General features: G+C 30.6%; 5 protein-coding genes across 7 annotated transcripts in view; 3 read left to right on the top strand and 2 right to left on the bottom strand.

Moving 5' to 3' along the window:
* Positions 1 to 6,289: 6,289 nt before the first annotated feature.
* LOC122608400 (E3 ubiquitin-protein ligase BIG BROTHER-like) lies at positions 6,290 to 10,572 on the top strand. 2 transcript variants are annotated; one of them, XM_043781512.1, is made up of 8 exons: positions 6,290 to 6,584; positions 7,267 to 7,427; positions 7,607 to 7,829; positions 9,287 to 9,321; positions 9,437 to 9,481; positions 9,571 to 9,698; positions 9,802 to 9,910; positions 10,008 to 10,572. In XM_043781512.1, the coding sequence occupies exons 2-8, from the start codon at positions 7,302 to 7,304 to the stop codon at positions 10,074 to 10,076; spliced, it is 735 nt and encodes a 244-aa protein (XP_043637447.1). In that variant the 5' UTR covers positions 6,290 to 6,584; positions 7,267 to 7,301; the 3' UTR covers positions 10,077 to 10,572. The 2 variants fall into 2 exon arrangements, with proteins under 2 accessions (XP_043637447.1, XP_043637439.1); XM_043781504.1 differs by having other exon boundaries at positions 6,292 to 6,584; positions 7,166 to 7,427.
* A 1,820-nt stretch (positions 10,573 to 12,392) lies between these two features.
* LOC122608660 (aldehyde dehydrogenase family 3 member F1-like) lies at positions 12,393 to 18,963 on the bottom strand. Its single transcript, XM_043781753.1, has 10 exons — positions 18,629 to 18,963; positions 17,615 to 17,683; positions 17,014 to 17,110; positions 16,618 to 16,824; positions 14,145 to 14,269; positions 13,943 to 14,047; positions 13,674 to 13,846; positions 13,085 to 13,175; positions 12,867 to 13,016; positions 12,393 to 12,786 (listed from the first exon to the last, which is right to left on the bottom strand). The coding sequence occupies exons 1-10, from the start codon at positions 18,818 to 18,820 to the stop codon at positions 12,544 to 12,546; spliced, it is 1,452 nt and encodes a 483-aa protein (XP_043637688.1). The 5' UTR covers positions 18,821 to 18,963; the 3' UTR covers positions 12,393 to 12,543.
* Positions 18,964 to 26,368: 7,405 nt separating this feature from the next.
* LOC122582053 (GTPase Der) lies at positions 26,369 to 34,252 on the bottom strand. 2 transcript variants are annotated; one of them, XM_043754404.1, is made up of 13 exons: positions 33,798 to 34,244; positions 33,392 to 33,462; positions 32,410 to 32,493; positions 31,930 to 32,226; positions 31,489 to 31,628; positions 31,229 to 31,316; positions 30,963 to 31,145; positions 29,766 to 29,927; positions 29,440 to 29,633; positions 29,178 to 29,328; positions 28,878 to 29,043; positions 27,630 to 27,758; positions 26,369 to 26,946 (listed from the first exon to the last, which is right to left on the bottom strand). In XM_043754404.1, exons 1-12 carry the CDS (start codon positions 34,156 to 34,158, stop codon positions 27,694 to 27,696), a joined length of 1,962 nt encoding a protein of 653 aa, XP_043610339.1. In that variant the 5' UTR covers positions 34,159 to 34,244; the 3' UTR covers positions 26,369 to 26,946; positions 27,630 to 27,693. The 2 variants fall into 2 exon arrangements, with proteins under 2 accessions (XP_043610339.1, XP_043610346.1); XM_043754411.1 differs by lacking the exons at positions 26,369 to 26,946; positions 27,630 to 27,758 and adding an exon at positions 27,765 to 27,924 and having other exon boundaries at positions 33,798 to 34,252.
* A 21,719-nt stretch (positions 34,253 to 55,971) lies between these two features.
* On the top strand, positions 55,972 to 59,335 carry LOC122585133 (transcription factor MYB83-like). Its single transcript, XM_043757237.1, has 2 exons — positions 55,972 to 56,291; positions 58,341 to 59,335. The coding sequence occupies exons 1-2, from the start codon at positions 55,972 to 55,974 to the stop codon at positions 59,080 to 59,082; spliced, it is 1,062 nt and encodes a 353-aa protein (XP_043613172.1). The 3' UTR covers positions 59,083 to 59,335.
* Positions 59,336 to 69,497: 10,162 nt separating this feature from the next.
* LOC122603948 (pentatricopeptide repeat-containing protein At3g49170, chloroplastic-like) overlaps positions 69,498 to 72,089 on the top strand; it is a 3,117-nt gene continuing 525 nt past the window's right edge. Inside the window, exon 1 of the mRNA XM_043776818.1 lies at positions 69,498 to 72,089. This exon is cut by the window's right edge and continues 525 nt beyond it. Within this exon, the coding sequence (XP_043632753.1) occupies positions 69,498 to 72,089 (2,592 nt within the window).

Here is a 72,089-nt window from a genome sequence, read left to right as displayed (position 1 = left end):
ATCATGAGTTACAAGGAGGGCTAAGCTTGCCCAGTTGTCAACCGATCGTGTAGATGGGGGACACTCCCGGGTTCCTTTGCTATGAGGTTTGAACTTAGTATAGTGGGTAAGTCCATGATAATCACTTTCGATAAATTGCTGAGCCAAAAATAATTGATGGCTCACAATAGTTGTTTCAATACAAATAGTTGTATGATTTAGTAAAATAGAGTTGGAGTAATTAGGGCGGCTCAATAATTTCGGATTAGTTATAATTATTAAAATAAATAAAAAAAAGATAGCACATGCTTGCAACGAAGAAATTTATATGACTTTTAAGATTTATGAACTCTGTATGTTTTCTACCCCTTTCTTCTCAGCCCTTAAGATAAAAGTTCGCATTGTCATCTTACTTTGTCTTCGAAAAATAAGGTTTCACTTCAAAAATAACATCTCAATTTTATCATTTATCTTGATACACCTTTTCATAGTTTAGTTTGTGCAATAAGTAAGAGTGATGTTATCATATTTTGCTACCGATTAATACAATAATTTAGCACTTTTTTTTATAAAAAAAACAAGATACTTAAGTTGAGTTTATTTATTTATAACTTAATAATGAACTTAATAAAAAGTACTTAAATCGTTAAATCAATCAAAGTTGTTTGTCTTTGTCTTAATAAAAAAAAAAACTGTATTGACTTAATACGTACATACATTATTTGATCATCGAATCAACTTAATTCATCCAATCACTTAATGATTAAAAAAACAAACAAGCCCTTACTTTATACCGAACATAATACTTCATTATATTTCATCCAATCTTGTCACCTTTCCAAAATTTTACAAGTTGCACGCCTTGGCTTGGGTCAGTTTTCGGGCCCAAAAACGTCATTTTCAATGAGTTATAAAATAGTACTAGACAAATGTTTGCGCGATGCGGCGGTGTGGCGACAACACAACAGGTGGTGACGGTGACGACGAGTTGCGGCGGCGGCGATGTAGTCATTATTGTAAAAGGGATTGATGTAAAAAGGAGTGATATTTTTATTTTAAAGGTTACTGAATGCATGTTGTAAATATCATTAAAGATTTTATAGATATTTTAGGTGAAAATGTTTAAATTAGTGAAGAAAAAAAAAAGTATGTTGCGATTATCAACTAGTTAGTTGGAAAAATGAAAGAGAACAAATGTTTGTAATAGAGATAGAAATAGATAATGGCAATTTAGTATAATCTAATGTTTGTAACTAGTCGTAGTATAATTTAACCTCGTGTACGGGACCTCAATTTTCGTTTTGAAATGGTTGTGTTGCTTTAAAGTACTTGTGTTGAACCTCCAACCGCCTAATTAAAAATCAGTATGTTATATATATATATATATAATGGCAAAACCACATTAGGTTCCATATGTGTTATGCCGTTATGGAGTGTCAATTATGTCGCTATATAAGTTAGTTTAAAACTTTTACCATATGAAGCAGATCTTCTGAAGATTTTCAACATTGAATTTAAATTTTCAATATTGATTTTAAGTAATTTTCTAAAATGTCACTCCCATCTATTTTATATTTACTAAAATAATTATAATATCCTTTCTCTCTTCTCAAATCTCAACCAATCATTTTGTTTCTCTCCTCCATAAATCATTTTATCCTTCTAATTCATTCAAAATCTTTTATTTCAAAAACCGTACATCGATAAATTATAAAAATTATATCGGTGTTCTTAAAATTTAATGTTCTTTCATAAGAGTGGTCATTTGATATACTTTCGACGAATTTTTAAATCTGAGGGCGGAGCCCATCAGGTAGATCACCGCATCACCGCCACCGCCGCCGCCGCCATTACATCACTACCCCGTCATCGATCACCTCCATCACCGCCGCAATGCGCAGATACCGTTCTCGTAATTAATAGTATATATAATTGAATGAAGGCATGATTGTAAGTTCTTTCCATCTTTTGAGTCATTATTATGTGTTGTTTTCTGAAAGTTTTTATCTAATGTCTCATTAACAATTTACTTCGAACAAAAAATTTGCATTACGTGTACAAATGACAAATAGTTAAATGTGTATGATTTACTAAAATGAATTACAATTGAAATTGTAACAGAAGTATTAATTTTAATTAAACGTTATAAACCTGAATACCTAAGTTGTAAGTCTGAAAAATAATAAAATTATCATTATTATGTTTCAATTGTGTCTTACGAGTAAAACTAGTAAATATAATAGTACATTAATTAAATCTTAATCTTAATATAATAATAATAATATATACTATAAGACAGTTGAACTAATAATTTATTAACCAATCAAATTGCTTAATTTTATCAAATTGACTTTCGCTTATGTCATCATTGAATTTAATTATAAATTAAAAATTCTAATAATCATTATTCAAATATATTATTATATTAGTATTTATCGAAAAAGTCTCATTAATTTATACTTTTTTGTTTTCCATCAATAATTTACATTTTTTAACCCTTAATACTTAATTTATACTTGATTTAGCCTTCAACTTGAAAAGGATTTAAAAAAAAAGTTAATCATTTAATTAGTTAAAACAATTTCAACGTATGAAATATTATGTACAAAAAATTATTTCAAAAGATGAAATATAATATATGTGTTTAATGTTTAGAAGTATATTCTTTTGAATTTGTTTTTACTTACATTTTTACATTAAATGTTATAAACAATCCATTTAATCACATCTCTTGACTTTCTCAAGATTTCAATTTTGACTTTTCTTGACTTATTATTATATAAAAATAAAATATAGATTTACACATATAAATATCAATGTCGACTACATGACTAAAGATAAATATTTCTTATAAGAAAATATTATAAATTGATACCTATAGGAATCACAAAACATGGGACGATCATAAAACAAAACACAATTTACAACAGAGGGTTAGTTGAATGATAAATCCAAATTAATATGAACCCCATTAAAAATTCATTCCATCTCTCAATCAAAAAGGTACAAAATTTTTTTTTTATATATATTGTATATTAATGTTTAGAGTTACTATTAGCACTCAAATCAAGGGTCCTAATTATTATCAAAGACTAGGAAAACAATCCTAATTGTTATAAAGTTATCATAGGACAAGTGATTGAAATAAACTTCTCTGTGTTATGGCCCCACATCATAATTAAAAACATCTACTTGAATGTCAAGTACGGGATCATAAGTATTTTTATATTTTAATTCTTAATTATCTTTCATAATAATATTACATTATTGGTGTAACTGCTTTAAAAAAATTCTATAATAGAGAATGACTACGACAAATAATTCCAACAATATGTCTCAACTAATAATGACAGTGACGAACCTGTGATTATTGTACTATTACTTGCAATATATATCTTTAAAATTATAAGTTTTTATGACTTAAATGTATGAAAAAACTAATATTGATAATATCATAAGCTCGTGTCCAGTGTTGGACGCAGGTCTAAAATTTAGTATATACTATAAGACAGTTGAACTAATGACTAATTAACCAATCATATTGTTCGATTTTATCAAATTGACTTTTGATGATGTCATCATTTAGATAAACTACAAATTAAAAATCCTAATAATCCTTATCCAAATATATTATTATATTAATATTTATATTAATTTGTAGAAAAAGTCTCATTAATTTACACTTTTTTGTTTTTCATCAATAATTTATACTTTTTAGCCCTGAATACTTAATTTATATTTATTTTTAGCCATCAACTTGAGAGAATTTTTTAAAATTTATAGTCATTTAATTAAATAAAAAAATTTAACATATGTAATATTTTCTACAAAAAATTATTTGAAAACCTAATGACTTATTAACAAATATTAGAAGAGTCCTAATTGTTATCAAAGAATATAAAACAATCTTAATTGTTATCATATTATCATAGAACAAGTGATTGAAAATAAACATATGCGTGTTATGAACGCACATCATGATTAAATACATATACTTGAATGTCAAGTTCGGGATCACAAATATGTTTATATTTTAATTCTTAATTATTTTTCCTAATAATATCACATTATGAGTACATCTGTTTCAAAATATATTATAATGGAGAAATTATTATATATAGCATGTGTCTTTGTGGAATGACTACGACAAACAATTCCATCAATATGTCTAGGCTAATAATGACAGTGAGGAACCTATGATAATTGTACTACAACTTGCAAAATATAACACTTAAAACTGTGTTTTTTTAAAATTGTAAGCTTTTATGACTTAGATGTATGAAGATATAATATTGTTAATATCGTAAATCCCGTGTCCAGTGTTGGACACGGGTCTAAAATCTAGTTAAATCCCTAAATTCATGTTCAACAAAACATAAATTAATTAGTTGGATCTACGATTGACCTAATTCTTGTAAAAAAAGTGATCGTTAATTATCCTATATCTTTTTTGTTAAAGTAAATACTAAAAATAATAATTAGCAAGCTTAGTATATGGCTTGACTAATTGACTTGTTTGACATGTTAATTCATCCAACATGTATCATCTCTACCGATAATTGTGGAACTCGATCATGATACTTTTTAATATCAAACTTCTAAGTGTTAGTCACTAATCCAAGTGATTAGGATTGCTTACAAGTAACATTTGTTGGCAAGTTGTCAATCATTTGGTGAACTCCATTCAATTTTAATAATCAATAATGTAATGCTCACAAGTCCCATGTGGTCCATCCTTCTACACCTAATCCTCGGATTCGTTTCGAAATTGGTGGGCGGCTTCTTGTCCTTTATAGACTCTTTATCCAAAATTAAAACTAATACAAATTAACTAATTAACAAACTTCTCTTTTTTCTGTTCCCATTCACTGGAAATTCCAAATTATAAAATGATAATAATAGATAAAGTTGTATGATTTGTATCTGTAGAACTTTATAATACTATATAATCTTACTGGCTAGGTATCTTAATATTCTCACAAAAAAAAATCATATTCAAATATTATTAGATAAATATTTTAGAAATGCTAAATAAAAAGTTAAAAAAATATTACAATAAATCAACTTCATTTTCACTATATAAAGAGGTTAAATTTTATTTTAGGTCTACACCCACTTATAAAGTATTTAAGCTACTCAATTTTTAGATTCGAAAGAAAAAGTTGTTTGCTACCAATTGCATACGTATTAATGCATGAGCTTTGCTGACTATAGACCCATTTGAGTAATGAAATTTATGTGTTTTGGTTCTTAAAAAAAAGTTTTGTTAGTGACAGCCTTTAAGGTTGTCAGTAAAAGCTAATTGGGTGCATTAAAATTTATACGTTGCTGTTAGAAAAATCAAATATATAATGTACAAGTTTTTAAGCATGTAATATGTTGTTAGTGACAGCCCCTAATGACAAAGGCTGTCATTACCATTTTCCTAAAAAAATGTTAAATAAATTCCTTAGGTCTTCATTTAACATCTATAAAAAAGTTATACGTTTTCATATTAAAAACTTACCCTTAAATTTTATGGTAAATATATAATTTGATACACTTTTAACAAAAGTACTTAAGTTCGTTTAGGAAAAAAAACATGTTTTTCGTTTTTTAATAGGAGAAACTTAACTACTGTATTTATTTTATAATTAACGAGAGCAAGTACCCGTGCGTTGCGACGATGAGATGGTAATGGTGATAGGTCATAGCCTATGATAGGTCATAAGAGATGATATGTCATAGAGTGTCATAGCCAAATATCTTAGCCGTACAGACTCCGACCTCAGATTTAAAAATTTATCGAAAGTATATCGAATGACATCTCTAATGAAAGAGTATGAAATTTTTAAAATACCCATATAATATTTATAATTTATCGATGTACGGTTTTTGAGATAAAAGATTTTGAAAGAATTAAAGGAATAAAATAATTTATGAGGGATAGAAAAAATTATAGGCATTAATATATGATACATTATGTATTATCATGTATATATTATTGAAATTGAAAGTTGAAACCTTATACATATTTCAATTCAACAATAAATGGGTAAAAAAAACGACCTTGGTTAGCTAACCCACCTATACAGAGGGGCCACCAGTAAAAAAGAATACACACGCGTCATGATTCAATTCGTTGACAACGCAGTTAAATCCCGTGACTTGATTGGAGGTGAACTTGAGCAAATCCCCTACCAGTTACTTTAATGTTTCTTTTACAACATATCGTATTCGTATACCTCGAAACAGCGAATAAAAACCCCGAGCCTGTGTAAAAACAGGGATCGCGTGTCTCATTTTACTGTTAACAAACCTCCTGCAAAAAGGCGCCTCACAACACAACAGAGACAGACAGACTGAGTACAGAGAGAGAGAGAGAAAAAAAACTATATATATACATATCTCTCTGTATATATCTATCATATATAATTACAAATCTAAAACGAGATTCACGCCGGCCTCAAAAGATAGTTCGAGTGACAGAAAGCTTCACGCTCTGTTACTCTATCTCTCTCTACATATATATGATATATATACGTTTAACAATTATTTATGTATACATATAGTTAAGTTATATAAGAACAGAAATTCACGCTGGAAAAGAAGCGATCAATGTATAGGTAATATATTTCTCCGATTCTAGTTGTTTTTTTTTTTTTTTTTTTTGTATATAATTGATCTATATTGATCGAATAATGATGATGATGATGATATGATTACGTGACATATATATACATACATAGAGTATATTTGTATATATTAGATTAGATTAAATGCGTAGGAACCGGAAATGTAGGTCAAATAATCGTTATTAAAAACTGCATTGTAGCTGTTTATATTTTGATATTCTACTATTTGTACTGTAACTGTTGTTGGTTGTTGGAGTAAAAGAAAACCGAAGCAACTAAAAAGGAAGAAAAAAAAAAAAAAAAAAAAAAAGAGAAAAAAGGATTAGGTTAGTTTGATGTTCTGTTATGCGTTTCTGGTTGTGTGAAGTAACTGTGTTTCGTGGAGTTTCCGCAACAAGTAATAATGTGAAAAGTAACCGAAATTAGCTGTCGTGTTTGGTTTCATTCATAATTTCATTATTATTCCTTATATATTTGTTAACTTATAGTAATAATTACTGTTTTATTGATATGGTTATATAGGTGCTTTTCTGTTGTAAAGCTTAGTAAGTACTATTTTGTTTTTGTTGTAGGATTTGTTACAAGTTTTGTTAATTACCCCTTTACCAGAGTTTCGCATAAATTCCAAGAAGCCATTTGGGTTGTTAATTAATGCTCTGTTGCTGGTTAACAGAGCGGTACTCTTGTCCGAAAAACTGGTATTAACGAATGAACTGGCAGTTACAGCCTGAATTCGATCTATACTATAGTTTGAGTCGAAGCTTTATGGATTTCTTTGAAGGATTTACATATGACCATGTCAATTTCATCTTTTCTGATGTTACTTATCCTCAGGTAAATCATGTATCTGTGTAAATTCTTCCTTTTATTTGGTGATTGACTACAGAACGAAAAGGGATTTGTTTAGTACTTGACGATGTTTTTGAAACAAGCCGAACAAAGTGTCTTGCAACCTTGTCCTGAATCTATACCTGTGGAAGTATCTATCTTAGTTATTAACTTTTTGTTTGCAGGAGAGCACATACTCTACAATGAATACTAATCCTTACAAGTTTGCGTATTCTGAACCTGGGAGTTTCTCCTACTATCATAGTTACTGTGATGCATATGCAATCAATGAGGAGACATATGGGGATAATGGATTTACCAGGCAACAGGAAAACACTTCAACCATGGCAAACGAAAGAAGTACGGCTGTACATGCCCAACAGAGTTCTCATGCTGATCCAGCAGACTGTAAGTGTAGAATTCTTCTGCTATTTAATAACTTATTTGTTGAATAAGAACTATATACAATTCACATTGCTGAAAATGAAATACCAATACCCTTTTAAAACTGAGTCAATCACTGTTTTGGCTAGTGAACCATTGGTATATATTGATCATCTTCATAAACTTGATATCAAGGTGATTGCAATGCCATCTCAAAGATATAAGTCGTGAAAGTGAGAAATAAGTTCTAAATTTCATTGGTATTTATTTTGGTATCAATACATAGCCGGCTAGCCGCAGGAGAGTGGGTTTGATATTAGTAGACTTGACCCCTCTAAATACATGGGGTGAAAAAGTATATTGCAATCTTTTGCAACTTTAATGACCTGTATAAACTGGGCTGTAGACATAGAATATAATGACATAAATCTGAACTTAAAGAAATACATCTATTGAACATAAAAACACAAGTTGTGAGAATTGGATAAGAAAACGAAAACGTTTCTCAAGACTGGTCAAAATCTGCAAGCAGCACAATAATGTAAAAGAAGCTACAAAGAGGTACACATAAACACATGGAAGCTTACTAAACAATGAAGTTATCTGTCCCCCACTATCAGCCCTAATCCCCTAGTCACAGCTAGAATAGAACGGTCCCATATTATAAACCTTGATTGCAGCTAGAATAGCACGGTCCCAGTGAGATTCTAAATGTTGATCAAAGCTAGAATCGAAACAGTTACTTTAACCTTTGAGGGGTGAATAGAACACGAAACACTTTTTGATACTGAAGAAATTCAGTTTTCTTTTTCTTCATATTACCTTCAACCGGAAAACTTTATGAAAAAATGTACAAATAAAGGCAACAATAGATACTGGTACATACTTGTGGCAAACTCTAGTAATAACAAAACACCTTTTGCTACCTGAGATGTTCCTGTAAATAGGGAAACTTTATGAAAAATTGTACAAATAAAGAAAAATACAGATTCAGAAGACTCTAAGCTGTCTCAAATACCAAAATCCAGTTGGTTTATGCTTACTACTTGTAACTCACAATCATGAAAAATTGTACAAATAAAGGAAAATACAGAACACTCATTATGAATATGAAAAATGACGGTTCGCTAAATCCCTTTAATTATAATGCTGATCTAAACCATCAGAAAGTCCCTAGAAACAACTCTTATCAATACAACTCATCTCTGTATTGACTATGAATAGTCTTGTGGGCATATCTGCAGGACTAATAGTTACCCGTAAATTCAGATACCTCATCCAACTAATGTCACATTGCCTAGCTATTAAAAGAGACAGTAAGAGTCTAACCAAAAGAGACAGTAAGAGTCTAAGACATACAAATGCTATTGAAGAAGAAAACGCTCGAAAGATGTTTCTTGTTCCTATTTTCTCTTAAAACAAGCTGTGGGTTTTTTAAATATAAAAAACTTAATTAATCTTTTGCATGTTCAAATTTTCAGGTCCACAAAGTAACCATAATTCTGCTGATTTTCAGGTCTAAAGCTTTCTCATTATACCTTTGTCACATTTTCTGTGTAATCTCTTTGGTGGACAACTCTTTTGTAGAAGAAAATGTTTACATAACAAGCTTACATGCTTATACCTTACAGGTCGTGTGGGAAGACAATGTTGATCCTGACAACATGACTTATGAGGTTTAATAAGCTTAATCTTCGCTGAAAACAATTTGCTCTCCCTATTTGTTTGTGTATGTGCTGAAAGGGTTATATATGGTGAACTGCAGGAACTGCTGGAATTAGGGGAGGTTGTTGGAAGTCAAAGCCGTGGTCTATCTCCAGAAGCTATTTCTCTGCTCCCTGTTTCCAAGTTCAAGTGCAGTTATTTCTGGAGGAAAAAATCAAAGAATGAAAGGTAGCAAATAATTATTGAGTAGTACTTTCTCACACACCACTGCATTAATCTGAAGTGGTTGGTAATTACTTGTCCTAATACTGTTTCAAATGGGATTTGTCAGGTGTGTTATCTGTCAGATGGAATACAAACGAGGCGAACGCCAGATAATTCTTCCTTGCAAACATATATATCATGCCGGATGTGGCAGTCAATGGCTTGGCATTAATAAGGTAAAGTCCCATGATCTATTAGTTTTTATTGTCTTTACAATATGCTTTTCTTTCCAACGTTCTAACTATACTTCTAAACTGACTGTTATTATATCAGGCCTGCCCTATTTGTTACAAGGAGGTGCTTGTAAATGCTCCAAAACATTCAAAAAGATTTTGTAAGTGACCATAGAAAAGGAGGGTGGTTTCTTTCATTAGATCAATATTTCTAATTTCACTAATACCATAGTCGAATTACATAATATATTTCTTATCTTTTCTCTCCATCTTAGTTAGAAATGATTATCTCGTGTGTTAAAAAAAGTATTCAGAGTGATTATAGTTTGCATTATTGTTATTGCTCGAATTTAATTATCTTTGAGCCACCTTCATAGAGGCAAAAACCAGAATAAAATTCAGTTAGCTAATTGGTGATGGTATCGTGCATAGTCACAGGATCACTGACCCATCCACAATTTTCGTTCTGGTATCACCGTACCAGATCATGCTACCAATGCGATCCAGATTGTTCCAAGCCTCCTTAATACATGACTTGAGTTCCATAAAATCAAGTTTCAAATATGTTTGGCTCGACATATTTATGTAAAAAATGTGGTTAGTACGTCTTTGTAACTTGTATAGTGATGGTGTAAATATAGTTGCAAAATAAACCAGTTAAGTAAGATGATAATTTTTAGAAAAAGAGGTACCTCATTATCTTAGTAACTTTAAATTCCATTATACAGCTCATATAAAAACATGACATCCTCGTTAAGTTTACATAACACCACCATCTAAATATGTTTAAATTCACAATCAACTACTCCTAGTTAATTGAATCCCCATCAAAAATGTCAGTTCCAACTTTTTTTAATGACCAAAAACTTGTGTCTCTTAATAGAAACTCTATTATCTTACATGTAGTTGTGTCTTCAGAAAAGGGTTTAAAGAAAATTATTTTTTGTTTCATGTTTCAAGGTTAGGCTACTTAAATCATCGGCTTCAACACATGAGAAAAAAATTTAACGTGTATGTTCAATGTTCATTTAACATACCATTGCATCCAATGGCGGAGGGACCAAGGGGTGCTTAGCCCCCCTCAATTGCCCAATTGCAATGAGTTTTGTATAGCCCATATCTAATAAAATTACTTATAAGCCCCTCTTTAAGCCCATATCTGTTTTGATTTTTTGTTGAACACGCACATATTACTATACAGAGTTGATATGTTGAACACACACACATATTACTATACCCCAGTCCCCAAAGCTTTCATCATTCGTCCATTCACAAACCTGGTTGGTTTCTTTTGTTTTCCAGTTGATTATGTAATTTATTATATCAATTATTTTCTACTTTTTTAGAGTTCCCTTTTAATTTATTCACTCTAATTGATGGTGTTTTTAGAGAAATTAATTCTTATAGCCTATATGTTTTTCAAAAACGGAGTACTTTTGAATATCACAGCCAACTAATTCACTTTGAGCACAATAGTAGTATGGCGTGTAAAGAAAGTACTGTACTAGTATCATGGTAAAAGTCCAAAAAACAAACTAGAATAGTACTATAGTATTATCAACTATTCCATGTGACGATAATTAAGGCATCACACTAGTGACCCCTGGGCCCTAGACCACTACTCCTACAACTATTGTTTCGATTTAAAGTCAGCAACCGATAGATGGCCTCGGTCATTTCAATTACATATGTTTGGATTAATGTTTGGTTATTCTAGGGCCGAATCCGTTGTGGGTTCGTGTCTACTATACACATTGGCTTGTTACAAAGAGCATTTGTAATGCATGTTTGCAGAGAGGTCCATTTTGACATGGATACGAGATAATTAGGTTCAATTCTATGCACAAGCCCATTACACTAGAAAATCCATGGAGAGACGGAAAATGAAGTACATGGCCATGGACTTGAATAAAAAGGGACGTAATTAGGTCGAAGACAAATATATACAACTTTTATATAATAGCTTTACATACAGAAAATGAAATGGTAAAAGGTTAGTGTTGCCTAGTTGTAAACTCGTTGTTTTTTAGCCATCTTTGTCTCAGTACAGTCTTCTCTAGTGGCATGTTTTGGTCCTCTTCCCTATTACTTGAAATAGTAAGCCACCGGTTCTGGTATAAGATGCTATCAGACTGCTTGGAAGACATCCAGGTTCATCTTCAAAGTTTATTTTTCTTTCGGTACGTTTCTATTGGGGCTTCCCTCTTCATGAAAACTCGTAATGGTTTATAAATAGGTTAAATAGTATGACGTGACAATGCTTTGGACTTTAATAGCTTTACCATCTCTATCATCACATATATAACGAACTCACTCTTTACACACATGTTGATGAGTTAAGGATCATAGTACATAATAGGGATAGCTATGAGGAGGAACATAAAACAAACTCAACTCCAGTTAAGATCATTTCTTAGCAATTCCAAACACAACATAGAAATGCCGTCATACTTACACAATCACACAACACACATATATCAACATATGTTAAAAAAAGAAATTGACACATTCCAGCCAGGATAGTCTAACTATTCGATTTGACAAAAGGATTTGACAAATCGATACATAACCAAATTTTGTGATTAGAAAAAAAAAATTAGAGTTTTCAAGGTATGATGTTTGAGCATTCATAGTTTTCAAGCCTTGCTTTTTAAACCTAATGCAATAAGGATTACTCCAAGATAATCATATCTAAATCCAGCCTTAATCAGTTGCAACTTTGTGTCGTTCCATGGAGGATATTTGAACCAAAAGTCTAAAAGGAGTCCCCTCATCACAACCGCCTTCTCGTGACTGAAGTTATCAAACGAATACTTTCCATGGTATCTTCCAAACCCACTCCCTCCGACTCCACCAAATGGTAGTGCATCCACGACATACTTCATTCATTTAAAATAAGTTAATTCAATTTCAAGCATCTATCGCTAAAAAGGTAAACTAATGTCATAAGTCGAAGTACCTGAAGGATGGCGTCGTTGAACATAATGCTTCCTGAAGATGTCTCAGACACCAACCTTTTTTGAAACTTTTCATTTTCTGTGAAGGCATATAGAGCAAGTGGCTTTGGTCTTGCCCTTATGAACTCGATACTATCTTCAATTCTCTCCAACTGCATACAAAAGTAAATGTGTCAATGAAAGTACTACATTGCGTGACATCTTGGGACTGTTGTCTAACCGTGATAATAGGAAGCAATGGACCAAAGACTTCTTCAGTCATTATTTCAGCATCAAGTGGAGGATCAACCAATAATGTTGGTTCAATGAACCTACATTGCCACATAATCAATCGAAACAAAACTTAAAAATCTGAAAAGATTCATATCCAAAAGTTAATTAAATATGGTCATATGAATTGGGATCCTATCATAATGAAGTTATCAATAGAGGCAGTGGCAGAGGCACATGGAGGTGAAGTTTAGTCACATCACACATAATGTCTATAAAACTCTATATTTCTAATACAATTGTTATACTCCGAAGTGAATTGGCACACCCACGACCACCTATAAATTCTTGTTTGGCCCTCCTAGACATATATCGGAGTTCATGTTCTTTCACATACATAAAGATGGAAGCAAATATCATCAAGGAACAACATTTTTTTTTTCTTAATCCCACTCTTTATGTATTTTAAAGATTATGACATCTCATGTTGGCTTCAATTAGGAAAGAATCTCAATCCCCTTGATGTTATGTAAGTTAATGCTATATAGCAAATCATAGAGAATTACGCTATCCTACCCGCAATGATATAATTAACTTACAGGTTCTCTTCATCCAGCAAACCACCATATACAACTGAAGCTTTCACCATCGGTTCATCTAAGAGACTCTTCAATCTTGAGAAATGCCTCTTGTTTACTATCTTAGACATGCTGCTAGTTACACATATGTCATCTCCAAGACATTGTTTGATATATTTTTTTAATAATTCCACCTACAAACATTAAAACAATTTCCTTAAAGTTATCATTCAAAGGAAATTAATAATAACTCTATTGACATTAATATAAACAGAGCGTTTTTTAATCACCAGATCCGGCAAGTATTTTTTCTCTGTAAGAATATAATCAATTCCGATACAAGCTTGCCCGCCACATACTCCAAATTTACCCCAAACAATTCTCTTTGCAGCCATCTATAGTCGGAAAAATATTACGAGTATAAAAGATGTTTGATAAATAAAAAATTCAGAATCCCTAGTTATTAGTAATTAAGAGAATGAATGACATTACATTTGCCCCCCGAGAGCTAGGAATTGAATCAACCACAGCAGGGCATTTCCCCCCTAACTCCAACGTCACCGGGGTCAAATGTTGTGCTGCAGCTGATATCACAGATTTACCTACTCGTGAACTACCTGTCAAAGAATACCAAAATTTAGTCTAAAAAGTGTTTTCAGATCAAAGAAATTTGTAATTTATATGAGCGGGGTAAATTTTTAAACATTTATATATATATATATATATATATATGGTGACTATCAAACGAGAATGGAATTAAAATGAGAACAAATGAGAACATTTAAAAACCACATATATGGTGAGAACTGTCAGAACCATTGAAAAATCATCTTAATTATAAACTTGAAAAAATTACATTTTTGTCCCTCAAGTTGACAAGATTTTTAGTTATTGCTCTTAAATGAATTAGTTACAAAAAAAACCCTGAAGTTGGTCACTTCTTTCAATTTTTACTCTGCGATCAAACGTCGTCTATTTGATTCGTTAAGTGAAGGGCAAATTCGTCATTTCGCTCTCCTTCTTCTTTCTTCCATACTCCTAAGGCTATCTCCAATGGGGATGTTTTTGGGCGCCCTTGGGTGCCCTTGGATATCCTTTGCCGTCGAAGCTTGTCCAAAACTAAAGATTTTTTGATACATGCCCTTACCTTACTTAATACTTTTTTTTGTTTTTAGTGGAGTTAAAGGATATGTAAGAATGTTTGTATGGTTGGAGATAAAATTAAATGATTTATAAGGATTTGTAAGGATATGATGTGGCAGCTCAAGGACGCCTAAGGGCGTCCTTAGCATTGGAGATAGCCTAAAGCCATTTCCCTTTTGTCCTTCAAAATAACTTTGAGTATCAACAACCAAATTTATATCATATATATGTTTATTATTATAGATCTATATATAGTCTATCTATAGTTCAATAGATCTGAAAAAGTAAATATCAAAATCAAATTATAAACCAATTTAAACAACTCCAAACCCATTTGATTCATGTTCGGGATTAAAAATCAAAAACCCATTTACATTACGTACCGAGCACCACCATTACTCAGCCGCAGCCGCAGCCACAGCCACAGCCGCGCCACCATTACTCGACCACTGCTGCAATTCAGCCTTTTCGTCACCGTACACAACACGGAAGCTCAACCACGTTTTCATCTTATAAATGTTTATATGTACATATCAGCAATTTGTAAAGCCGATCGATGAAATAAGTGACCTGTTGGGTTGTTTGTGTTTTTCATGTGTGTTTGTTGTGGGTTTAGATATAGGTAGAGATTATGTTTTGGGAAAAAGATATATATGGGTTAGATATAGACCCATTTCAAATCCATTAGATCTTGTTTGTAGTAGAAAGTGAAGAAAGAAAAAATGGATTTGATTTTTGATATTCAAAGTTTGTGGATTCAGAGTTTCTATTGAACTGGAATGGTGGGTTTTTAAATGTTGAGAATGATGTTATAAAGATCTGGCGGTGTTTTAGTATGGAAGAAAAAGAAGGAGAGCGAAATAAAAAATTTGTCTCTCACTTAACGGACCAGATAAACGGCGTTTGATCGCAGAGTAAAAACTGAAAAAATTAACTACTTCAGGATTTTTTTTAATTAATTCACTTAAAAGCAATAACTAAAAATCCTGTCAAATTGAGGAACCAAAAATGTAATTTTCTCTATAAACTTTTTAACATGTACATTAATTATTTATCATCAAGTTGACATCGATATGTTTGCAGTCCGTCCGTCCGTCGTGCTGTGTTACTAATACGAGTAATAAATATGGTCTAGTGGCTTTTTCTTTTTTGAGTGGTCCCCGCATAACCCACCCGCTAGATCTGCCCATATTAATTTACGAGTATTAGATGGAGCCTGATTCTGTTACTGGTCAAAGAGTGCAGGACCCTTGGAGGTGAACTCAACTAATAAATGCATGATAATTTCACGAAAGAAAGTGTCTGCGTGTTGCGACAGTAAGATGGTAGGGTGATAGATCATAGAGTGTGATAAGTCATAGGTTGTGATATGTCATAGAGTTTTGATACCCAAACGCCTTAGCTGTACGGGCTCCTCCCTCGGATTTAAAAATTCGTCGAAGTTATATTGAATGACATCTCTAACGAAAGAGCATGAAATTTTAAGAACACCCATATATTTTTTATAATTTATCGACGTACGGTTTTTGAGATTAAATTTTTTGAATGAATTAGAGGAATAAAATGATTTATGGATGAGAGAAAAAACATGAGTGGTTGAGATTTGAGGATAGAGAAAAATGAGTGGCTGAGATGTATATAGATGTATTGTACATTATGAATTAATAGGTGTACATTGTTGAAAAATTGAAAAATTTTGGAGGGAACAAATATTTTATAATGTTGTAGAGATAAAGAAGTAGAGATAGAGACAGTAGAGATAAACATGTATATATAAGTTAAAGATTAAAATAGAAGAAGCTATATGTATAGCCTAATTAACCTGTGAAAAATATCTTATCGAATTTATGTTGGAGGAGTCTTTCCCCGACATCTGGTCCACCTTCAATAACTTTGACCGCAGAACTATCAAGGTAATCGTGAATTGCTTCAGCAAGGAACGAAGAACACGCAGGAGCTATCTCCGAAGGCTTTAGAACAATTGCATTGCCTGCAGCTATTGCCCCGATTAAAGGTTCCAAGGACAATCCTATATGTATACATATATGTAAATAAATACTTTCAGTATACGAGTAGTATATTGATTATACTTAAATTAGTACATAATTACCATGAAGGTTAAAAAAAAAAGTCCACCAAATTTGAGTTGAAGTATTTTTAGTTATGAAAAAAAATAAAGTTTGAAGTGAAGAGTACTAGCTAAGGAGTTAGCGAGTACCAATTGGGAAGTTCCAGGATGAGATGACGAGAACCACACCCAGAGGCTCGGAAACCAAGCTGGCAGTACTGGGATATGCAGCCAGTGGCAACCTGGTCTGTCAAAAGAATTTACAACTCATTAGTCACAATTACCATGCTACCCAATATCACTACAATCATTGTATGTTTCTATTTTTAGATAGGAATCTTTAACCTTTTTGTTCATACAGAGAAACTCATGCAGTAAAGGCGTGTTACACAAAAATTACACAAGTGGCTCCTGTTAGGCGTCCTTGAGATTGTCTAACAAACTTTTGCGTCTATCTATTTGCCATTACTACTAAACGTTTCAAGTGGTCACTATATATCAATATGTACCTAGAATTAAATTACCACACGAATTTTTACATCTTAGTTAATTGATAGCAATATTATTCTCTTGATTAAAAGAAAAGTTGTTGATCTGATTGTGCAAGACTTGTCTCTCATTATTTTCAGGGAAAATATATATTTGCCTGATTAAAAGTTAGAACATACAGTAGTATAATAAGGGCCCAGTAAATATATAATTCAGCCATAGAAAAGTTACCTTTTTTCTTTTTAGAACGGAGAAAAGTTACCTTTTGAGGAGCCATCCACTGCTTCAAGTTATCTAGAGCGTAATTTATAGATTTCACCACTGTTCCAATCTGTACATATATACATGTTACATCAGTCGGATTCAATTTCACTATTCACACTCATGAATTCACATGCACAATAGTATTACACAGTACAAGGGTGCTAAAATGTTCATCTAATTAAGAGTGGTCACAATAACCTCATTACCAATAATCAACTACTAATCATTGTTAATTAGCATCACATCAAACATGAAAAAACCTCTCTACTCACTAATCTATTATAGCATCGCCGATACATCATTAACCAGCTACTTGTCTGGTTATAGTCACCACATGTAGTCCCTCCACCACATGTCTACAACAAGTATCACCTTGTGGTGTGTGCGTGGATATTATAACGAGTCAATCACGTACATATTCACATGTCTACCATGAAAAGCGTTGTGAGCTCTCCAAGGGTGTTTCATTTTTCATTATAATAATTAATGTGTTTCTAGCTAGTCATATATTTAACAAATACAGTATGTAATAACAATATTTCAGAAAAGAAAAAACGTACAGCTTATCTTGAATAAATTAATACTTTAAAATAATCAGCTAGCTCCAAATTAATACCTCTAAATTGAAGTTACCTTCACCTTACGAAATACTCAATATTAGAAAATCGACTTGTGTAGTGTATGTGGAAGAATACTTTGCATCGCGCGCAAAAGTTGCATTTTACATATATCAATTGAACTTAATTAGCCCTTCACCAAACAAATTGGTCTCTATCTCCCAAACAAATTGGTCATGTTCTGCCCGTAGAAGCAGCTACCATTTTTATATTTACTAGCTATCTACTACTCCAATATATGAAAGTTATCAAGTATATATTCCGTATAAACTAATAATATTTTACCGCTCAAACAAGTCTAGTTGGATCATTTTCCAATGCGAGACCAATAGAGTTGTTTGTTATTCAAATAAAACGATTTTATATACATATATGTGTGTACGTGCAAAAGATACCTCGTCTCTATACGCTTCAACATGATGCTTGCCAAGATCTTTTTTAAGAGCCATGAAAATATCATTTTCTTTATCTTCAAGGATATGGAGTAAACCATTAAGTTGTGAAATCCTCCATGAATATTCTTTTGTTTTACTAGAACCGAAAGCTTGTCGCAGTTCCTTCAACTCTGCTTCCAACTCGTTCATCATCACTTAATTTCACTTGTGTGGACCGACCCAAGATTATATATGATGGATTCACTTTCTATAGTATTGAGGTTATTGATGGAGTAGTCCCATGGGCATATATCTATATATGTTTATAGAAAGAAGGAAATTGAAAGAGGGAGCTTCAATACGTACTTAATCTAAACTCAACCACCCTATTAATTCAATTGTTTTGGCACCTTTTTCACTTGGGATGATGTCATAGTTTGTTAACTAAGAAGATTTTCAAAGATATGATATTATATACCACATTTTTAGATGTATACTAGTTATAGTAACAGCGGGATACGCTTTCTACACGAAAAAAGTACAATCGTAACCATGTGAAAATTATTTAATGAAAACATGAGAATCCAAAAATTCAGTGTCAAGAAAAATAAAAACGAAAACTTTGATGTGAGACAAATTTATAAACGTTATGTATATAAAAAGACGAATAAAAATAGTCAAAACCAAAAGTAAAATCGTAACCAGGTGAAAGTTATTTGATGAAAACATGAGAACCCAAAATATTAGTGTCAAGAAAATAAAATCAAAAACTTTAATGTGGGGCAAAAGTTAAAAGATAGAAAACTTGTACAGTTGTACACTCCACGTATAACGTACTTGTACATTCATATAGCTTTTTGGTATATTATAAATGAGAATCCAAACATTTAGTGTCAAGAAAATAAAAATGAAAACTTTAATGTGGGGCAAATTTAAAAACGTAGGATGAAAATAGTTAAACCAAATGTATAAAAAGTAAAATCGTAACCATGTGAAAGTTATTTGATGAAAACATGAGAACCCAAAAATTCAGTGTCAAGAAAATAAAAGCGAAAACTTTAATATAGGGCAAAAGTTAAAAGACAGAAAGTTTAGGAGGTTAAAATGAAAAATGGTAAAAATTATTATGTGCTATAAGAACTTGTACAATCTACGCATAACGTTAAAGCTTGTACATTCCACGCATATAGTACTTAAATGAAAATAATCAAAAACCAAATGTTTAAAAGTAACCTCGTAACTATGTGAAAGTTGTTTGATGAAAACATGAGAACCTAAGGTCGCGTTTGGTTCACAGAATTTGATGGAATCTGATGAAATTGGAATTGGATTCCATTCCTTAGTATGTTTGGTTGGTTAAAGATGGAGGAATCACATTCCGTTGGAATGTTAACATTCCCTCACTTGATGGAATCTCCATTCCTTGAGGATGGGGGAAGGAATCTCATTCCGTCCCTCACTTGAATCTTCAAAAAATCAAAAACATTCTATCAAATTTCATTCCTTCAGATTTCAATTCCTTTGAAAGATTCCATTCCTTTCAAAAACATTCCGCGAACCAAATGCGCCCTAAAAGTTTAGTGTCACGAAAAGTCGAAAATGAAAGCGAAAACGTTGATGTGGGGTAAAAAAATTGAAATTTTAGGGGTTAAAACAAAATTTGGTTAAATTTTAGGAAGTTAAAACGAAATTTGGTTAAAATTAGTATGTGCTTTAAAGGCTTGTACATTTCACGCATAAAGTACATGTACATTTACATAGGTTTTTAGGTAAAAAAAAGTTTTAAAAAAATGAAATTTTAGGGGTTAAAACAAAATTTGGTTAAATTTTAGAGGGTTAAAACGAAATATGGTTAAATTTAGTATGTGCTTAAAAGGCTTGTACATTTAACGCATAAAGTACTTGTACATTTACATAATTTTATAGTATATATATATACTAGCATGTTACTCGCGCGTTGCAGCAGATACCATTGACAATGCGTTCGATGTCGTGATTACCAAAAACAGTATCATTGAACAGTTAATTAAGCGAGATACCACGATGATACCGTAGCTTTAATATCAACCAACAGTAACAAAAAATACATGTATTAACAATATAAGTGGATATTCAATTGAAGTAAAATTGTGAAAATAGCTTAAATAGGAATGCATTTTAATTGGAATAAAGGAAGGGCATTCTTGTACATTTCGCATGGTTACATTTCAACATTTGATGAAAGAAAGTGCTATTTTTTTTATATAAAAGTATAAATAATATATATAGCAGTATATATGTATATATTTTTATTTTGTATTTTTCAAATTATCGCAATCATGTTTTTAATTACTTGCCATTTTTTATTATTAATAAAAGGTCATTAGAACTTTCCAACCTGTCCTATTAACTCGCTCACGTATATATCTGCGGACCTGATTTTAGTTGTTGATCGACATGACACTTATTTAAGAGGCTACGCAATTTATATATATATTTAAATCTTTCGAGTCCAAGTATTACGCAAACATACAAACTCTTGTAGCCTACCAAAAGTTGATTACAGCGTAGATGCAATTTGACATGTATAGTACTTGGTGTAACGGAATGAGTCAGTATAACTCTTGTATTCTTAAAATTAAAAGGTTTTTTTTTTTTTATACAACTCTTCATAAGGCATCACAAAAGCATGAAAAACTTCCTCCTGAAATCCTACGCAATTGCTGGAAGATGAATTCACATGGTCATTTAAAGTTAATTGCACACAATTTTTGTCCTTAACAAAAATATGTTGATTTATGTGCAATAGTTTTCTTTTATTTTATTGTTTATGAGATTATATATCTAGTTAGTAATTTCGTGTAACTAACTGGAAGACAATACGTTAATTGCCTTGAAAATGGGTTATGAGGTACCTCTAAAAAATTGGATATAATCTAAATTAACCTATTTTTTTTTATAGTATAAAAAATATCCAGCAAGGGCCTAATTACTTTTTTCACTTCCTTTTCCAAAAAGGTCATTAATTCTTCTCTTGAACCATATCGTCTAATTATATATATTAATGGCTACCACAACTAAGAGAAAAAAATAATTTCAACTATTGATCTAAACCATTGAAATTCATAATCAAAACAATCTTAACCCTTAAAATTAAAAGTCAACTTAGTTATTTTATATACGGTAACCATTTAAATACTATTTAATTTACACTTTTTGAATCATGAATACTATATACAAATAAGTTACTTACCTACGTATAATTAGCAAATTTTTATGTTTTATATTTTTATATAGAACGACACGTACAAATTACCAATGGATTGAAAATATTTTGAAGTTCAACAGTTTAGAGTGAGTCGAGCACTTTAAAATATTGCAAACAACCTTAATGTGTGATATGTATGGTGAACATTTGAGTTTCATGCTAACCGAGAGATTATATGTATTATACGAGTGGTGTACCCTTAAAATGCAACGGTGGTGGTAGCGATGGGTGGTGGTGACGGTAACGAGTGGTTATTAATGTAAAAGTAATTGATGTAAAAGGAGGTAGTGTATTTATTTTAAGGATTAAAGTAAAAGAATGTATATTGTAAATAAATTTCATTAAGAATACTATAGGTATATTAACTGAAAATATATTTAAATTAGTGGGGAAAAAAAGTTAGTTTAGCTCGTTAGGGTTGAAAAATATTTTAGAGATTTTTTAGGTTAGATGTAGTGTGTGAGTTAAAAATGTGTTGAAAATTAAGGGTAGTTTAAATATTTTTGAAGATTGAAAGTTAAAAAAAAAAAAAAAAAAAAGAAAAAGAAAAAAGGGGGGGGGGACAGTTTGTTTTATAAAGGAAAAAAATAATTATATAATACAGATTGTCCATATTTCAAAAAGGAGGAGGGCAGTTTGCTACGGTACGGGCGAAGCCCTTGCTATCCGGCGTCGGCGCCGTGGTTGGGGTGGTCGGAGATGATGGTGGCTGGTGGTGGTTGTCTCGCGAAGGAAAAAACCTAGAAATTTTAAACCCTAAAATGCTAAAAAAGTTGTACTTACACATGTGTAAGTCTCGCCAGAGATGGTCGTCGTCGCCGGAGGATCATGGTGGTGGTCGGAGATGATCATGGTGGTGGTGGTGGTGGTCGGAGATGGAAGGAAGAAAGAAGAAGAAGTTTGTAAGTTAACTTACACATGTACTATAAAAAGTACATATACTACAAATGGAAGAAAGAAGAAGTGTGTAAGTTAACTTACACATATACTATAAAAAGTACATGTACCACAAATAGCTTTCATATATATATATGGGGGAAGGAATATGGGCTGTTAGGGTGGGGGGAGGGCTTCCCCACTCCTCCCCGAAACCTAGGAGCACTTCACCACCTCTCCCCTCCCCTCCCCACCCTTTTCTATTTAATTTCATTTCTATTTATTTTTAAAACTAAAACATTTTATATTTAATAAACTAAAACTAATACAACTTAAAAACACAAATAAAACATATAATCTTATTCAAACATACGAAAACAAGTAAAACATAAAACTTAATCAACATAAACATACAACTAAGGCGTCGGCCATCCGTACTGCTCACAAAGGAGGATCTGTTCGGCAGAAAGAAAAGAAGAAAAAAAATGAGGAAGAAAAGAGAAAGAGAAGAGAAAGAGAGAAAAAGTAGGGGGCCCACGTTTTTTTTTTTGTAACGGTCAAATACTCGGCACCCAAACCGGCACCACGGTGCCCAGTCCGCTCCCCACCCAACCGGTACCGGGGGGTCGGGGCGGTGTGCCATCCGGTACCGGTCCGGTGCCTCTCCCACTCCGTCCACCCTTATGCACCCAACTTGGGTGAAAAACCCTTCACATACCAATATTTTATTATTTTGAATAAATGTTTGGCCCCCCATGATTTTTAATATTTAAAAAAGTTTCTTCTACAACATACTTTTTTATATCATTTCACATGTGAATGGACAAAAAAAAACATATAATCCAATACAAAAAAATGGTTTTCAAAATAAAGAAAGTTATATATATATATAGGGTAACGTTATTTTGAGAACCATTTTTTTGCGAGAACCTTTGAGAATTTTTCAAATCAAGCCCAACCGATAATTGTTCTTTACATGAAAATTGTTTTTTGGTTGTATTCTGAATAATTTATGTGTAATTTTGAAGTTTATAATTGTGTGGAGCATGAATTATCATCCTTTATACAATTATGTGGAGATTTGGATTCTTGATCACATGTGTACGAATATTACTATGATCACATGTATGCAAGTCAATCACATGTAATCATAGCAATATTCGTACACATGTGATCAATAATCCAAATCTCCACATAATTGTATAACGGATGATAATCCATGCCTCCACAGAATTATAAACTTCAAAATTACATATAAGTTATTCAGAAAACAATCAAAAAACAATTTTCATGTAAAGAATAATAATCGTTTGGGCTTGATTTAAAAAGTTTTCAAAAGTTATCGCAAAAAAAAAGTTCTCAAAATAACTTTTCAATATATATATATATATTGTTTCTATCTGGTCAACGACCGGGTATAGATCTAGTTAAATATACTACCAAATATGATCATTCAACAAATGAGTGGGTTATGTAACAAGCAGACCGATGAATTGAGCCATCTAAAGTAGATATATTAGGATTTACATATCATTATTTAAGATGTTTTGTAAACACTGGAAATTACTGTATTGAGTTTATAGCTTCCCAAAAGCTTTTATATGCTTAATCATGTAACGAAAATAAAAAAATCTGCGCGGCTATCGTTGAATAAGATTTTTTCTTTTGTTGAGGCACAAAAATTGGTACAAGGAAAATAAGACCCAACATTTTAAGCCAGACCATCCGAATTTCACAGCTACTTCAACTTTCAATTACTCGTACTACGGGTATTAATGTTGTGTATATATATGAGGTATATGGAGAGGACATCTGATCAAATACCCTATCAATCTATCAATCCTACATTAATTAAGCTTTTTCTGAAACGTAGCAATTATTTTTTTTAACCAAGTGAATTTATCTACTTCTCCTAATTTAAACATATCTACATTTTTGAGTTTTTAAGAAACTTCAAAACCTAATACATGCATATTCAAATTAAACAAATTGTTTTTAAAGTAAAAACACATACAAAATGAAATTTCCGTAAAACATTTCAAATATTAATTATGTTATTATTCGTTATACATATTGAATGAAAATACTCACAACAATAACGAATACTCAATCCCTAGACGGGGTACGGAGGAGGTGAGCTATAGACAGTCTTACCTCTACCCATAAGGACCTACGGCCATAAAGAGGTGAAAGTCGAAAAGTGTAAAAAGTTTAGTTATCATACATGTTGGTCGCCGATAGCAATATACAGATAATTTATTTTAGATCTTATGCTCATCTTTCCTCCAACTTTTAACCCTCAACATTTATTTATGTCCACTTTTGACCCTCCAACTCTTTTCCTATGCAAAAAAAGAAAAGTAATAACATTTTAATTAAACTGAAAACTTGGTAAAATTAACAGTCACTGGATGATTAATGTAATATCACTCATTTACATGGTTGCCGACTAAACTGAATTATTGATATGTGTCACCCACATATTTTTCAATTTTTTATATGGTTATCAATATTTGACCTGATGACGTGTTCTAGTAAGTTAAACTTTTTTTTTTAACACCAAAATTTATAAATCCATCTCTTTATCTGTTTCTCTCTCTTCCAATATGGATTAATTTCCAGATTTTCACATCTTCGAAACAAGATCTTTCACATCTATAATAGAAACCCAAAATTTAAACCAACCCAATTCAATTAAACCCGAATTCAACAAAACTCATATCTCATTTTCCCTTAATTTCCCAGATATGGCCACCTCCACTAGACACTCGTTTACTTGAAGAACCAGAAGGTTCAATCGCACCCATCGCAACTTGCCTAAATCTTTTAGCTAGGTGTTTTCTTGCTTCTATTAATACTTCAGGTTTTTGTTTCTTTGAGAAGGGTACAATAGACAGTTTCTCCATATTTGAAGTAATTTTAATACTGTCACTACCTTCAGAAACCTCGATAGGTTTCATCTTTTGTTGAAGAAACCAAAATAAACCGTGATAAAACTAAAAATATGATATAAAATGGGAAAATATCAAAACTCTTTATATAAGGATAAAAACATAAACAGATTAGTTTTAAAAAAATGCAGTGGAATAATTTGACGAATTGGGATTGTATATACTTTCTGTATTTATAATTATTAGGGGGTTGATTATTACTCCAAATAACTATATATACTAGTATTATTGTAGCTATTACTTCTCGGAGTATTACTTTTACAAAAATGATCGGGAGCATATAATAAAAATGTGTATATATACTATATATATATATTGTGTATTGAATGTGTTTGGCTTTTATGGGGAAAATTGGTTGATTAGTAAGGAATGAAAGGAGGAGATATTGGGATCGGATGGAAACAATATGCTGCCCAAAATTTACCTTTTATGCAAATCTAGTGGGTCAAATTTACCTTTTCTTATTACCATCTTTTTCCGGCCGAGGGTGGGTTGTTCATCAAATGAAAAATATTTAGTTAAAAAAAAAAGTAATTAACCTCGCAGGTCATTAAGTCACTAGTTGGTCTACAAAATTGAAAAGATGATTCATATCAATAATTCAGTTCAATTGGCAACCATGTCAATGAAATAATGTACATTGCTCATCTAGTGACTTAAAACCAATTAATGAAATACACAAACATGTCAATGAAATAATGTACATTGCTCATCTAGTGACTTAAAACCAATTAATGAAATACACAAATTCTTATATGGAGAGACAACGGAGTAGACCAATTAACCTGTTATAGCAGGTCATTAGGTCACTAGCTGGTCAACCATGTAAAAATTAAAAAGATGATACATATCAATAATTCAATTCAATGGACAACCATGTCAATAAAGGAATTGTCACTAATCTAGTGACTTAAACCAATTAATGAAATACACAAATTCTTATATGCAGAGTAGACCATGCTTTTGAGACATCCAGCATTGACAGGAATTAGATACGTCCATTTTCTGGCCAACGTTCCCGAAGATTATTGCATTAATGCACCATGCAAACAAAATGTAAACACCGCATGAAACTTGTGCGTTACACACATGTATTTTTAATGTTCTCCACAAAGAAATCATACAGAGAAATGAATTAAGGGATGTCTATTTTGAATTGGCCCATCATCCTCATTCCTCGCATTCATCAGAAAGGGGGCCATGACCACACCCCGTCCCACGGCCACCATCAACTCATAGAGATATAAATCAATGCGTAGAATACCCTACACAATACGACATCGTAAAAAAACTTAACCAGCAAAAAAGAAAGAAAAAAAGGTTACTTGCAAGAAAAATGCCCAAATTTAATCTGCATATCCTGTCAAGGCCAACAGCCGAGGTTGCCTCAAATTATTATTTTTTAAAACTTTGATGGGCTTTTCTTCTTTGTTTAACTACTAACAAAAGTGGGTTATGCTATTTGTGGATAATGTAATTTACTAAAAAATTAATCCCAAGTCAAACCAATGGTGGCCCGGTTACCCTAAAATTCTCATAATAGGTTTCAAGGTAAACATGTTGGTTAGTGGAAGGGTTCAGGAAAAACCCCCCTCCGGTTCTTATATAATCCCAAAGGAGAGTGGTAAACAGGAATATGATGGTACGTGAGATTTACAATACATAACTCAACATTCAACCTAAATAATCTCTAAAATCATAAGGTCCAAAATGTAGGCTGCTACTCTTTTCCGGGCCCCTAGGTGCATTTAAAAGATTTTTGTCCACACTAGTGTATTAGACCCATCAAAGCTCCCAACCACTCAATCGGTTTTAATGCAAACAGTTCGATGAAATAATTGAAACTAAAATTAGCATTATACTAAGTTGCTAATAATCCAAAAAAGTGGGTGAGCTTTTCAAGAACTGTTGACAACACTAAATTACCATCAAACATACTAAAAATTACCTCGTGATTTCTTCAAGATATTGTTGGCAGTTGTCCTTCACACTTTACTCTGCCACTGTATGGATCATGTAGCAACAGCCAGCTTTTTATGTGTGAGATTCAGTTTTGGTTTTGATGCTGGATCTTGTCCTGGAAATACATAGAAGTTAATACTATACTACTTCCTCTCCAAGCAAAGCCCAAAGGCAGGAAGAAGGGCAAATCGGTAGCGGATTCAAGTTGTAAGTGGTCATCATTTAGCGCAGAGTCAAAACAGGACCGGTACTCGGGTTGACCGCTAGCAATTCATATCAGCCTTTTTAATATAATAAACATTAGTTACGACCATAAAGACTATATTGTTCCAAAAATAACGATAATAATACTAACCCTTGTAGCCTGTATGCATTAAAACGTTTTATGTTGTTTGACTTATGAAATTGGTTTACTTTTAGCTATAAAACTTTATTCGACGTATATGATAACAGGCACTTCTTGGAATTAAACAAAAGCCAAGTTAACCATTCACAAGTAGATGGGTTGATATATATTATGGAAAATGATTAATCCTCCTAATACATCCTCCAAAAAATATGATCATGTCACATGGTACAATCAAAGGATGAGAGTGGGAGAGAGAATTAATGGATTACACATGTCATGAAGTTAATACATCAGAAGGATTTTTAGGAGGATGTATTAGGAAGATTAAATAGGAAGTAGCCCCATTCAACTCTAATATGAAAGGGGCAAAGATGAAGTGCAAGAAACTCTACAGCAAAATTTTGTATTTGTGTCACCAAAATAACACTACCACTGTATACGAATGAAAAGTTCAATCAAGAATTCACTATGCCCACAAATTCATAACATAGGGAAAATAACGTTAGGAGGTTCTATAGTAAAATATACACTTCCGGCAAATTTGACCAATGTTCCACCCCTTTCATTCTAAGCTGTTAATTTCAAATTACATGTCCAGCCAAACAATGCATTTATTTTAGGTAAATGATATTTACACAACACAATTTAGCCATTCACAACAAGATTATGCTTTACATGCTTGTCCAATATACAATAAACTACTTGTACTGGTTGTAGATTGCCAAAATTTATCTTATTATATCACTAGCCATTTGTTTCGGCCTAACTAATTTGCAAATGACGAGACATACATGCAAAGCAGTAAATTTTGATTTAAAATAAAGAGGCAATGGACATTCATGAAATGATAATAACAAAAAGTGTGAGTTGACTGTTATTGCTTACCAGCAACCCTCTCTGATTTCCTCCGACTTCGCCATAGAAGACGGATTGGTGTGCCCAAAAATCCAGCATCAGATCTAAGTTGTTTCTCCATATAACGCCGATATGTTTCAGGGAAAAGCTTTGCATCATTCACAAAGAACACAAAAGTAGGCGGCCTAATAGCTGCCTGTGTAGGAGATTCAATCAGGAGCAGGATCAACATAATAAGAAAAATTACAAAGCAACAAAAAAACATGTAATTCAGCTGTTTGAACGCTTGCAATAAGCAGATTACAAGAACCAATTGTTTCGCAGAAATACCTGAGTGCAATAATAGAGGCGTCCCCTCTTCCCACCTCGTGTTCTAGGTGGCGACTTAAAAGCTAAAGCCTCATGCACCACTTGATTTATTGTGGCTGTACTAAGTCTCCTCGATCTCTCTTTTTCAACATCGCTAGCAGCAACAATGATCCTGGAATATTCCATTACAGTTCAATCTTTATACAGCATGTTTTAGTCCCAAAAGTAGATTATTATTTTGATACATGAATAACTTGTTTAGATAATTGAGGAAAAGACATACTTATTAACGCTGTTCCCAACTATTGCAGTTGAATAAACAATAGGTGCCCAATTAAGAATTCGAAGCTTTGTCCTAACATCTTCCTCGTAATGCAATGTTGTCTGCTGGTTTTTATTTGGTATTGTGTCCCATTTATTCACAACAATCAAACAACCTTTGCCTTCTCTTTCTATCCTTTCGGCAATCTTGTAATCCTATTCACGAAATATTTCAGATTTCTTTTTTATGACCAACACAAGTTATTGTTTCCATCAATGCTATAATGCACAGCCTTTATAAATTTATCTACAAAACTTTCTAAATCAGAAAATCTACTAACTTTTTACCTGTTCTGTAATACAGGCCAAAGCCTCAATTACAAGAGCTACCACATCAGAACGTCGAACAGCACGAAATGCTCGATTGACAGACAAAGCTTCGGTTGTGCTACCTGATGAAGCCACGGCTGCTCTTTTCCTGATTCCAGCAGTATCAATGAGACGAAATTTCTGCAAAAAGTTTCATGATTTACAACAAATTAAACTAGGAGGTTTGGGCCCCGCTTTGCGGGGCTCCAATTGTCATGTTGAAATGGTTTCGTTTACTTGCGTTGAACCTATTTAAAAATTCAAAAGAGAACACGTGTGAAAAAACCAATATATAACTTGAAAAAAACAAAAAATGTTTGTGCGGGATAACTAAGAAAACCATATCACAAAAGTTTGCAATATCGAATACATACATTTAGTTTGTGCAATGAACCAAAAAAAGCAAAAAGAAAGGAAAAACAAAATGTTGAATAAAAGTTTCCAATATGTTAGTTGAGAACACAAAAGCAAAAAAACTATGAGAAAAACCAAGAAAAATCAAAAACAAAAACCCCAAACGGGATCCGAAATGACAAAATCTAGATAGTGATGCAGGATATAAGATGAACCAATAAAGGACAACACAAAAACAAAAAAAAACTATGCAAGAAACCAAGAAAAACTGAAAGAAGAAACCCCTTAACAGGATCCAATATGGTAAAATCCGAATAATAACTGAATAATAACGCGGGTGTAGTTGAACTAATAGAACAGTACCATGTGGCGGTGGCACTGTTCATTAGCCTCACGCTTAATGATTATATTAAATACATACAACACATGTAGTTATTTCTAGAGAAAATTGCACAAAAAGGGGTTGCATACTTAGTCTGATTTCTATTTTGTTCACGACTTTAACTAATCCAGAAAAAAGGATCATGAACTCTTAGGAAAACAAGGTTATTATGTAAGTTTATCCTTTTTTTTAATATGTCATATGCCAATGGCAGGTTATCAATATAACAAAAGATACATATATGTCAGCTTCCCCATGATTAATTTAACTGTGTAATCGAGGATACCCTAAATCAGACTTTTTTGCAGTTAAATACGAAGAATAGATTATGAATCCTCCTAGATCACAAAACCTTTCTAATCCAAAATTCCTGGATAAGTTATAGACCTACTAGTCATAAAGACTACTAGTATCTAGTATGTCATAAAAGCAAAACAAACCTGTCCATCTGGTCCTTCAAACTCAGTATCAATAGCATCACGTGTGGTCCCACTGACTGGACTAACAATTGTTCTGTCCTCTCCGACCAAAGCATTCAGGATGCTACTTTTACCAACATTTGGACGCCCCACAATCGCAATTGAAGGAACATAATCTTCTTCTTTGTTCTGAACATCTGAATCCTGAGTGAAAATCAATAATTATTTGAAAAACATAAGATATGATTAAATAAACCTGTGCTTTATTGATTCAGAAGAAACAATACCTCAATTTCCCCTAATCCTGTGCAAACAAGATCGAGTAGTTCTCCAGTTCCGGTTCCAGAAACGGCAGATATAGGAAGTGGTGTAAACCTAATATTTCCGTAAAATTAGTATAATCCAACAAAAGATACCAGATAGAGTATTATAAAGAATCTTATTCCTTCAACCTCCATGCCAGAAAGTCCCCTATATGATAATATAACATATGCTTGTAATGCTTAGTATGAATCAATATTACTGAGTGAAAAAGGAATCAGTTTACCCAAGAGACCAAAACTCCGATGCTTGCATAATTCCTTTTCGTGGAGACTCACACTTATTAACAGCTAGTATGATAGTTTTGCGTGAATAATTCTTCCGAAGCCAGTCCCCTATTTCTACATCAGCTGCATTCAAGCCTGCCTGTTCATAGTTAGTCATGTAGGGCCCTCACAACAAACAAGTGTTCATGAGCATAAAAGAATATCGACTTCTTTTAGCATAGAGATGGAAGATTTTTCTATATAACTTCTCAAGGCCATTGGACCTCTAAACTGGTAGACCACAATGGTGCACTAGACCAGCGTTCATGAGCATCCAATATATGTCAACTTTTAAAAGTTTTTGGTGACAGTATCCAGTGTTATGATACAATTTACATTTATCCACAGTGGTGCACAAGTAAACATTCCACTATTAAATGTCGTTAGTTTTAAAACCATACCTGGCCATCAACTACAAATATGATGACTGATGACTCTTCTACTGCCACAGTAGCTTGTCTCTCAATCATTGATGGCATCCTGGCAACAGCAGCCTCTCTAGAAGCAAGAGGAATACCTTCCATGCCAATGGTTGTTGAGACAGATAACTGTTGTTCCATAATGTCGGTCTGCGACTTTGAAACTGTGAGAACTCCCCCTGTATCAATCACCATAAATTCATGATTTCCCCAAAAGGATCTACCATATAAGCGATCCCTTGTAACCCCGGGTTCATCAACAACAATAGCCCTGTTACCCTGGAACAGATGTAATCATGTATATATCAGAAGATATACCATCAAAAAGAGAGATTATCGCTGCTTCTTTTTACTCAAAATATTACTTTTAAATAGAAGAGTTAGATGTTCCTTGCTATCTACATAACAATAATAACTTATCTACATAGTATAATACACATAAAAAGACTGATGATATAATACCCCAACAAGGCGGTTAAATAATGCCGATTTACCAACATTTGGTCTTCCAACAATTGAAACCTTTGGAAGAAGATGGTCAGGTATCTGCATTAAGTTGAAATTTTAAATAAGTTAATTCCAGGAAACTACAAGATGTTCTCATTATATTATTGTTCGTGATTGTGATTGGGATAAGTGTAAGTTAACTAACTGTACATGCATTAACTCCTCCAAGAACAAGACCAGCTTCTGAGTCTAAATAAACTATATTTGTTCATAGTTACAGTCAAATTAACAACATTTTATGTTTAAAAGAATAGAGTATGTGAAAATAAAGACAGATAATGTGCCTTGCATTTCACACACGTTCCCTTAAAAGTTGAAAAGTTGCATAAGTTCAGCATTCATTTAGGTGGTTCCGCATTTGTGCCCTCTAAACTTTATCTTAGAATGTCCTCAAGGAATATTACAGCCACCTAATTTTTCAAAGGTAGCAAGTAATGAACATGTATATTTATATATGGACCCTTCCCACATTCCTGTCTTCCGTGACAGTGTTCCAGTAGTTTAAAGCAAAACCTCATTCTACATCTCACGCTCTAACAAACTATATACTAATGTCGAGCATAAATACACCTAATGTTTGAAAAGTCGGATAGTTCATAATGACATAACAAGAAGATCCTTGATTAATGGAAAAATAAGTTTCAGACATGGAAACTTATGGTAAAATGCTAAGTTCAGTAATATAACTAGGAATATATTTTAAGTCACAACTTGAAAAATAATTTATTCTGCTCATATCTCACTATAAACATTTGATGACTAGACGAACTGAAAATTAGTCCACGATCTCTTAAAGTTTGTAACTTTCAAAGTTCTCTACAATTCCTGAACTAAGATAAATCTACCATTCAACTAAGCCTTCTTCAACTTATTTAACATAAGCTTCATCACGTATCAATAGACATCAAGTAATTGCATAGGATAACAGCTTACTAACATTTATGGCGCTGACACTTTCCCGAATCTTTTTTCTTCCACGAGTATCTTTATCACCAATTGGCTCCTCATCTGTAACACGATATAAATATAAAACTCCAATCCATTTTTAAACCAAATTTGAACTAGCAAGTCCGTTAAAACACACACACACACACATACACAAACAGTTTCTCATCAATACACAATTCCAAAAAAACTTTGGTTTACGACATCCTCCAGTAATTCTCATTTCTAACATACTATTCAAGTCATATAGTTACTTAGTTGACTACTCACAGTAACTACATCCATTAATATTTTCATAAGTTCCGAAAATTGTACTCTAATTGTACGGTATGATGCTTAAACCCTAGAATACCTAAATTAAATAAAAATTAAAATTAAAAAAATACAGAAATACTAACCAATTTTCAATTCCTTTGATAAAGAAATCGAGTATTCACGAACGGCTTTAACAGCTTCCGATTCAAGCTCATCCACATCCAAATTTTCATCACTGACATCTTCAAAATCGGATTCTAAATCATCTTCAATTTCATCTAATTCTTCTTCTTCCACAACTGATTGAAACTCGTTTTTCGATGACCGTTGAGGTGTTGTAAAACGGTGTCGTTTTCGAACAGATAGAGATGATATGGATAGAGATAGATTGGAAAGTGAAGGTGAAATTAGAAGCGAGCAAGAAGAAGAAGAATGAGAGAGAGTGGAAATTGGAGAGAGGATTCTTGAGAGAGAAAGATGTGTGGAAGTTTCTAGGGATGACATTTTTAGTTTCAATTTTTTTTATGTTTATTGAAGTGAAGAAGGAGATGAAGTTTGGCGGGTAATAAGATACAAAGTTATAGATATATAGATTACAGGTTTTTATCTTCTTTTTGAGTTTGTTGGTGGTGGTGTGCGACTGTGAGGCGCATGATAAGCAGATATACGCGTATAGTTGACGCATTCGTTTGATGTGGGCTTATTATAAGTCTGGGCTGGACAAGTTAAGCAATGGGCCTTATACAAAAGATTGGATATAGCTGAATGCCTGAATATATGTGGTATTTTTGTTTTTATTATCTATACTATATTATAAAGCAAATTCTCTACGTCTAAATTTTAAGTTTTAACATTTATTTTTCCAAAATGCCTTTATATTTATTTTATATTTATCTAAAATAACTATTATAACTTTTTCTCTCTTTTTAAATCTCAACCAATCATTTGTTTTCTCTCTTCTTTATAAATCATTTATTCCAAGAGGATCGCCCTCCCAATTAAGTTTTTTCCTGTAAGTTTCAACCTTGTTCTTCAATTAATTCAAAATTTTTTATCTCAAAAACCGTACATCGATAAATTACAAAAGTTATATGGTTGTTCTTAAAATTTCATGATCTTTCATTAGAGATGTCATTCGATATACTTTCAACGAATTTTTAAATCCGATGGCGAAACCCGTACGGTTAAGGCATTTGGCTATCATACTCTATGACCTATCACACTTTATGACCTATCACCCCCATCATCTCACCGCCGCAACGCGCGGGTACTTACTCTTGTTATAAATTATCTACCAATAAAGTATTCTTGGACGATATGTTTTATTTATTATTTTGAATTAATCTATATTTATTAAGTTTTTTACTTCATATCAAATACAACTTATGTTACGTATTGAAGTAATTTATATCTATCAACTTATTATAGGTTTTCTACTCAAATTTCTCTTTGATCAGTTTTCATTTTTTTTCCTTTGTTGCCGTCAGCAAACAAAGAAACCAAAGCTGTTATATATTCTTTTACCGTAAGTCAACTAAAAATATCAAACTGAAACTTTAGTGTGTGTTTTTTTTTTGGTTTTGATACATAAGCATCTAATTGATCTAATTGATATTTTCATGAAGTGTAATATAAATGACCACAAAGGCAATCACACATGGATGGTTGGTTTTCTTTTCCCTTTAATTTTCGTGATCAACAAAAAAGTTACTATTTTCCATCTCATATTTATTTTTACTAATTATTGTTCATATAATCTATTAATGTGATTGTTTTAGTTTATATCCTTTCATTTTATTTGATCTTATTTACATAGATATTCATATTATATTGTTGTCAATGATATATGTTGTATTTAAAATTATAATTCATTTCATCCCTTGGGTGTACGACATATGTTATTGAAGATTATTGAGAGTAGTATAGGTATTGGTATGGATTCACTATTTACAATATATATTATTAATCCGTACATCGTATAGGTAAAGCGGTAAACGAAGTGAATAGTTCATGAACTGTTTGGCGGGAAGTTCATTCGTGTTCGTTCGTTTAGTTAAACAAAGAACATGAACAAAGCTCCCGTTCGTTCATTTACGTTCGATAATCTGTTCGTGAACGTTCGATCGTTTATGTTCATGAACGGTCGTTCGTGAACAATAATTCATGAGCTGTCGTTCATGAAAAATAGTTTGTTTATGTTCGTGAACAATAATCTGTTATGTTCGTTTACAATAATCCGTTATATGCACATAATAACCTATACTATAAAAAATAGTTTAAATGCAAATATTTTTTTATATAATATATTAATACCTAATTATTTAATAAATGTTTAAATAAAATTCTTAATTTATAAAAATTTCGTTCGTTTGGTTCGCTTATTAGTGTTCGGTCGTTTGTGTTCGTGAACATTCATTCATGAACACAAACGAACATGAACAAGACATTATTTTCGTTTATCTGTTTGTGAACCGTTCGTTAAGTTACACGAACGAACATGAACAAGGCTCCGTTCGTGTTCGTTCGGTTCGTTTACAACCCTACGTACAGGTATTAATACTAATATACTAATAAATAATATATACAAGTAAGTTATTCTTTAAGAATGTTTTCCGTTAAGGCTATTTGTAATGGATAAATTTGTGTCCTGGATATATGAGAGCTAACCGGGTATCTCGTATCTTCGTTACTATTTTGGTAACTTTGTATTATCTAATACTATCATTTTGCCCCCTCCCCTTTCTTTTTTTTTTAAGAAAAGATAGATTTGAACTACTCAAAATACCTCTATTTTTTATTTATTAATTTAAACATCTCTACCTAATATATATATATATATATATATATAGTGAAAAGTTATTTTGAGAACCTTTATTTTTGCGATAACCTTTGAGAACTTTTCAAATTAAGCCCAACCGTTGATTATTCTTTACATGAAAATTGTTTTTTGATTGTTTTCTGAATTACTTATGTGTAATTTTGAAGTTTATAATTCTGTGGAGGCATGGATTATCATCCGTTATACAATTATGTGGAGATTTGGATTCTTGATCACATGTGCACGAATATTGCTATGATTACATGTGATCGACTTACATATATATGACCATAGCAATATTCGTGCACATGTGATCAAGAATCCAAATTTCTACATAATTGTATAACAGATGATAATCCATGCTCCACACAATTATAAACTTCAAAATTACACATAAGTTATTCATAAAACTATCAAAAAACAATTTTCATGTAAAGAACAATCATCGGTTGGGCTTGATTTGAAAAGTTCTCAAAGGTTCTCAAAATAACTTTTCACTATATATATAGGGTAAAGTTATTTTCAAATCAAGCCCAGGTGATTGTTATTTGCATGAAAATTATTTTTTGATTGTTTTCTGAATAAATTATGTGTAATTTTAAAGTTTATAATTGTGTGGAGCATGGATTATCATCCGTTATACAGTTATGTGGAGATTTGGATTCTTGATCACAAGTGCACGAATATTGCTATGATCATCATCATAGCAATATTCGTGCACTTGTAATCAAGAATCCAAATCTCCACATAACTGTATAACGGATGATAATCCATGCTCCACACAATTATAACATCATAGCAATATTCGTGCACTTGTGATCAAGAATCAAAATCTCCACATAACTGTATAACGGATGATAATCCATGCTCCACAAAATTATAAACTTTAAAATTACACATAAGTTATTCAGAAAACAATCAAAAAACAATTTTCATGCAAATAACAATCATCGGTTGGGCTTGATTTGAAAAGTTCTCAAAGGTTCTCGCAAAAAAGGTTCCCAAAATAACTTTACCTTATATATATATATTAACCTTAAATCTCAACCACTCATTTTTTCTTTCTCTCTAAATCTCAACCACTCATTTTTTTTTCTCTCATTCATAAATTATTTTATTTATCTAATTCATTCAAAATCTTTTATCTTAAAACCGTATATCGATAAATTATAAAAATTGCATGGTGTTCTTAAAATTTCATGTTTTTCATTAGAGATGTCATTCGATATGCTTTTGCCAAAATTTTAAATCTGAGGATGGGGTCCGTATGGCTAAGGATTTGGCTAACATACTCTATGACTTGACCTATCACCCCCACCACCTTACCGCCGCAACGCGCGGGGACTATCTCTTGTACACTATAAAATGTTTAACATGATACTTTTGTAAGTACATCAAAATCACCTTTCATTTTTTATAACTAGACTTATGTTCGCACAATGCGATAACGGTGAGATAATGATGGCGGAGGTGATGGTGGTGACGATGGTGGGGGAGGTAGTAGGAACGGTGATGGGGGCGATGATGGTAGTGAATGTAAAGGTAATTGATGTTAAAGGTAGTATTGTAGTTATTTTAATTGTTGGAGATCTATAATATAAATTATTTCATTGAGGTTATTATAAGTATATTATATGGAGATGACTTGTTTTATTAGATAAGTATAGATAAAACCCCGTGCAACTAGATATTAACATAGAAAATTTTAAAATAAGACTTAAATATAACAAAGTTAGAAAGTTAAATTAGCAAAAGAAAAGATATCATTAATTACTTTATATCTTTTTAACCAATTCAACTTATTTGGGTTGGCCAAAAGTATTTTTTAAATTCACTATGTGGGTCCAGAGGTGAGTTTTTCCCAAGGTATTAGGTTCGAGTCTTGGGTTTTCCCATCTCAAGGTATTTTCCATGAGAAGTGGGTTAGAGGTCCAACAATTGGCTGGTTAAAATTGTTTATAACACGTCTGGATCGAAACAAAATTTAAAGAAAAAAATTACTTTACATTATATATCTTCTAAAAAGTAACTTACTATGTACAAGTTATTATGCTCACTGTACATTGTGTCTGTTGTACAGCTTTTGTTGCATCTTTTACCACTTTCGAACATGGAAGTATCTACATACATCTAACATTCTATAGTATCTAATGTCTTCTCTTTACCTGAACTTATTTCTCTTTACCTGCATATATAGTTTACTCAAAGAAATAGCAGTAACCTACTTCACTTAAAGTAGCTGTGTCTTCTCACCTTTTGTAACAGCAGTAAAGTTCTAAAGCTATCAAGTATGTTTCTTTCTTTTATATTTTCCATTACTAAATTAGATTTACATTACTTCAAACAAAATACAATTCAAACATAAATTAATTTTACTGTTCTTCTTTGATAAATTCAAACATCAATTTGTTTTATTGTTCTTTCTTTTTTTATTTCTCAATAAATAAAGTTTTTAAGGATTTCTTCTTTTTTAGTATAATACTAAAAACCAACTTTGGTTTGTGAGGGGGAGTTACTGTAGCTAAAAGTACTCCCCCTTTAGCATAAGGTACAAGCCTTTAAAGCATCGAACATAATTAACAGACTTAACGGCGGTTAGGTAACAGACTTAACGACTGTTAGGTGACAGACTTAACGACCCTTATTTTCTTTTTTTTTTACTACATAACTTTTACTTTTTAAACTTTCCACCAAATTTTTTTTTTTTTTTTACATTTCCCCTTTTACCTTTCGTTACATAACTTTTGTTTTTTAAACTTTCAACATACAAACTTTGTTTTTTAGGTATAAAGTTTCTTAACTTTTGTACTTTTTTTCATATAACTTTGTTTTTAAACTTTGCTCTGAAAGTTTTCTTTCATTTTCTTTTACGATATAACTTTTGATTTCTAAATTTTATTACCAAAGTTTCATTTTCTTTACTTTGAACCACAACTTTCATTTTCTTAACTTTTGTCGCGCAAATTTTGTTTTTCGGCTTAATGTTTTTGTAACTTTTATCACCAGAGTTATGTTTTTCTCCCGGGGCAACGCCCGGGTAGAAATACTAGTTTTTCACTGTTTGTGGAAATCATCTCTATATATGGGCTTTATAAATGGGCCTGGGTATTTTAGTGGAGGACCGGAGGTAGAGCCGTAGAGAAACATTAGGTCCTACACTCCTACTTCCTAAAGATCGATAATGTATTGGTCAAACTAATTATTGGTTCAATGGTAAAATTTGCTAAAAAGACTATAATAAAACAGCAAACCACCCCAAAATCCTCAAAAACCGAACGAAATAGCTAGAATCTGGATCGGGATCGAACGACCCGAGTATTTTCAGTCCATCAATTTCGTGCATTTTCGGTCTCGTCACCAAAAAACCTCAAACCTGTGAGTTTCCAAAAAACGGTGGCACCAAGAATACCAATGGTACTTTAAGACTTTTGATTCTTGTATTGATTCTATGCATGTTTATATTATAGAAAAATAATAAACGTGTTTTTTTGGTAATCTGTATACATTTGGAGTTATTATGACAACAGATCGTTTGAAGAGTTTTACATTTGGATCATTCGGTTTGGAGTATTTTCGTCACATCGAGGGTTTCAATTACTAAATTTAGAATCAGAGCCGGTGATATTTAGATTCCAGCTACTCAAATTACATGCCCAATTTAAGTTTTGAAAGAAATTTGATCTACAAGCGTAGCTACTCTGTTCAACCCGGTTAGCTGAGCCAACCCAACCTATTATTAGAAGCGTAACTTTTACACGAATTTTCAAATGGATGAGATTGGTCGAGTGGTCTCAGTCTAGCATTGAAGTTATATATGTAATCTATGTTTTCTTGAAAAACAAAAATGGAAAACAAATGGTGTTTTCTGTAACTAAACGCCGCTGGCCTGAGCTCGCTTGATGCTTCCTTTCCTTTCCTATCCGTTCGGGTCCCTAAATGTTTAAACTTTATTGTCAGAAGTTAGTAACAAACATAAAGAACATTTATACTACATATCCCGCTAGATTTTTTTATGATTATTATATTTCCAAATAATAATCCGAAAATAAGTGAACAGATTTTATATATCGATCATATAGTATTGTAATGTTAGTATTAAGTACCAACATGAGTTAAGTAACACTGCATTGTAGACAATTATACATTTACATCAAACTCTTATATAATGCGACAGTATAATTGTAATTTTTTTGTCGCTTTTAAAAAGTCCAAGTTTAAACTAAATAAGATAAGTAAGTAAGTAACTGCTCAGTGCCGTTTTTTGCGGGTTTTGAGCCCCAATACCTCGACGGTGTATGGGGGAGGTTAAAATATATGTAGGCAGACCTTACCTCTACTTAAGTAGAGAGGCTGCTTCCAGTTTCTACCTAAATGGTAAAAACGGCCCTCCAACCTTTCCATGGGATGAGGATCGAACCCATGATCTCTGTCTCCAGAGGCAAGGATGTTTACCACTGAATCCAACCATGCTGCTTTCTTAAACTAAATAAGATCATTAATGTAAAACTTTCACATTCTTTGTAGATTAAAAACGTTGAAGTCTAACAATCTTGGCCAGACCATCACACTGCCCGTTCGTAGGTACAGCCATAAAAAATATTTTACATTTAACTAATTATAATTTTACATAATTAATTTTTATGAACATATGTCATGGGTCGACATTATAGATACCATGATGAAAATAATAAATACAACATAATTATGTAGAAGAATTTATCTTAAAAGTAAAAGTGTTTGACTTAAGAACAAATTAAGGGCATGTCAACTAATATGGTACGTAGGACATCGCCCTCTCCTTTAATATTTTCTCAAAAAATTGGTTATACAATGTAACTAGCTTAGTAACTCACGTATTATACGAATAGATAAAGAAAAATGTTTATAAAAGTCATGTAGTTTGATAATAAAAAAATATATATAAAACTTAAAAAAAACATATAACCTGTTTGCATATAACAAACTAAAATATTTAAAAGTGAAGATATTTAATGGTAGAATAAAGAAAAATCAAAATTTAATTAGATATGATTTCATAAACTAATTAGATAAAATATAAATAATTAATAACAAAATGTCTAGTGATGCCAAGTAATATTTTTTTAAAAATATATGTGTAATCATAATTTTATTTTATTTATATAAGAGATTAAATAGCATAAATAAATTTAAGGTTAATTCATGATGTATTGATATATAACGTGAAAATAACATAGAATTAAAATCATAACAATGAAGTGGGCAAATTCTTGTAAAATGGTTTTCTATTGAAATTAATGATATTGATGCCATTTTAATTAATGAAACGTTAAGTGAAGAAATGACATGGAATCTTTATTTATGACTTACATGTACACTAGGCATTAGCTAGGTCAATATATTTAGTAAAAAGTGTTGTAAACGTACCATAATATATTTAATTTGAATGTCATATTCAAGATGATGGCTTTTAAATAGAATACTATAAAAGAACAAATTACATGTATTTGAAATCGTGCATTCATTTCCCTAGTTAGTTAAATATGAGATGCATGATATGTCTTGAGTATACAATAATTAAATAACTAAAAAAGCATCATATCTTTTTCTTCGTGACAATTGAGGTTGAAAGATTAGCAGAAAAAATTGATAAACGAATCTTTATTTATGACCAACATTTACTTTGATCCGATGTATATTTAAGAGTATGTGATCGAACTTTTTTTAACGTGATTGAAAACCTAAACTTGTACAGTATTATTTTTATTTTTTAAAATTTGCCTTAAAAACCTACTTTTAGCTTTCTTTATTGGGTAATTAACTTTAAGGTATGCTTTGCTTAATTTGGGGTGTATAATCAATGTGAACAAGTGGACAGAGGCTTACACAAATAGTGAATGTAAAGATACGAAAAAAGTTGATAGCCTTTGGAGTGCCTTCCAAATGTTCCCACCTCTGAATGAAAGAAGAAAATAATAGTATTGCATTTTATGATCCATAATTGTTAATTAATAATTACTGTAAAATGATAGAAACGGCATGATTATTGCAATGCATGCATAGATAACCAACAAATAAATATGGTAGCTTTTATTACGAGTATAAAAACTTTTTTAAGTAATTTTGTTATCTAGGTAAGGTATTTTTTTATAAATATTTTAAACGAATTAGGGATAAAATTTGGTTATTGGGCATAAAAATGAGAGGACCTAGGACCCCAACTAAGCTTCGCCATTGTAACCGCTAGCTATCTTAATCTTAAATTATTATCTTAATATCTTAATTTTAATCTTAATATATACTATAAGACAGTTGAACTAATAACTTATTAACCAATTACATTGCTCAATTTCATCAAATTGACTTTTGATGATGTCATCATTTAGATAAACTACAAATTAAAAATCTTAATAATTATTATCCAAATATATTATTATATTAGTATTTATATTAAATTGTAGAAAAAGTCTCATTAATTTACATTTTTTTATTTTCCATCAATAATTTACACTTTTTAGCCCTGAATACTTACTTTATATTTATTTTTAGCCATCAACTTAAGAGAACTTTTTAAAATTTATAATCATTTAATTAAATTAAAAAAAATTTTAACATATGAAATATTTTCTATAAAAAATTATTTCAAAACCTAACGACTTATTAACAAATATTATATTAGATTTTTATAATTATAAATATTAATATTTAGTTTAATATTTGATATAAATACAATGTGAACTCTGGATACATATCCCAAACACGATTTACAACAAAGGGTTACTTGAATCATAAATCCAAATCAATATAAACTACATTTAAGATTCATTTTATCTCTCAATAAAAAAAAGTACATAATTTTCTCTTTTTTATATATTAGTTTTACATATTAATATTTAATGTTACAGTTGTCACTCAAATCAAGAGTTCTAATTGTTATCAAAGAATATAAAAACATTCCTAATTGTTATTATATTATCATAGAACAAGTGATTGAAAATAAACCTATGCGTATATGGACGCGCATCATGATTAAATACATATACTTGAATGTCAAGTACAGGATCACAAATATGTTTATATTTTAATTCTTCATTATCTTTCATAATAGTATCACATTATGAGTATATATAACTGGTTTCAAAATATTCTATAATGAAGAAATTATTATATATAGCATGTGGCTTGTGGAATGACTACGACAAACAATTCCATCAATATGTCTAGGCTAATCATTATAGTGACAAACATATGATTATTGTACTACAAATATAACATTTAGAACCGTATTTCTTCAAAATTATAAGCTTTTATGACTTAAAGGTATGAAGATCTAATATTGATAATATCGTAAAACTCGTGTCCAGTGTTGGACACGGGTCTAAAATCTAGTATATATTATAATACAGTTGAACTAATGACTTATTAACCAATTAAATTGCTCAATTTCTTCAAATTGACTCTCGCTTATGCCATCATTTAGATTAACTATAAATTAAAAATCCTAATAATCATTATCCAATTATATTATTATATTAGGATTTATATTAATTTGTAGAAAAAATCTCATTAATTTCAATTTTTTTGTTTTTCATCAATAATTTACACTTTTTAGCCCTAAATATTTAAATTATATTTATTTTTATCCAAATCAAGAGTTATAATCGTTATCAAAGAATATGAAAACAATCCTAATTGTTATCTAATTATCATAAGACAAGTAATTGAAAATAAACATATTCGTGTTATGCGCCCGCATCATGATTAAGTATATATACTTGAATGTCAAGTACAAGATCACAAGTATGCTTATATTTTAATTCTTAATTATCTTTCATAATAATATCACATTATGAGTACAACTGGTTTTAAAAAAAATTCTATAATAGATAAGTTATTGTAGCATGTGCCTTGTGAAATGACTACGACAAATAAATTTATCAATATGTCTCAGTTAATAATTACGATATCGAACCTGTGATTATTATACTACAACTTGCAAAGTATAACACTTTTTGAAACCGTATATTTTTAAAGTTATAAGTGTTTATGAACTAAATATATTAAGATTTAATATTGATAATATCGTAAACCTCGTGTTCAGTGTTGGACACGGATATAAAATCTATTAGTTATCTAAAAAAATCACGTTCATCTCACTCTCAATGTCTTGCCTGTTCTAGTAGTACTTTTATTAAGATTTTAATATTGCAAACACAAGTAATTAAGTTTTTTGACACCACTATGTCGAGTTTTCAACATTCTCCCGATTTCTTGAAGTTTTTTTCACTTAAAATGGTTTCTTTTAATACATTATTAAAATGGCATATGTGCGATGTGACGGTATAATTATGGCGGTTGTGGTAGCCGTGACGGATGAAGGTGGCGTGCAATGGTAGCAACATTGGTGGTGGAAGTGACGGCAATGTAATAACAATGTACGACAGAGATGGCGATGACGGGATGTGATGGCGTACGACAGTGGTGGTGGTGACGGCGACGACGTCAATTGGTGGTGGCGGTGACGACGTCAATTGGCCGTGGTGGTGGTGGCATCGGCGAGTACTATAGGTTATTATGTAATGTGATTTTGATAAATTGTTGAAACTTAAAAATTAACAAAATGAAATTTGCTTTATAATATATATATATATATATATGGGAAAGATAAAATGAGTCCAACTTATTTTGAGTCTAAAAAAAGTCCATTGATTTTCTTCCATCTCTTCCAATTCCAACCACCTCCTACCACCACCACCATCATCTCCGACCACCACCATGATCATCCGGCGACGATGACCATCTCCGACGAGACTTACACATGTGTAAGTACAACTTATGTACACAACAATGAAGGTTAAAGATGGAGTCCGTCAATCCATGGCACTATGGCAGTGGCCAAGGGCGGAGCCCGTTAGGTAGATCACCCATCACCGGTCACCCCCCATGACCTATCACCCTCTATGACCTATCACACTATGACCTATCACCTTCAATGACCTATCACCCCTACCAGCTTTGGTTTATGCATATCCTTAAGGGCGAAACCTGCTCTGAATCATAACTTTTGACCACTACCACCAGCCACCATCATCGCCGGAAAGTTAATTTACACATGTGTAAGTTGTACTTACACATGTGTAAGTCTCGCTAGAGATGATCGTCGTCACCGGAGGATCATGGTGGTGGCCGGTGATGATGATGGTGGTGGTTGTGGTCGGAGTTAACTTACATGTGTAAGTTACATGAACTTTTTTTGGACTCAAATTAACTAGACTCAATTTATCCTACCCATATATATATATATATATATATATATATATATATGTATGGGAAGTGATATTCATACCTTTGTTTCTTATTGATGTACCCCAATTTATAAGTTTTACAGCTGACTGTACAAGCCAGTATTACACAAGTGTGGTACATCAATCAAAACAAATGGTACGGATATCACTTCCCTATATATATAGTTCACATGTGAACGAATATGTTTACATATACCATTTACATATGAACATCAAGATATATCATTCGCATATGAACATCAAGTTATAATTTAAAATTTCTCATAGTTCTTCCAATTTAAATGGTTATGACGTTAACCTTTTTTTTCTTCTCTCTAATATATATATTCCAAGGTTTTGTTTAAGTGGTAACTTTGTTGTTTCGTTTTCCATTTAAAATAACCTAATTACTAATCATAAGTATAAGTTTCATATTTGGACATTGTTGAGTAACAAATTAGATAGCAATAATCTTACTATACAAACATGATTTCCGACTATATGAAATTAATTCTAGCTGTTGTGTTGCATTCAAAGGAAAAGGCTTCTAAAAAAATATAAGAAATAATGCATGCACATTTACCTCATGTAACTTTGTGCTAGCCTTTTAATTATATTAATATATTAGATTAGATTAGATTCCAAACAATATCATTAGAAATCAATAGCTTAAAGTTGAAGGGTCAAGCTTCCTTGATCCGAAATCTTGATGTTTCTCAACTTGTCCCTCTCGTTACAATTTTTCAAAAAAAGCTCATAAAATTTATATTGAATTTCACATGCATATCATGCTTAAACAATAACAATGACCTCTTTTAGGTAGGTAATACTGAACTTAGTCTAAACCCAACTTTAAGCTGACTAAAAAAACAAAAAACAGATTTGTTTATGTAATCTTAACCTACAAATAAACCATCAACTGAACATCTTGAATTTTGTATAGTTTGATCTGGGAAAATTATTTGAACTATCGATTGTTTAGCGAACTCGAATACTTTTTTCTATAACTAAAAGGTGATATTTTCAATCTTAATTGATGTTATTAGTTGACTTTCACATTGGATTTTAGCTTACTGGTCAATTCATCCTAACTATTTATTCAAAATTTATATTATTAACTAGCTAATTAACCCGGATTTAACCCGTGCTTATAAATAAAACTTTTGTAATATTAAGTTATGTCGATATTTAAGAACTATGATGAGATAGTTCAACCATATTTATAATCTCGAAATAGTATATCTTATATTTCAAATGTATATTTAGCTTATTAACCTGCATAATATGCAAGTAATTTAAAATTCTATTATGATAAAACAATTTATATGATGAAAAATTAAAAGACCATGTATAAAATATTAGAGTTTTCAAAGGAAAATAAAAACTTATTTTTTTTATATAGAAAAGAGCATCATAAATAACAAAAATAAAAATTATATAAACTTAAAGAAGGAAAGTGCTTATAATATCATAAGAAAATTAAATAAAAAAAACTTAACTTTAAAAATAATTTAGAGATGACAATTAAGCTATTTTAATTTTTTTTAAATGATGATTTTATAACAATTGTTTTATTATTTAATATAGACGGGTTGATTGATAATATTAAGACGAAAATAGATGGTGATATTATATTTAAAATTTGACATATAGTTGTTTAAAATTTTTTTAGATAATTACATTTTATTTTACATTGGACTTAAGCTAAAAATGAAAGATATCATAAATCTATTGAAAAATAATTTAAACTTTTTATATAATGATGTCATAAATCAAGAAAAAATCAAAAAGATATAATTGATAGAAATAAATGTAATAATGACAACTAAGAATTATTTAAAAAATCATGATATCATTAGAATTTTATTTTATTTATATAAGAGATATTACTGTAATATTAATAATTAATAATGTCAATAACTTTTTAATTATATCATTACTATAAATATATTATATTATAAAATTTAAACAGTGATTTAGTCAATAAGTCAACGTTTTTGATCGCGAAAGTAATTCATTGGTTTTTCAAGATACCTCTAAGATGTCAAATACTAATTAAAATCAAAAATTTGAGAAAAAAACTTGAGATACACATGGTGGTCTAATAAAAACATAGCATTTATATATGATAGATATTTAATAGTTTAAATTAATTGTAATGGTTACCATTCGATACATCAAAAAATAATGACATATAAACAAGCTAATTAGGAGACTTTTTTACCCAAAAATCCACTTGACCCAAAGTCGTATGATTAGGAACCTACCTGTTGGCTCACGAACTCAACCACCGGTCTAACCCATGTATTATTTATGGGATAGAATTGGGTTAATAGGTCACGGGTTAGAGTTGAAAGTTTTTATCTATAAATTGAGTTAAATTTTAAAATTTTCAATCTATCAAATTGAGCATGACGTGATAAATAACCCTTTTTTCTCCAGAACAATTGAATGAGTATATAGCAAACAAAACATTTGAATTGAAAAACCTTTTTGACAATGGGTCAAAATCTACACACCCCATGGTTTTTTTACCATTTTTTTCCCCATCATTTTGCAGCTTCTTAACTTTACAAAATAATTAACTAATGTCTTACTCCGTATTTTAATAAAAGAATAATTTATGTCGTTTTATAATCAGTGACGAAGCTATGTAGTTACTAAAGATGGTCATGGCAACTCCACAATGTCTATAAAACTCTATATTTTTAGTAGAAATTTATGTATTTATTTAGTTTTTTAAGTAATTGACTAATTGGCGACCCTTAGATTGATGTAGTTTGATTTTACTTTTGTTAGTGTTAAAAAAACTATTTGGCGACCGTAAGATGAGAATCATGGGCTCGTGGCCCCATCACGGTTTATAATGCAACTATTTTATGAATCGTAATGTTGTTGCCTCATATAACCAAATGGCTGGTCACTGTTTCAAAGAACTAAAATTTGAAATTCCAAAAAAAACTGTTATAAATGTTTTTATTATAACAAAAAGTCTATTAGTACATATCGATAAAAAAAAAGTTATATATTGAAAAGAAACATAACATTCTTTGCTAGTACCTAAGTCATGAATTCGATATGGTATCAACAAATCTTACCAGTTAAATGTTTTCAAGTTTTTATAATGTGTGGATAACATCATTACAAAAAAAAAAATCATTTATTTACACCTACTTAAAACAAGTATGAAGAAATTACTTAATTTGTTCACACTTAAAAAAGTTTAAAAAGTATTTACATTTAAAAGTGTGAAAAATTTGAAAATATAATTTTTTCACACTTATATATGTGGAAAAAAAAAGTTTCACACTTTTAAGTGTGTAAAAGTATGTATTAATTGTTCACACTTAGAAATGTGAGGATTAATTTGTAACACTATATTTTTTCACACAAGAGAGGTGTGAATAATTTATGTGTTAAATTTGACTTTTACACTTTTAAATTTGAATATGTTTTATATTTGTTTACATTTTTTTGTGTGAACTTTTCATTTCCACATATGTAAGTGTGAAAAAATTATAATTTTTAAAATTTCTTCACACTCTTAAATGTGTATATTTTTTAAACATTTTTAATTGTGAACAAGTTAAAGAATTTTTTTATATTTCTTAAAAGTAACTGTAAATAAATGACATTTTTGTTATAGTGCGAATAATTGACAATGCATTGTCAATTCTCAGCTAGGTCTTTGCCGGGTTATTTTGAAAAGCCACTACGCAGTAACCGGGATACAGTTTAAGATACTTGCGTCTACCCCTGGTGGAGTAATTTCCAAAATTCTGACATTTCAAAAAAATTGGCCTTTTTGCTGTAGACTACTTGTAGAGCCTAACCCATAAATGTTATAGACATGAAAGGGAAAATGTGTTTGAGCCACTTCCAAGATCATATCACTGCAAAGTTGCGAAGCTATTTTCCTATTAAATAGTCTGATTTCCCTATGAACATTGTGAGATTTGTCCAATTCCAAGATCAAAGTTTGATTCGGCAAATTGATGATAATGTCAACGATGTTCATGAACTCCAATTAGTGACTACTATCATCATTTTTCATACTTCAACTTGTATAATTCCAATCATCCACTTGCATTCAATTATTCATGTGCATCAAAAAACCTTACAAAATTTGGATGAATTGATATCCTCTTAAATTAAAATCCTAAATTTGTTTCAAGTTGGAAATTTTCAGTTATAAAATACATATACAGTATATAGCTAGTGCGTATTTTTATTTGATGGCGTAATTGATGTTTATCATGCTCAAAACTTTTCGATTGGTTCCACATTACTAGCTTTAGAAATACTAACATAACAGATCATTCAAAAATTCAATAACAATAATAATAATAATAATAATAATAATAAATCCTAACTTGATCGATGGGATTCCAAGAATCCATTTTGAATACATCATACATGAATGAATTCAATTTCTGTATCTAACGTAAGGCATCTCTAATAATTGGAAAGATTTAGCTAATACTTTATATATATACAAGAGAAAGTGTCCGCGCATTGCGACGATGAGATGATATGAGTGATAGGTCATGGGAGGTGATAAGTCATAGAGTGTGATAACCAAATGCTTTACCTGTACAAGATCTGCCCTCGCATAAAAAATTCGTCAAAAGTATATTGAATGACATCTCTAATGAAAGAACATAAAATTTTAAAAACACCCATATAATTTTTATAATTTATCGATATACGGTTTTTGAGATAAAAGATTTTGAATGAATTAGATGAATAAAATGATTTATGAAAGAGAAAAAAAAAATAAGTGGTTAAAATTTATGAACAAAGAATTAAATAAGTTGTTAGAGATTTTTGTAATGTTGGATCTCAAACACTAGATCATATTGTTTTGGTTGAGGTTGTCATGAGTTGTGACTATATATATGTCTAATAATATAAAATAAAATAACGATAAGAATAATAACGATTATACATCTAGCTCGACGATTTTTCCCTTTTGCTATAGCCTTCATAAAAAGTTATATTATGATGAACTTAATTCATATATTATGATATTTAGGTAACTTTCTATTTCTTTTTCTCTTGTTTCCCAATGGGATGATTTGTGTTCCCCACAAATTGGAGTCTTTTCTACTTTTTTTCCTTATTTTACAACGGATGGTTATAAAGTTTGAAACCAATTATGGATGATTTACTATTATCTTCAAAATAACTTTTCCACGTGTATCTACAATTATACATACAGTAATAGAATACATACTTCTTGTCTTCAATTACACGTGTATTATATATTAATATAATAATAATAATATTTATTATATTGGTATTAAATAATAGATAAGTTCTTATATGTAAAGAGAGATTATGTGTAGTGGAAGCAAAAATCTTAGCTTCCCAACAAAACAAACAAAAAACAATCAAATGATTCTTAGATCGATTTTCAATAACCTCCAATTCCGAGGAATAATAAGTGCATATTCGTTAAACATGTTATAGTATAGATTATTGTCCAAATGTGGTCTACACGATTCAACGAGTACTATTTGATGTTTGGTTACATTTGAATATTTGATCTTGTTGGTAGTAACTAAACGTATGTACGTAATTCTAGATTGTATGTAGGGCCCGCCCTATGATTGGGTAACATAAGAGCAACTCCAATTTATTTATAATAAGGGTGGAGTGAGTCGAAGGGGGAGGGCTGAGCGAGTTGGGTGCAAGCTGGGGAGGGTTGAGCGAGATTCGGGTGCCGGCTGAGCGAGTTGAACGCGAGATGGAGGTAGCGAGTTGTGAACTCGCCGAGGGTTGAAGAAGAGGGAAGTGTTGCAGGGACGAAAATGTAACTTTGTAGAGACAAAAATGTAACTTTGCAGGCGCCAAGGACCATTTATGTAACTTTGCAGGCGCCAAGAACCATTTATGTAAATTTGCTGAAAAGTTTTGTTTCCTCCTAAAGTACATGCTGAACTTGAATTAATATTCAATTTTAATTATTAAATATAATAAATAATAATAACATTTGATGTTTAAATATAAGTTATATTCAGTTCTAAAAAACTTGAATTTAAATAATAATAATATTTGTTTTTTTTCCAAACTTTTTTTTGTAGCATAGTGTAAATTTATTTATTTTTATTTATGTAATGTTTTATTATTATTATGTAATGTTTTTTTTAATATTACGTAATGTGTTTTGTTCTTAATAAAACATATAAATTAAAATGTATGTGGTTTTATTTTTTATTATAACGGTCAAATTCAGAAAAACGACAAAATAAGATTCAATATGAAAATCAAAAAGTGAAAAAGGGCTAGTTGTGTAAAGTTTATTATGTTAAAGATAAATTATTAAAATGTGAAAAAAAAGTTGGAATTGATGGTTGCCACTAAAAAAAGGTTGAAAAAAGGTTGGAGGGTTAAAATGAGGTGGAATAATTTGATTAGATAAATTTGAGGGTTGAGGGAGATGAACCCTCCGGCTCCCTCCCCCCTAACTAGCTAAATAACTCGGGTTTAACCCGCAATTTTTATACAAATTTTGCTAATCAATAGTGTTTACTAAATCATTAATTGCGGGTTGGTTTTAATATTATATATGAAAACTTGATATGTCAAATACTGAATCAAATAATGCAATAGTAATTGAATATGATGCAATAGAGTATTTTGGCATTGACTATATATCATATATATGAGTGCAAGTGATAAAATAATACACGAGCTAGAATGAGAAAAAAAATAAGTTATAAGCATAATAAGGTATTAAAACTTTTAAATGGATATCAGACAATTAACTTTTTATTTATTCCACACCTTCAAGTTGAAGAGAATGAAGTTTTTATGAAAATTATTATTTACTCGTAGTGTTCAAGAAGAAAAATAATTATGAAAGCTAAAATTTTTATAAAATACACATAATTATATAATTATATTTTTTTAAGTTAAGTTACAGTTTAAAAGAAACTAATAATTAAGCTGCAAATTAAAGTATACTATAACTCTATATTATTAATAATAACATTAGCATAATAATATAAAAATAGTTAATAACAACTCGTATAAAAGAAAACTTATACATAAAGTTTGTGGGGTCTTGATTTGTTATTTATAACAGATATATTAATATTAAAAGTAATTTGGTTTTCAAATTAGATTAAGTTATATAAAGGTTAGAAGAAAAGAAAAATCAAAAGATTGATGTCATGAATTTTTAAAACACTTGTAGGGAAAAATATGAAGTTGACATATAAGTTTTTTATCTAAAAAAACTTCTAGAAACAATTTTTTTTTATTTATTTAAGAGATTTTTTTTAAAAAGTACACATAAATTAATCTATTATATATAATGGAATACAAAAGAGATGGAAAGTATATTAGATATGGGTTTAAAATAAATATTTTATATAATACGTCATTTTTGAATAACTTGAAGAATGTCAAGTTATTTGGAAAAAACAAAAGAATTTGGTTGTAATGGTAAAAAGCTTTTTAATGACTTTTTTACACCCAAATAATTCAAGTTATTTGGAAAAAAAAAAAAGATTTTGGTTGTAATGGTAAAAAGCTTTTTAATGACTTTTTTACACACAAAAAATCTTTCATCAACTCATGATTGGAGATGCTCTAAGTTAGATGTCGGTTTTTAAATTTAAAACCTTAAAAACAAGTTTTATATATAAAACATTTAGGTCGCCTTAAGTTGTATTTTTTTCCCTTTGTTTCTTAAAAATCTTTTCCATAAAAACACTAGAAAATCAGAATATATGATCAAATTCGTGTTTACTAAAAAACTTCTCAAATAACAGAAAACACATTATTTTATTTTAGAACCTTAAAGGAAAAACAATCTTTTGATGTTTTGTATACAATCTTATTACTATGGTGTAAAAAAACTGCTTTCAGATTTTATCTAAGATAAAAATTTGATCACATATAGCATTTACATATGAACATATTAAGTTATAACTAAAAGGTTCTCATCGTTTTTTCAATTCAAAATTTTCTCATATGAACTTTTTCATATATATATATATATATATATAGGGTAGGGTGGCTATCAAATGAAAACCAAATTAAAATGAGAACAAATGATAATACTTAAAAACTACATTTTGATGCATTAAAAGTCCATAAAACTGGCATAGTGCATAACTAATTATCATTATTTAAGTGTTTAACAACACATTGATCCGTCAAAATCGAAAAAAATACGTTTTTTGTTGGATGCATCATTTTTTTTATTCAAGTGTTGTTAAACACTTGAATAATGATAATTAGTTATGCACTATATTATGCACTTTTAATACATCAAAATGATGTTTTTAAGTGTTCTCACCGTTTTTATTTTAAAAATGTTCTCACCGGAGTGTTACCCTATATATATAGGTTTTAGGTAGAATAAAACAAGAATTAAAGTAAAACAAAGGTTTTCTTTACTGAAGATCACCGTGCATCATAAAAATCATTATGCATCAATTGTTTCGTGAATCTTGTCTTATTTATTTTACTTTAATAACTGTTTTACAATACCTAACCCCATATATATATATATATATATATATATATATATATATATATATATATATTAGTTTTAATATATTTGTACCTAGTACAAATTGACTATATATTGTTCGTTATTTTTATAAGGGAAATAGAAATTGAACATATCTTATTACAACAAATACGTCATTTGTCCACACTTACTTTGAAAAAGCGTGAACAAATTTGTAAATTTTTTCACACTTTAAAATGTATATAAATAACCCACATTTAAAAGTGTGTAAGAATTATATATTTTTTTAGTTTTTTCACACTTATATATGTGAAAAAAATAAGTTCACATTTGAAAGTGTGTAAAAATATATTAATTGTTCACATTTTTTTGATGTGAAGAGTAAAATTGTAACACTAAATTTTTTCACGCCAGGGGGAGCGTGAAGAAAACTAGGTGTTACAAATTTACTTTCACACTTTTAAGTGTGAACATATGTTAATACATTTATAAGTGTGTATAAATTATGATTTTTAAAATTCTTTACACTTCTAAATATAAACTTTTTCTACACAATTTAAAATGTGAATAAATTAATAAATTTTTATACACTTCATTAAAAGTGTGAAAACATATGTGTGGACAATTGACATTTTTGTTGTAAGAATTAGTCTAATAATAAGAGACGTATGACAAACAAATTTATAAAGATGAATATATAATTAAATAATAAATTAATACCAATTTATAAGTTAGAAATGTAGATTATTATCATGTACTAATTCATTTAAGATAACATGTGTATTAGAATAAATCATTTTGATTTTTATATATTATAAATAAAATATATCACAAATTATATTTATACTACTATATAAAAATTATTAACTTTTAAATTGAAAATTTACAAAAATGGACATGCAAATTAATCAATTTACCTTTAATAAATTAAATCACTACTAACTCTTAATATTTAATTACACTATTAGTCCTTTATATTATAAAATATCTCTATTAATCCCCATTTAAATAAAATACCTTTACATCAATTATATATACTATTTGATGCCGCCACTATCACCATCCGCCGCCTCCATCACACCGGCTTTCATCGTCGTTGCATTGTGCAGGTTGCATTGTGCAGGTACCATTGTCGTTGTTGTTAAAAAGAAAATTAAAGAAGAGAAATGGATATTATATTGTTGGAAAACATGTTCAATAACTTTTTCTTAAATGTATGTATTAAGAACATATATATGCTGTTAGGGAGAGAGAGAGAGAAAAGCTAGGAACTATTTAAGTTGTTTGTCGATATTTTGTTGGCTTGATTAAGATACTAGGTATGTCACTCATATTTTTTAATCTGATCACATATATATGATATATTCAATTCAACCAAAAATTGAAGTTTAAGCATTTCTATTTCGGCTTAATTTGTTTTATTTATTTCCTCAACCCGGCCCATACGACATCTACCTCTTTAAAATTTCTATATTTCATGACCCCATTTCTAAGCAAACCCCACTGCCGTCATGATCATCATCATCATATCACCAATCCCATTCAATTCATCTCTCTATTCCACAAACAAACAAACAAACACAGTTACATTTATCTGTTTATAAAGTACTCGTAATTAATCAACTTCTCCGAATCAACACTACTACACTTTCCAAGCTTATAGGTTTCAAAAACAGAATTTTTTTCATATATCAACAACACCTTTCTCTCATCTCTCTTTCAAACACACATTATAATAATTAATATCAATGAGGAAACCGATAGACAGATCATTATCAAACGATCAAAATAATAGTATGATACCATCGAGTGGGAATAATGCAATGATGATGATGAAGATGAGAAAAGGGTTGTGGTCACCTGAAGAGGATGAGAAACTGATGAATTATATGATTACTAATGGCCAAGGTTGTTGGAGTGACATTGCACGTAATGCCGGTTTGCAACGATGTGGTAAAAGCTGCCGGCTTCGATGGATAAATTACTTGAGGCCCGACCTTAAACGTGGTGCCTTTTCACCTCAAGAAGAAGAACTTATTATTCATCTTCATTCCCTTCTTGGTAACAGGTAATTATTAAATTAATTTTGTTTAATTATACGAGTGGTAACACTAGCTATTTTGTGTGGGTGTTATATATGGACATATTGTATATATACTTTTCATTATAAATAACGGTATTTCTTCCAGCTGATGAAGACTTTGTAGATGAACTTGTCCAATTTTTGAAAGTCTAGTTGAATAATGTGTTTTTATTTTTTTGGGTATATGAGCTCTAACCGATACTTTCTTTGTTAACTATTACGAGTACTATACTATGAGTTGTTCTTTTCTTAATTATTCAGCTAGCTAGCTGATTCTCTATATGTGTATGTATATCTATAAAAATTACGTACATCAGTTCGATGATAATAAAAGGAAATGAAGCACAAGAAATGAAATTAACATATACATCTGATCGAGTAGCTAGAAAAAAATTGTCAATTGTGTAGCTAGCTACTATGCATATTATCAAACAAATGAATTAAATAAATCTTTCTAGCATACCCCAAAATTATTTTTTCTTTTTGTAAACGGCAAGTTAGATCGCCGATGAGCCACTAATCGACCCGAAACTATTGTATATCATCATCAAATATATATATATATATATATATATATAATAATGATGTGAAAATTAAACGTTTTAATTAATATATATATTATATATGTAGAAAGTATAGTTAACTTTGTTTCTAAGTTTTAAATATCAATACGCACATGATAAATTCATGTGTGTATATGTTTAACAAAAAGTGTGAGGTCTTCTGTCGGAAAACTAAGTTACAATTTAACAATTATAGTAGACGTAGTATTCATCAAATAGTACTAGTAGTTGTTTTCACGTTTACAGCTCAATAATACTTAATTTGATAGTTAATCGATACACTACTATACGTTCTCTGCATCTCTTATTCCATATGTTCTCAAGAGATTAATATACAAGTGAGCGAGATGCGTATTCATATGTTATACGAGTACTCTGTAATCTTAATCACATGATTTTATCAAGAATTTACTTATTAACCAAGTGAACTATATATATATATCTGTAATTACTCCGTAATTAACTTGATAAGATATATACATACATATAAAGGTATTAGGTGCATGGACTAAAATACCCGTGACTGCTTATATATGTACGTGGAATTGATCGATAATTAAGATATATGAGTATTTATAATCGAGCAAGTAAAATGTCAAAGTCATGGTCACATGATTATATATGGCCAGGCAACACTTAGCAAAAACTTAATCTATGTACTTTTGACCTTAATCGGTTAACAAATCTCTAATGGAGATAACAATAATTATCTTTCATAATTGGATCAAAGAAAGAGTAGCAAGACATAATTATCACACATTAACATGCATCATATCAACCACACTCGTACTACATTAATTCGACATCACACCAAAAACATTCCCAAACAAATTATTTTATATACATATAACGACAGTAACAATGCATATAAATATTATATGTAAGAGACAGGTAAATCCTTGAGGATATGATTCTAGAAATTAAACTACGCACTTAAATGTTTGTAACCTCACATTCATGAAATTGTACGTACAAGTATTTCAACACAGTTATTTATAAGCTGTCTAGTAGTTTGTTAAAGCTGTTAATTATATATTTTTGATGTTTTTTTTTTTTTAAAGAAAAGAGGGCAATACCTATATTAAATTATTTTTGATGTTGGTTATATATATTGGTCATTGATCACTCCATCTCTTGCTAACTAATTAGCCTCTACAAATTAATGATCACATATATATATACATACATACATGTATACACACTCCAATACGTGCGCGCCGTACAAATTATGATGCATATGGTACAAAATTATAAAAGGGAATGGGATAATTGAGGTGTGCGTATGTGTCCACATATATAACCTTTGAGTTGAAGATACTCCACTGTCCATTTCATCAGTTCATTTGTTTACATATGAAGCCAACCTCCATGCATTTCATGCATTCATATATATACCGTACGTATTTTACGTGTAATATAATCATATTTTTTTAATCAATTAATTAAAATTGCCTTTTTTTTTTGAAATCAGGTGGTCCCAAATCGCATCACGATTGCCTGGTCGTACAGATAATGAAATCAAGAACTTTTGGAACTCAACTGTAAAAAAGAGGCTGAAAAAATCAACATCTAACTCATCCTCATCACCCAACACAAGTGATCATGATTCATCCTCTTCCGAGCATCGTGACATCATGGGCGGCGGCTTGATGTCCATGCCCGATTCTAGCAACATTATGGCTATGTGCATGGATGCAGCACGGCGATCATCATCGTCGTCGTCCTTGCAAGCCATGAACATGAACCAAATAATGATGGAACAATTTCCCTTGACTACAATTGATGATCATCATGCACGAAACATGCCCCTCATGCATGCATCAACACAAGTTGGTATAGATGGTAATGGGATTAGTTACCATGGATGTTATGAGATCTTTGGTGGGAACTTAGGTTTAGAAGACAACACTACTTTCAATATGCCACCAATATTAGATCATCATCATCATCATAACATGCCTAACAACAATAATCTAGACATGAAAAGCGAAATTAATCTCGACCATAGAAACGCCCTGACCATGACTAACAACATGAACAACATTAATATCATGAACCAATATTGTTTCAACAATATTAGCAAGCACAAGATACAAGCTGTAGCGACAGGGTTCGAGAGTAGTTATTGGGAGGGAGGAGATGAACTAAAAGTTGAAGAATGGGACTTTGAAGAACTCTTGAGAGAAGCTTCTTCATTCCCTTTACTTGATTAAAATTAATATCACAGTACTACAAAGTAGATTCCTCTTATTAATTTCCCCCAAATTTCTTTTGCCATATATATATTTTTTTTCAAGTTAAAACCTCTATTAATTTCCATATTTTGTAGTAGCTAGCTAGTAAAATGTCGAGGATTTGTAGAATAATAAAAATGGCACCAAATAATAGGTGTAAGGGGCGCCATTGTAAAAAGTGCATTGTATAGATATATCAAACTGTATGTACATGGACCTCAACTTATCATGTGAGCACAATATTATGGCCATCGATCTCTATTTGATCATCTTGGCCGGGTCGTTGATATAATATTCAAGAGATTTAATTTTTAACAACAAATTACTCAATAAACTCATGATACTCGATGTACTCGTATATGATTATTAATGTTTCAATACTGTAAATCCTTTTTCATTCACTGATGATATATCTATGTTAGTTGTTAATTAATTAGTTCACTCAAGTCTGTAAAACATCTATATATACCCGGTGAGCGCATTAACCTGCAGTTCATTTAAATCAAATTAATTAAATACATATAAATTTGTTACGAGTACGTACGTAGTAACTAATCCTTTTAATTATTTTCAAGTATATATACTAATTAAATAAGAGCGTACTGTAATTTGTCATGGTTACTGGAATTATCAACATAACTAATTTTGCTAGCTTCTTGCTAGTTTGGTGTTATTAATAATTATACTTCATCTTTATTGTTTAAAAAAAAAATTAACATAACTAATAACAGTACTATACTCGTAGGTTTTTAGAGCAGGTTGTATACATATCTTTATAAATATATATATATATATAATAAAGAAGAATTGTCTTATAAAACTATTTTTAGAAAAAAGTATTATGTGGCAAGTCTATATTTTTCTTCAAAAATGTTTTATTTTATTTATAACGTCATATGTCATATTTAATATTGTAATATTTTTAAAGATAAATAGCTAGCTTACTAAATGTTTATATTAAATTCTTACTTTTTGACTGTAAATTTCTTTTATATGTTTTGTTAATGCAATAAATACTCATACATATATACTCGTATTATGTTAGCCAACTTAATATCTCTAAACTAAGTTATAATGTATCAATTACAAAAACTACATATATTTTTTTAATTTTTTTTATTTTAAAATTTTAGTTAATGCCCGGATTAAACCCGGGATTATTAACTAATTTAAGAAATGATTGCCATCCATCTATTCTTACAAAAAATTATCGATACAAAGTTACAAACTTAATTATATTTTGCATTAATATGCTAATAATTAAACATGTTATTAAAACCCCTGTCTTATATATATTTATCATACTCGTCGTAAATTAAGGTATTACTTATATGCAATTTTAATGGCATTTCAAAGTTGCAATATGATTCTGTTTTATTTTTTTAATTCCGATAAAAAGGCCATCACTACCCCAAAAGCTTGATTTGATTCTGTTTTTCTTTTTTTTTCTTTTTTTTAAGTGTAAATGTATAGCGCGGAGTCCTGATTGTGATCGATCAGAGTATACATATGTTAATTATTATGAGACAAAAGAATGTTGTTGATTTGGTAAAAATTAATCTTTGTTAGTGGGAAGAGGCGGGTGTGGTCTTGTTCTGAGTGCATTCCCCAACCTAGGTATATGGAGTTTGGTACTTTGGTTAATAATTAGTTGTCGTCATATATATTACGAGAAAAGTTAATATAAGATTGTTCGACATTTAAGTTTAAGTGGAGAATCTTTCACATACTAATTTTTTAATATTTGTTGAATTTTAAATTAATCACATGACCTTATGAATTTTATGGATTAAAAAAAATATATATGAGTATTTCACACATAAGTTTAGATAACTAACAGTATTATATTATCATCCCATATATATAATATATGATCATTTCACTCAATCGAGTAATTGAACATCCCATTGATGTTTCCTTGTAATTATGAGAAGTTCAAGTACTTATTAGGACGATAGTTCTCCACATGTTCATCATTGGATCAACTTTGATATATATGTCATTTGTGTTTAAATTATTCTTATTGAGGATCTAATATCTAGCGTAAAACCAATTAATACAACATATGTTAAAGTTTCCTCAAACATTTCTAATAAAATATGATAAAAGTAAAGTGAAAAGACAAATGGTATATATTTATTAAAATTGTTTTGATCTATATATAAATTACTATAAGAAAAATGTTGATTAGTAATCATTTTTTTAGTGACAACTAAAATTTGGTCAATAATAACCTTATTTAGTTAACATTTAAAAAAAGTTGTCACTCAATTTGGTCATTAAACAAAATTAGTGACAAAAAAATAATATTTTTTGGTATTTAAACAAAATTAGTGATGGATCTTTAGTGACGAAAGTGATCATTCAAAATTTGGTAACTAACTACAGTAGTGATCAAATTTTGATTGTTAATAACGAAAATTTGGTCATTGTAATAAATTAGTGATCAAATGTTTTTCGTCATTAATCAACATTTTTCTTATAGTGAATCTTAATTATATAAACTACAATACAACTGTGTAACATTTGTTATAGATTAATATTTTCTATTTATCTCATTTGTTAATTTTGCCATGTGCCCCATACGTGTTCATTATTAATTTTATAGATGAATAATTACCTCATATCCTTCTAATGATTATTGTATGTTTAAAGGGAACTCTTGTTTCTGATGGATTCTTTTCTATGTAAATTTATGAATGAAGATTTTCGATATGGTTTTCAATGTTTCGACAATTTCCAACATCTAATTACGGATTGGCGGGGTAGTGTTAGCCAGTGTGCGCCCAACACGGTATTCAATAGTGGTCGTTATTGATTGGTGGTGTTGGTTGTGGTCGTGGTGGTGCATGGTATTAGTCACAACAGCTAGCGGTTAATGTACCACCCCTTGTTGGAACTAGTTGTGTTATAAACCGCCGTTAGTAGGTGTGGTTGATTATTAGCTAAGCAATTGCAATTATAGTTAATACATTTTTTATCTCAATTTTCAATTTTGATTTTCAAAGGTTTTTTCAAACAATTTTGATTGTAGATAACTTTTTTTGTGTTCTATAATACTTAAAGAAATTTATATCAATGAAATATATATATTCAAAACATAATCTATTCATATATTACATATCAAGGGTTATATGTAACATATATAAAAATATCTATGTTAAAGGTTTATAAAAAAAAAGATTTGAAAAGTCAAGTTGGACATTTAAATTGAGAAAGAAAGAATATTGATTTCATAAGACTAATGAGAGTAGCATGGGAATGCTCCTACTTCTATCAAAACATGTCATGTGATATTTATTAATCATGAGAGACATTTCTTTAGAGTGGGACATTCCCTTCGAGAGTATTCATTTTTTTTCTTTTTAATTTTTATAGTTAAATAATCTAAATAAACATAAAAATAAATACATAATTTGAATATTAACGGATATTTGGACAATAACGGCTAGTTTTTAAATTCTTCCTTTTTTCCTTCTAAATACTTCTATTCTCTCATTCCAAAAACACAACAAAATTCTTAAAATCCAGAAAACACACACACAATTTTGTGATGTAGTGAAAAGGTTTACCATACATATGTTTATATTAGATTAAATAAGTAACAAATTGATAAAATGACTAAAACAAACATAAATTAACTAAAACATACATAAAATAACTAAAACATACATAAAATTACTAAAACATAGATAAATTACTAAAACATCTTCGATAAAATCACATAATAAATTTTGCACGTCTTCGTAACAATCCCCACTCAGTGATGTAGTGAAAATGTTTACCATACGTATGTTTATACTCGTTTAAAGCATTTTCGATTTGCGCCTCGTTTTCTCCATTGTTCATACGAGTAAAGATTTCGTTGAACGAGTTAATTGATCTGCGCATCTTCTGCCATTTTGCACACAAACTCTCAGTCTTCCTTTGCGCGCCCAGTTGGTTTTCTAGATTAATAAACAGTTCCCTTACATTCGACCAAAATGTTCTTTATTGTTGGTAATTCGCTAAATTCGTCAAGCTTTGGCTAGATTTGTTTGCTAAGATATAGTCCAAGCCATTTGTTGTTTGAAAGTATAAGATAAAAACTCTCGGGACCGACGTGCGGCGTTCCGGACAAAAAAATCAAGAGAAAACGGGCTACTCTGATCGGTCTAAGATCCCCTTGCATATTGTTTGCGCTCGATCGTAGTTGATCTAGGGGTTTGGATTCCTCCTCCACCTACCCTTCTTCCTCTTTTATTAAATGTTTTTATTTAACGTGTATATAACATACTTTATAACATATGGTTTTAGAAAAATCCAATTATCACCTTTAAGTTTGTCACTATTAAAAAGTTGTTAAATTATGTTTGTTACCGGAATTTAAAGGAAAATTTTGATGTTACATAAAGGTTTTAAGGTGAGTTTAAATGTAAATTTGTAGCGACATATTGCTTTTAATTAATTTGAAGCTAGATTAATATTGCAACTTTATACTTTCTCCCCTCTCTAAACAAAATTTTTTTAAATAATTTGAAAACTTATAATCGGCCAACTTATTTATGATTTCACAAGACGATCGAGAAAAATTAATTTTGTTATAAGACATTGTAGAAATTATTTTTACCAACCCTCTTGTATTTAACCACCGGTAAGAGTTTCACTTATGAGACACCATGTCTCGGATTTGAAACCAAGATTTGATACCAGTGTTAATTTATTTAAAGATTTTAGGCTTCTAATTAGTTTTCTTTTACATGCGTGATATATTTTATACAGCAGACGACCAAGGATGTTTATCAGCCAAAAGGCAAAAGCTTCAAAATGTCATATCATCTTTACATTAAAGTAAAAGTCTAAATGAAGAAAGAAGTTGTTTTACGATTTTTTAAATCCGTTTTGGAAAAAGTAACTAATAACTATTGTTACATAGAAATAGAATAATCGTCTTTCTGTATGTTTGGATGTTGAAAAGTATATATTCTCTTTTTCCCAACTTAAATGTCTTAATATCACGTTCTATTCCAATTTTAATTGTAAGTATTTTTTATGTAACATATAACTTAAGGAAAATTATAATCAATGAAACATATATTTAAACCTTAATTTATTCATGTAACAGATTCATTTTTCTAATTCATTTTAAGAAAACAACTTTCCGCACAGTCCAATTTATGATCAAAATTTAAAAAAAAAACATTTTAAAAGTCATAGTATAAGTTTATAACATTTAAATTGGAATGAAGGGGTATTTAAGTGAGTTTTACATTAATATTTAATGATTATAAACTATGATAGAAATGTTAGAAAATAAAGATTGAAATCGAGATGGGCAATTTCAAAGTTTCATTCATGATATATCTATATTTATACTACTTAATAAAGTAAATACTATTTTTATTCCTTAAATTTAAAGCCTTTGAATTGCTACATATGCTCTTACTCTAATAACTATCATTATTCATTAATCCATTGAATGTCCTAAAATACTCTTATCCCCTAACCTAGCGTTATCTCATACACAACAAAAAACACAAACATCCTTTACAATCTTCACCATTACACATTCACCCATACAACCGTCTTCTTTACTCTGATGGCGACGGATCATATAACTGCCACTTTGAAGAGATGTCACCGCAATACACATGTACCCTTATAGTATGATACAACAATTATTACTATAAAAGTTTGTTTATCATAGGAATTATTAAAAAATAAGAAAATAAAAAAATGCCCATTCATTTTAATTTAACATAGTAAATTAACTGTTGGTGAGTAGTTAGTCATATGATCAGCTTCATCTCATCAAAGAAACAAAAGATCTTCCAGCTTATAATTCTTGCCCGTTGCTGGATTGTGTGAAAACTCCGAAACGACCGTATTTTCTCAAACAAGAATCCATCTCTTCGCTATGCAGTCAAAGAATTAAAAGCAACCAGCTTCTTGTGGCTTTCCAATCGTTTGATCACCAACAACGTTAGCTGATCCGAGTGGAATAGCTTCTAGTTTTAATCTTTCTCAATAGTTTTTCTTTTCATTTCCTTTGCGTTGTGGTATGTTTTTTACCATTCCGTTCCTCTTGTATGTTTTTTTAGTTTCTCGCTAGCTTATCATATTAATAAAAGTATTTTAACGTTCAAAAAACTTATTAAACAAAGAGCATTAATTAATTCAAAAGAACATGACCAATATTAGATTCTAAAAAGAATCTAATATATAAAAGAATTTAGAACCTTGTTATATACATATTGATATATATATAGGTAGATAATGTTATTTATTTTAGATACGTAGGCTATCATCTAGATACACACAATAACAACTTCTAATCTTTTGGTATGGTATATTAATATAAGCTAAAATCATTAATTCTTTTATATATAAAAAAATTTACCTTGTTATATATATATTATTTTAGATACGTAATCTATCATCTAGATACACACAATGACAACTTCTAATCTTTTGGTATGGTATATTAATATCAGCTGAAGTCATTAATCCGACTATTCATATGCAGATAATAGGAATATTGAAAACACCTACTTCTTTTTATCAAATTCATTGAAACCATAATAATTGTAACACATTGGAACCGTTAATTTTGCTAATATTAATATATATATATATATAGAATAATAATAATTAGATTAAACCTTGCATGAGCATGGGTATTAGTACTAGTATTGTATATAATACCTTCAATGAAATATTTTACAATATAAATTTCTCAACTTTTAAAATAATTACACTATCACATTTAAAATTATTTACTTTTATATTCACCACCATCGCCGTACCCACCATCGTCCCCCCTGCTGCCCCACCATCATCACCACCACCACCTCCGTCGCCGCCATTACTACGCCTACCGCCGTCATATTGCCCGGACATAAGTCTAGTTAACATTATTAACAATATATATATATATGATAACACTCCGGTGAGAACAATTTTAAAATAAGAACGGTGAGAACACTTAAAAACATCGTTTTGATGCATTAAATGTTCATAAAACTAACATAGTCAAAAACTAATTATCATTATTTAAGTGTTTAACAACACATTGAGCCGTCAAAATCGAAAAAAATCAAGTTTTTTGTTGAATGCATCATTTTGAAGAATATGCATTCAAGATGGATACACAAAAAAAAACCTTGATTTTCTTGATTTTGACATGCCAATGTGTTGTTAAACACTTAAATAATGATAATTAGTTATACACTATATTAGTTTTATGGACTTTTTATAATGCATCAAAATGTAGTTTTTAAGTGTTCTTATTTGTTATTATTTTAATTTAGTTCTCATTTAATGATCACCTATATATATATACGAGCATGGTACCCGTGCAATGCAGCGGTTAGTCAGCGATGACGGTGATGGCCACATCTATTGGTGTAGGTAAAAGTATTTGATTTAAAGGGGTCAATAGAGATATTTCTAATATGATGGACTAATGGTGTAATACTGTAATTTAATATTAAGGGTTGATGGTGATTTAATTCATTAAGGGTATTTTGGTCAATTCGCATGTCCCATTTATATAAACTTTCAACATAAGGTTTATAATTTTTATATAGTAATATATATATATGTATTATAAAAAATTACCATACATGTTTTGTCAGTGTATTTGGTGCTATATTTATAGGAATAGAGGATCAATTTATTCTATTTTATTTCTATTTACATTTACTGTTATGTTGACCTCTTAATAATGATGTAAAATATTTTTTAGGTAATAATATATTTGTAATAAAGGTAATTCTTAAGGTTTATGATTGTATTTAAATATGTAGAGACGGTGCTAGAAAAAAATCTTCAAGGGGCAAAATTAAAAAATTTATGAAATATAAATCTAAAAGAGGCAAAATGTTGAAAACCTATAGAATTTTTTTTAAAATCTGAAAAATTTAAAAATAAATAACAAAATCTAAATTTTGAACGGGCATTAGTCCCCCTTGACCTCTTTAGGCACGCCTCTGGATATGTGATTAGTTATCGCGTATTACACGAGTCATAAATCTAGTTTTAAATATAGCTTAGATATTTCCAAACATATTGATAGTACATTAATTAATTTTACTAAAGTGGGTGTTTAATCAAAGTATTAATAATTGATTTTATTTAAAGGTTGATTAGTTATGGGAAAGGGCATCAATCACCTTTTTTGTTGAATGAATTGAAATATCAAAGTGGAGGATGTGAATTGAATCATTTAGGCGTGAGAAAGTAGTAGAAGCCTAGATAACTAACTAACTCTAAGGTGTTGATGCTATTTGAAGGTACTCGTTTCGATAGTGATGTCGTGACCGATTATTTACGTAAGTTTCTGGTAAAATTTTCACACTACTGATAACTTTCATTTTTAGGCCTTTCATATTGTTTGTTTTTTCACCTAATTCCTCTCCACTTATTTTATTCCCACATCATTTTTAATATATTTAATTGCTTTCAGTCAAGTTTTTTCTCCAAGTCAAACATAAATGCTGAAAATCTTGAAGAGTTTGTAATGACATTTAGTTTATTATCTGTAATCACTATAAGTTCGAGTTTAAAATTATCGTAACATATATATATATGAGGAGTTTTGTAACTTAAAAAACCTTATTTGGTTTATAAGTTGAGTTTGAACATCATATCCAACAACTACGTTAATTTGTTTGTTTTGTTTATCTTTAACTTGTTAATCGAATATAAAATATTTGTTTAATTATTTTGAAAACATTCGAGCAAATGCACCTATAGTACGTTCTACTATTATTTTGTCATCGACATTAATCATTGATTAAAGATTACCATTAAACTTTATATTACATCTTTTATAAAGAAAAGTACGTATTTACTTTTTAATAGCCTAAAAAGAATCATTATGTCTTTTTGAAGAAAACAATGTAACTTTTAATTCCAGTTTGCAGTCAAAAGATTGATTGTTACAATTTACTTTCGAGTGGTCGGAATTATGTTTTAATCATGTTGCAAAAGTTATTTATATAGCACACTGAGAAATATAACGTCAATCAATGGGGACAATCGATTCTAGAAAATAAGAGAAAAACATTGACCATGTGTGAAAATAAATATTCACATTTTTGTCCTTTTTTACATTTATATAGAGAATGCATTATATTTCGTCTATTGGTTCATATCTAATAATCTATATGTTGTCTCTTTATACACTTATAGAGAATGTATTATACTTTGTCATTGAGTAATGATACATTATGACATATTAGTAGCTCTACAAAGTTGGTTTCATATAGATATGGTCAAAGATTAACATTTACAGAAAAGTTGTATTAAACCAGATCATTTTTGTCTTTCCAAATACACTAAAGTCCAAAACACAATAGTAAGATAATGACCTGAAATACTTTCTTTCCAACAGCACCAAGAATGAACGTTAACGTAGGTACATGCATAATACCCTAGTAGTTTTATGTTATCTCATTTTTTTCTTCTCTCATTTCATAAAGGAAATATCTGGGAGACTGGGAATGGATACATAATTTATGCTGGGCCGGATTTTGAAGTGTGCTGAGTGGGCATCTGCATAAAGCCCACGACTCACAAGGGCCTTTGTTTTTACGCCAATATCCAATATGTATGCATGTTTGGCCCATTCAACTCGATTACTCGAAATTTCGAATGACACTTCATTTCTTTAATTTCGAATTTTCGATTAGCAGTTAACAAATATACAGTAAAGTTTGACCGTAAAGTATTCTCCAACTAAAATCCAGATTAATAAAACTTTTTTTTTTTTTAATTAGTTGTTAACATTCAAAACATCACACTGATATTCAATTATACAGTATGCAGAACTCGAACAACGCATACTTGAGATGAAACTCACTATTATACTCATCAATTGTCTTGGAGAATTGAATCAACACTAACCATAGATTTCTCCTTTATTCATTTTATTACATGAAAAATAGAAGTCACATAACTAAATTATTCCAATGCCGTCACCACTTAGGTGGGTTGGTAGGAGCCCTTGCCTCTTGAATTATAGACCAAGATTCAATCTTTGACAATTATGTAATTTAGTATTATATAGTGTAATTTAATAAGAAACTGTTCAGTGCCGTCTTCTGTGGATTTTTAGTCCCAATACCTCGACGTTGTATGTAGATGTTAAGTTGTAGGCAAACCTTACTTCTAGTTAAGTAGAGAAACTGCTTCCATGTTCTACCTAAATGGTAAAAAAGGTCCTTCAACCCTTCCATAGGATGAAGATCGAACCCATAAATTCTGTCTATAGAATTCTAAGATGTTTATTTAGTAAGATATGATATTTGCCGTTAAAAAAATAATAATAATAAATTATTCCAATGATTGTTTATGTAATATTAAATGTATTATTATTTTAATGACCCGCCACATAACTATATTTCAAAAATATGGAGGCTCCTCTATCTCTAACTCTCAAAAAACCTCCTTTTCTTACACCCACACAACAAACCCATGATTCCAAACACTGGAATTCAGTAATCAAACACCACACCAAGCTTAAAGACGATCGCGCTATACTCGATACATATACCCAGATGGAATGTTTGGGCGTTTTGCCTGATAATGCCACATTGCCATTAGTACTCAAGGCGTGTGGCCGGTTACATGCCACTGAGAAAGGCAAGAAGATACACAATGATGTTTCTAATGCAGGTTTTGTTGCTGATATTCGTGTTCAAACCGCTCTTGTGAATTTTTACTCGAAATGTGGGATGCTGGAGAATGCACTTAAGGTGTTTGATGAAATGACTGACAGAGATGTCGTTTCTTGGAACGCTATGATTTCTGGGTGTGTTAGTTGTTCTGAGTTCGGAAGAGCTATGGGTTTGTTTTATTGGATGCAAAAGGGGGGCTTGAAAGCGAATTCAGTTACTGTGGTTGAGTTGCTTAAGGCGTGTGGGGAGTTAATGGAATTCAGATTTGGGAAAGAGATACACGGGTATTGCTTGAGGCATGGTTTGTTTGATTCGAATCATCATGTGGGTTCATCATTAATGGGGTTTTACTTAAAATTTGATTCGTCATTAGCGCGTCTTGTTTTTGAGATGTTGGATCCAAGAAACACGATAAGCTGGAATACTATGATTAGTGGGTATGTTAACAATGGGGATTGCGTGAAAGCTCTTCAGCTTTTCATTTTGATGGTCATTGATGGAGTTGAATGTGATTCCGTCACATTGTTAGTTGTCATACAGGCCTGTGCTGGGTTTAGAAATCTTGAAGTGGGTATGCAAGTTCATCAGGTGGTTATCAAGTATGGTTATAGCGATATGCATATAATTAACGCGTTGATGAATATGTATAGTAAGTTTGCAGATTTTAGATCGTTCTACGAGCTATTTAGGTCGAAACCATTAAGAGATGTTGTTTTATGGAATTCTATTTTATCTTGTTGTATAGAAAATGGTTTCATTGAGGACTCGTTGAACCTATTAACCAAGATGCAGTTGGAAGGTGTTCAAATGACTGAACGGACTATAGTCATTATGCTGCCTGTATGTGCTCAGCTTTCTGATGGTTTGGCATATGGTAAAGGCTTACATGCATATGCTTATAAGATTGGCAAGGAAAGAAACACACATATTGAAAATAGTTTGGTGAATATGTACTCATTGCTAAACAATATTGAAGATGCAACAAGAGTTTTCATACAAATAGAAGACTTGAATATAATTTCGTACAATGTTTTCATCTCTGCTTTGACCCACAATAAATTAAAGGTTCAAGCTTGTGAAGTTTTTATCCAAATGCTAGAAGATGTTAAACCGAATCCTCAAACGCTGACTTCAATTCTTGCTATATTGGATACTGGAGATTTTTATAACTTCGGCAGATCCATCCATGCGTATGTGATGAAATGTGGAATCCATATTGATGCATCTTTGAACACTGCATTGACAGAAATGTATATAAATTGCAATGATGAAGACACTGGTAGGCGCTTATTTCAGAATTATCCTGATAAAGATTTGATCTCGTGGAACTCGTTAATATCCACTTATATTAAGAACAATCAGCAGGAAAAAGCTTTGCTCCTTTTCCACTACATGATCTCAATGATAAGACCGAACTTTGTCACTATCATAAGCATTCTCGCATTATATACTCATCTATCTAATCTTCCTCAAGGTAGATGCTTACATGCTTATACGTTAAGAAGGTTTTCATCATTGAATCTTGATTTATCGCTCGCGAATGCCTTCATAACTATGTATGCAAGGTGTGGTAGTTTGGATTATGCTGAAAAAATCTTTAACATTCTACCAGAAAAAGATATAGTCTGTTGGAATGCCATGATTGCTGGTTATGGAATGCATGGGCGTGGGAACGATGCAATGTTGACTTTCTCAAAAATGGTCAAAGAAGGGATTAAACCAACTCAAGTAACATTTGTTTCTGCTTTATCTGCTTGTAGCCATTCGGGAATGATACATAAAGGTTTACATCTATTTCATTCCATGGTTAAAGATTTTCGAATAACTCCAGAACTTGTACATTTTTCTTGTTTGGTTGATCTTCTTGCTCGTGGTGGGTTCTTAAGTGAAGCCAAAAGTGTTATCGACACAATGCCTATGGCAGCTGATGCGTCTATTTGGCGAGCTCTAATTGGTGCCTGTAGAATCTATTCCAATATCCACATGGCTAAAAGTGCTTTTGAAAAGCTTATTGAACTAGAACCAACAAATGCTGGAAATTACGTGTTACTATCCAACATTTATGCTGCTGCAGGTCTCTGGTCTGAGGTAAAAAACCTGAGATTGATTGTTGAAAAAAGGAATTTGAAGAAGCCAGCTGGTAGAAGTTGGATTGTTATCAAAAGCAAACTTCATTTCTTTGCAGCAGGAGACAAATCACACCCACAATCTGAACCTATATATAAAAAGTTGACTCTTATGTTGACTTCTGTTAAGGAAATGGGGTATGTTCCAGATTTGAGTTGGGTTCTTCATGATGAAGATGATGAGAGAAAATTGGCAAGG

Source organism: Erigeron canadensis, chromosome 1 (genome assembly GCF_010389155.1).
Source record: "Erigeron canadensis isolate Cc75 chromosome 1, C_canadensis_v1, whole genome shotgun sequence".
Taxonomy (NCBI): Eukaryota; Viridiplantae; Streptophyta; class Magnoliopsida; order Asterales; family Asteraceae; genus Erigeron; species Erigeron canadensis.
Note: the sequence above shows the minus strand (reverse complement) of the source record. Positions and strands in the feature narration are given on the sequence as shown.

Excerpts from the sequence above, each read along its gene's own strand:
- LOC122608400 (XM_043781512.1), top strand. The coding sequence starts at position 7,302 with ATGAACTGGCAGTTACAGCCTGAATTCGATCTATACTATAGTTTGAGT. Across the intron at positions 7,830-9,286 it reads TCATGCTGATCCAGCAGACT|GTCCACAAAGTAACCATAAT; the intron begins GTAAGTGTAGAA and ends TCAAATTTTCAG. Across the intron at positions 9,482-9,570 it reads CTGACAACATGACTTATGAG|GAACTGCTGGAATTAGGGGA; the intron begins GTTTAATAAGCT and ends GGTGAACTGCAG.
- LOC122608660 (XM_043781753.1), bottom strand. The coding sequence starts at position 18,820 with ATGATGAACGAGTTGGAAGCAGAGTTGAAGGAACTGCGACAAGCTTTC. Across the intron at positions 16,825-17,013 it reads ATCCTGGAACTTCCCAATTG|GATTGTCCTTGGAACCTTTA; the intron begins GTACTCGCTAAC and ends GTATACATATAG. Across the intron at positions 12,787-12,866 it reads TCAACGACGCCATCCTTCAG|TATGTCGTGGATGCACTACC; the intron begins GTACTTCGACTT and ends AAATGAATGAAG.
- LOC122582053 (XM_043754404.1), bottom strand. The coding sequence starts at position 34,158 with ATGTCATCCCTAGAAACTTCCACACATCTTTCTCTCTCAAGAATCCTC. Across the intron at positions 31,629-31,929 it reads TATTTGTAGTTGATGGCCAG|GCAGGCTTGAATGCAGCTGA; the intron begins GTATGGTTTTAA and ends AACTATGAACAG. Across the intron at positions 27,759-28,877 it reads GAAATCAGAGAGGGTTGCTG|GACAAGATCCAGCATCAAAA; the intron begins GTAAGCAATAAC and ends ATGTATTTCCAG.
- LOC122585133 (XM_043757237.1), top strand. The coding sequence starts at position 55,972 with ATGAGGAAACCGATAGACAGATCATTATCAAACGATCAAAATAATAGT. Across the intron at positions 56,292-58,340 it reads CATTCCCTTCTTGGTAACAG|GTGGTCCCAAATCGCATCAC; the intron begins GTAATTATTAAA and ends TTTTGAAATCAG.